This window comes from Arachis ipaensis, chromosome B2 (assembly GCF_059453495.1).
Source record: "Arachis ipaensis isolate K30076 ecotype BB chromosome B2, ASM5945349v1, whole genome shotgun sequence".
Classification (NCBI taxonomy): domain Eukaryota; kingdom Viridiplantae; phylum Streptophyta; class Magnoliopsida; order Fabales; family Fabaceae; genus Arachis; species Arachis ipaensis.
This window is the reverse complement of record NC_142437.1, coordinates 73,469,158-73,541,246: the sequence shown is the minus strand read 5'-3', so window position 1 is coordinate 73,541,246 and position 72,089 is coordinate 73,469,158. Positions and strand designations below refer to the sequence as shown.

General features: G+C 38.1%; 1 protein-coding gene and 1 non-coding gene across 3 annotated transcripts; one reads left to right on the top strand and one right to left on the bottom strand.

Annotated features, from left to right (window-relative positions):
- The first annotated feature begins 37,711 nt into the window (after positions 1–37,711).
- LOC148574390 (small nucleolar RNA R71) lies at positions 37,712–37,819 on the top strand. The gene has a single exon (XR_015905502.1). It is a non-coding gene; the product is annotated as a small nucleolar RNA R71 (small nucleolar RNA).
- Positions 37,820–57,714: 19,895 nt separating this feature from the next.
- Positions 57,715–68,721, bottom strand: YUC3 (YUCCA 3). Of its 2 annotated transcripts, XM_088504870.1 has the most exons (4): positions 68,702–68,721; positions 59,560–60,181; positions 58,944–59,315; positions 57,715–58,005 (listed from the first exon to the last, which is right to left on the bottom strand). In XM_088504870.1, exons 1-4 carry the CDS (start codon positions 68,719–68,721, stop codon positions 57,778–57,780), a joined length of 1,242 nt encoding a protein of 413 aa, XP_088360996.1. In that variant the 3' UTR covers positions 57,715–57,777. The 2 variants fall into 2 exon arrangements, with proteins under 2 accessions (XP_088360996.1, XP_016169609.1); XM_016314123.3 differs by lacking the exon at positions 68,702–68,721 and having other exon boundaries at positions 59,560–60,252.
- Between the last annotated feature and the right edge of the window lie 3,368 nt (positions 68,722–72,089).

Genomic DNA, 72,089 nt, shown 5'->3' with positions numbered 1-72,089 from the left:
CATTTGTGGAGTTGAACGCCAGTTTTTGTGCCAGTTTGGGCGTTCAACTCTGGTTTTGGATCCTTTTCTGGCGCTGGACGCCAGATTTGGGCAGAAGGCTGGCGTTGAACGCCAGTTTACGTCGTCAATTCTTGGCCAAAGTATGGACTATTATATATTTCTGGAAAGCCCTGAATGTCTACTTTCCAACGCAATTGGAAGCGCGCCATTTCGAGTTCTGTAGCTCCAGAAAATCCACTTTGAGTGCAGGGAGGTCAGAATCCAACAGCATCAGCAGTCCTTTTTCAACCTCTGAATCTGATTTCTGCTCAAGTCCCTCAATTTCAGCCAGAAAATACCTGAAATCACAGAAAAACACACAAACTCATAGTAAAGTCCAGAAATGTGAATTTAACACAAAATCTATTAAAAACATCCCTAAAAGTAACTAGATCCTACTAAAAACATACTAAAAACAATGTCAAAAAGCGTATAAATTATCCGCTTATCAATGACCGAAAGTAGCCATTGACAGTGGTGATGTATCACATAAAGCCAGCCATGGAAAGGAATGAGACTGATTGGATGAAGATAGCAGGAAAGCAGAGGTTCAGAAGAACGAAAAGCATCTCCATTCGCTTATCTGAAATTCCTACCAATGAATTACATATGTATCTCTATCCCTATTTTATTATATAATATTCGAAAACACCATTATCAATTATATCTGCCTGACTGAGATTTACAAGGTGACCATAGTTTGCTTCATACCAACAATCTCCGTGGGATTCGACCCTTACTCACGTAAGGTATTACTTGGATGACCCAGTGCACTTGCTGGTTAGTTGTATCGAAGTTGTGACAATTATGAATTAAGATCAGAGCACCAAGCTTTGGAGCCATTACCAGGATTTGTTCGAGCCTGGAGATCACAATTTCGTGCACCAGACGTCCCAGGAGGCTTTTCTCACTAGGACTCACGTCCTTCTCACTCTCTCCAGGTTCGGCCATGTTGGTCATGGTTTTGGCCTTGCACCCTCTCTTGGGGTTTTCTTCTGTATTGCTTGGGAGAGTACTGGGAGGAGTTTCAGTAATCTTCTTACTCAGCTGACCCACTTGTGCCTCCAAATTTCTAATGGAAGACCTTGTTTCATTCATGAAACTTAGTGTGGTCTTGGATAGATCAGAGACTATGGTTGCCAGGCCAGAATGGCTCTGTTCAGAATTCTCTATCTGTTGCTGAGAAGATGATGGCAAAGGCTTGCTATTGCTAAACCTATTTCTTCCACCATTATTATTGAAGCCTTGTTGGGGCTTCTGTTGGTCCTTCAATGAGAAATTTGGATGATTCCTCCATGAAGGATTATAGGTGTTTCCATAGGGTTCTCCCATGTAATCCACCACTGCCATTGCAGGGTTCTCATGATCATAAGCTTCCTCTTAAGAAGATGCTTCTTTAGTAATGTTGGATGCATATTGCAATCCATTCAGACTCTGAGAAATCATATTGACTTGTTACGTCAATATTTTATTCTGAGCCAATAAGGCATTCAGAGTATCAATTTCAAGAACTCCCTTCTTCGGAGGCGTCCCATTGTTCACAGGATTCCTCTCAGAGGTGTACATGAACTGGTTATTTGCAACCATTTTAATGAGTTCCTGAGCTTCTGCAGGGGTTTTCAGATGAAGAGATCCTCCTGCAAAATGGTCCAATGACATTTTTGACAACTCAGACAGACCATCATAGAATATACATATGATGCTCCATTCTGGAAGTATGTCAGTAGGACACCTTTTGATCAGTTGCTTATATCTTTCCCAGGCTTCATAGAGGGATTCTCCTTCCTTCTATCTGAAGGTGTGGATTTTCACTCTAAGCTTGCTCATCTTTTGAGGTGGAAAGAATTTGGCCAGAAAGGCACTGACCAGCTTACCCCAAGAGTTCAGGCTATCCTTAGGTTGTGAATCCAACCATGTTCTAGCTTTGTCTCTTACAGCAAAAGGGAAAAGCATAATCCTGTAGACCTCGGGATCAACTCCATTGGTCTTGACAGTGTCACAGATTTACAAGAATTCATCTAAAAACTGATGAGGATCTTCCATTGGAAGTCCATGAAACTTGCAATTCTGCTGCATTGGAGAAACCAATTGAGGCTTAAGCTCAAAATTGTTTGCTCCAATTGCAGGAAGTGAGATGCTTCTTCCATAGAAGTTAGAAGAGGGTGCAATAAAGTCACCAAGCATCTTCCTTGCATCTCCACCATTGTTATTAGGTTCGGCCATGTCTCCCTCTTTTTCAAAAATTTCTGTCAGGTTGTCTCTAGAGAGTTGTGCTTTAGCTTCTCTTAGTTTCCTCTTAAGAGCCCTTTCAGGTTCAGGATCAGCTTTAATAAGAATGTCTTTGTCCCTGTTCCTGCTCATATGAAAAAGAGGAGAACAGAAAAGAAAATATGGAATCCTCTATGTCACAGTATAGAGATTCCTTATGTGAGTATAAGAAGAGAAGAATAGAAGAAGGAGAAGAGAAAAATTTGAACACAGAGAAGAAGATGGGGTTCGAATTTTGGGTGGGAGAGAAGTGTTAGTAGATAAATAAATAGAGGGAGATGTGAGAGGGGGAGAGAATTCGATTTTAATTTAAAATAAAAGAAAAATATTTTTGCTTTTATTTTAATTCTTAGTTAGAATTCAAAAATTAAAAAGAGAAATAAAATTGAAATTAAAATTTGAAACAATTAGTTAATTAAAAAGAATTTTGAAAAAGTGGTGAGGAGTTTTCAAAAATTAGAGAGAGAAAAGTAGTTAGATGGTTTTGAAAAAGATAAGAATTTTTTTTAAAAATAAAACAAAAAGTTAAGTAGTTAATTGAAAAAGATTTGAAAATCAATTTTGAAAAGATAAGAGGTTAGGAAAGATTTTGAAATTAAGTTTTGAAAAATAAATGATTGAAAATTTGAAATTTATTTTGAAAAAGATTTGAAAAAGAAATTTAAAAAGATTTGATTTTTGAAATTAAAGTTGATTACTTGACTAACAAGAAATTAAAAGATATGATTTTAAAATTCAAAAATTGAACCTTTCTTAATAGGCAAGTAACAACTTGAAAATTTTTTTAATTAAAACATTAAATGTTAGTGAGATTTTTGAAAATATGAAGTAAGAATAAGAAAAAGATTTTGAAAATAAAAAAAATTCAAAAATATGTTAGAATCAATGAAAAAGATTTGATTTTTGAAAAAGATTTGAAAAGTTAGAATTTTGAAATTGAAATTTATGAGTAAAACAAGGAAAGATATATTTTTTATTTTTGGATTTTTTTATGAGGAGAGAGAAAAACAACAAAATTACTCAAAACATGACAATTATGAATCAAAACAAGAGAAATATGCAAGAACACTTTGAATGTCAAGATGAACACTAAGAACACTTTGAATGTCAAGATGAACACCAAGAACATGTTTTTGAAAAATTTTAGGAAAAGAAACACATGCAAGACACCAAACTTAGAAATTTTCAAACTTTATACACTAACAAATTGAAAATGCATATGAAAAACAAGAAAAGACACAAAACAAGAAAATGCAAAGATCAAACAAAGAAGATAATCAAAAACAACTTGAAGATCATGAAGAACAGTTTCATGCAGGTGTTCTTCGAAAATTTAAAGAAAAATAAAAAAGATACAATTGACACCAAATTTAAAAATTAACACTAGACTCAAACAAGAAACATCAGATTTTTTGTTTTTATGATTTTATTAAAATTTTTTGGTATTTTTTGAAAATTAATTGAAAAAGAAAAATAAGGATTTCAAAATTTCTAATGAGAATTCCAGGAATCATGCAATGTTAGTCTAAAGCTCCGATCCAGGAATTAGACATGGCTTACTAGCCAGCCAAGCTTTCAGTGAAAGCTCCGGTCCAAAATACTAGACATGGCCAATGGCCAGCCAAGCTTTAGCATACAAATCAGGCATACAACAGCTGAATTGATGAGAATCAAAAAGCTCTTGTGATGATGAGTTGAAACCACAGTCCAAAAGATTAGACATGACTTCACAGCCAGCCAGACTTCAACAGATCATCATGAAACTCTAGAATTCATTCTAAAAAATTCTGAAGCCATTGAATAATTTATATAATTTTTTTTAAAATTTTTCGAAAATAAAAAGAATAAAAACAAAAATTTAAAATTAAAATAAAATTACCTAATCTGAGCAACAAGATGAACCGTCAGTTGTCCAAACTCAAACAATCCCCGGCAACGGCGCTAAAAACTTGGTGCACAAAATTGTGATCTCAATGGCGCCAAAAACTTGGTACGCACTATCATAATCTCTGTTCTTCTTCACAACTTTGCACAACTAACCAGCAAGTGCACTGGGTCGTCCAAGTAATAAACCTTACGTGAGTAAGGGTCGATCCCACGGAGATTGTCGGCTTGAAGCAAGCTATGGTCATCCTTGTAAATCTCAGTCAGGCGGATTCAAATGGTTATGGGATTTTGATAATTAAAATATAAATAAAATATGAAATAGGATAGAAATACTTATGTAATTCATTAGTGGGATTTCAGATAAGCGTATGGGGATACTTTGTCCTTCTGAATCTCTGCTTTCCTACTGCCTTCATTCAATCATTCATACTCCTTTTCATGGCAAGCTGTATATTGGGCATCACCGTCGTCAATGGCTACCTCCCGTCCTCTCAGTGAAAATGGTCCAAATGCGCTATCATCGCACGGCTAATTATCTGTTGGTTCTCACTTATGTTGGAATAGGATCCGTTGATCCTTTTGCTTCTGTCACTATGCCCAAAACTCATGAGTTTGAAGCTCGTCACAGTCATCCCATCCCAGATCCTACTCGGAATACCATAGACATGGTTTAGACTTTCCGGATCTCAAGAATGGTCGCCAATAATTCTAGCTTATACCACGAAGACTCTGATCTAAACCAGGAGCCTAAGAGATAAACGCTCAAGCTATTGCAGATAAAACGAAAGTGGTTGTCAGGCACGCGTTCATAGGCGAGAATGATGATGAGTGTCATGGATCATCACATTCATCAGGTTGAAGTACGAGTGAATATCTTGGAATAAGAATAAGCTTGAATTGAATAGAAAAACAATAGTACTTTGCATTAACTCATGAGGAACAGCAGAGCTCCACACCTTAATCTATGGGGTGTAGAAACTCCACCGTTGAAAAATACATAAGTGAAAGTGGTCCAGGCATGGCCGAATGGCCAGCCCCCTAAACGTGATCTCTGAACATAAAATTATTCAAAAGGCTTTTTGAAATAAATCACTAAAAGTAGTTTTTATACTAAACTAGTAGCTAGTGTTACATAAGATAAGTAAATGATGTAGAAATCCACTTCCGGGCCCACTTGGTGTGTGCTTTGGATGAGCATTGAGCTTTCATGTGTAGAGACTCTTTTTGGAGTTAAACACCAGGTTGTAGCCTGTTTCTGGCGTTTAACTCTGATTTGCAACCTGTTTCTGGCGTTTAACTCCAGAATAGGGCAGGAAGTTGGCATTTGAATGCCAGTTTGCATCATCAAAACTCGGGAAAAGTATGGACTATTATATATTTCTGGAAAGCTCTGGATGTCTACTTTCCAACGCAATAAACAGCGCGCCAATTGGGTTTTTGTAGCTCGAGAAAATCCATTTCGAGTGTAGGGAGGTCAGAATCCAATAGCATCTGTAGTCCTTCTTCAGCCTCTGAATCAGATTTTTGCTCACCTCAATTTCAGCCAGAAATTATCTGAAATCATAGAAAAACACACAAACTCATAGTGAAGTCTAGAAATGTGATTTTTATTTAAAAACTAATAAAAATATACTAAAAACTAACTAAATCATACTAAAAACTATGTAAAAATAATGCCAAAAAGTGTATAAATTATCTTCTCATCAACCCACTGATCTTGAGAGCCTAGGGAATTTGTGTTCCCTGCCCCCTTGTGGGCATTGAACGCCCAGCTCCTGCTCCTGGCTGGCATTCAACGCCAGCAATGTGCCTCTCATTGGTCGTTGACCGCCCATTGGGGTGTTCCTAACTAGCGTTCAATGCCAGGTCTCTGCCTCCTTGTTGGCGATCAATGCCAGCTATGTGCAACCTGGCTGGCATTCAACGCTAGCAGGGTCTCTGCTCCAGGGTGTTCTATTTCCAGCTCTAACTATTTTTGTTTCTGTTCTAACTACTGCACATGATCACAAACTTAAACAAATATGAAATTTAAACTGAAATAACTTAAATAAACTCAAAGAAAAATAAGAAAACATTAATTATTGATGGGTTGCCTCCCAACAAGTGCTTCTTTAACGTCACTATCGTGATGATTAGCTTCTTACGGAGATGGATAGGGGCTCATAATTCCGCCCCTTACAGTGAATTTCTTGCCTATGCTCTCATGGACAAGTTCCACATGTTCTAGAGACAAGATCCTGTTCACAATGTGTGGAATGACTGTATTATCAGTGAAGATAACTCTCATGCCAGGTGAGAGGCCTTCAGTGGGGATTTTCTGATCCTTCCAGCCTTTATGTACTTTCTTCTTAGTACCCTTATTCTCAGTGCTTGATAATGGCTGCCCAACACCAAGCTTAGAATTGGTGTCAGGGGGCTCTGTATAACTTTGCACTGAGAGAGAAGGTTGGAACACTAAGTGTTGCACAACTGTTTCTCTGTTGTTAGAGGGAGAGTTAGGGTTAGGTATCTTGAATAAGATGTGGTCCTCCCATAACTGGAGAATCAGCTCTCCCTTTGCTACATCAATGATGGCATTGACAGTGGCTAGAAAGAGTCTTCCAAGGATGATGGATTCATCCACTTCCTCCCCAGTATCCAAGATTATGAAATCTGTAGGGATGTAAAGGTTCTCAACCTTTACTAAGACATCCTCTACACGACCACAAGCCTTTTTTATTGACCTGTCTGCCATCTCTAGTGAGATTCTTACAGCTTGCACCACAAAGATTCCCAACCTCTCCATTACAGAGAGTAGCATGAGGTTTATGCTGGACCCTAGGTCATACAGAGCCTTATCAAAGGTAATGGTGCCTATGGTACAGAGAATCAGGAAGCGTCCAAGATCTAGCAGCTTCTGAGGTAGTTTCTGCTGAACCAAGGCATTAAGTTCCTTGGTGAGCATTGGAGGTTCTTCCTCCAATGGTTCTATGACAAACAACTTGGCATTCAGCTTCATTAGAATTCCTAGGTACCGAGCAACTTACTCTTCCCTAGTTTTCTCTTCCTCATCAGAGGAGGAGTACTCTTCAGATTCTATAATCTTCAACCAAGCATTCAAGGGGACTTCAATGGGCTCCTCATGAACCTTGGGTGTTATTAGTTTTTCAATAGGGGAGTTCTCAGTGGGCTTAGGGTTGCCAACTATCCTTATTGTAGCAATCAATGCCAGGACTTGTGTTTCTTTAGGCGCTGAACGCCCATGTTATGTCCTTTTGCTGGTGTTCAATGCCAGCTTTTGCTTTGCCTTGGGCATTGAATGCCCAGTAAGGACCTCCTTACTGGCATTCAACGCCAGTGATGGTGCCTCTTTTGGCGTTGAACGCCCAGTAAGGTCTTCCTTACTGGTGTTCAACGCCAGTAATGGTACTTCTATGGGCGTTGAACGCCCAGTAAACTCTTCCTTACTAGCGTTCAACTCCATTACATCCTCTTCAGATTCGGCCTCAGTCTCTACAGTGATGGCCTTGCACTCTTCTCTTGGGTTCACTTCAGTGTTGTTAGGAAGAGTGTTGACAAACCCCAATTTGAGGATTTATCTTGTGATGATTTCAGGGGTTTTATCAATGATTCCACACACTTTCCATATGAAAATACAAGATTTTGCATTCCTTCCCAAGTTTTCCCTAATGAATGAAAACATGCTTGCTTTGCACTAAAATAGATACATTTCTAATCTTCTCTTGATGCCATTCGATGCCGTGACTTGTGTGTTAAGTGGTTCCAGGATATAGAGTAGGAATGGACCGAAAGAGAGAAAGAAGACGGGTACGAAGAAAGGAAGCATGAGGATTAAGCCTTGGGAATTTTCGCATAGGCGCGTGCGCGCACCTGGCGCGCCCGCGCGGATACGGCTACGTGGAGCCGAAGCTAAGAGCCGGCCTGAGAAGCGGCTAAGCCAGGATCTTCATGGGCGCGCACGCGTACATCACGCCTCCGCGCACATTGCAAGACGTCTCAACGACGCGTGCGCGTGCCTTGCGCGTGCGCGCCGATTTGCGAATATGATTTTTTAAGAAGTCACGTGACTTAGGCGTGGAGGCAGTTGAGGATTCCACTCTTAGAGAAGCACCTTGGCGGGAAAAGCTTAAGAAGACCAAAGGAACAAGGGTTAAGGACACTTTTAGTTCATTTCTTCTAGATCTAGATATTTTTCTTTTTTGGAGAGAAGAGAGAGTTAGTTACACTTTTTGGGAGAAGAAGAGGGAGATTCCAAGCTTCACTAGGGTTCACCCTCTTCTAATTTCTGAATTTTCAATGACTTTTTGGTGAGATCCACTACAATTCTCATTCCACTTTATTCATGTCATAGATTTTCTTCTCCAATTTCAAGTAGTAGATGCAATTGATCAATTCTCATAGATCTAGAATTCAACTTTGTAATTTTGGATTTCATCTCTATTTTGGATCTTCATTGCTACTCTTTGAGATATGTTGTTAGATCTTTGTGTTGCAATACTTTCAATTTGACTTTTCTTCTCATTTTACTATGCCTTTCCTTCTTGCTCATCACATGTTTGATAAAATGACAACACTAGCTATGGAGTAGAATTTTCACACTTGGCATAGGGTTTGGTCTTTGGAAGAAATTGAATAGTGTATCAATAGTTGGTTTGGAATTAGGGATTGCTAGTTGGCTTGGAGTGCACTAAAGCTAGATTCCCATAAGGTGAAGCTAGGACTTGTGACTCAAGTTAATTACTTTCATTTGACCTTCCTCTATACCTAGGGGATAACTAAATGGAGCAAGGCCTAATTGTTGTCAACATTGAATGGACTATAAGGATAGGATTTCCGACGCCAACCCTAAGCCAAGTCTTTTGATAATTGATTGTTTGTTTCTCATTGCTTTGCTAAAACCTTCAAAGAATTCCAACAAAGCTTACTAAATCAATAAGATGCACACTTTGGCAATTCCAAGGGAGAACGACTCGGGAGACTAGTACTCTCGGATATAGATTGTAGATTTGTTTGATGAAGGATTTGCGTCGGTTTAGACTATACTACGATTGATCAATTGATAATTTCTATACCGGCAAAAATCTATTTGTCAAAATGGCGCCGTTGCCGGGGAACTTGCTTAGTGTGCCATGTTATTGTTTTGGATTAAGCATGTATATATGTACATAGTTGCACTTCATTGTAAATTGCTCAATTGATTAACTTCTCATCGTTACAATGAATTCCATTTCTCCTTCATTGCATGACGCGTTCACAACCGAATCCGAGCTTAGCCCCTTTTGATCCGGAAATAGAACGAACTTTGTTTCATATTAGACAAGCTCGGAGGCGGCTAAGATTTGGAAAAGAGGAAGAGGTTTTCACCACCTCAACCACCTTACTAGAAGTGAACATTGAACCGTCACTCAAAGAAGGCATTAATCATACTCCCATCAACCTCACTAACAATTCTTCTTTTGTTTTAGGTACTGATACTATGGATGCTCCAAGGAGAGTTACCATCAAGGAAGCGGGTGCACCAGATTATGTCCTTCAACCCCTCCATGTAACTCACCCCAATTTGAATGCGAATTTTGAATTGAAGACTGCTTTGATCAACCTCCTACCCAAGTTTCATGGGCTTCCCGCACAAGACCCTATTCGACATCTCAAGGACTTTCACCGCATATGTTCAACTACTAGACGGGAAGGTTCCGATGAAGTTGCTATATGGTTGTTTGCTTTCCCTTTCTCTCTTGAGGACAAGGCCAAAGAATGGTTCTACACTCTCTCTAGTGAAGTTACCTCCGATTGGGACCTACTTAGAAGGGGATTCTTGGATAAATTTCTGCCCCCGGAAAAGATGGATAGGCTAAGGAAAGAAATGTCTTGTATTGTGCAAGGTTAGACGGAACCACTATATGAGTATTGGGAACGGTTTCGCAAACTACTAGATGCATGCCCTAATCACATGCTCGACACTCAAGTATTGCTTGGATACATATGTCAAGTGATGCGAGAGCAAGATAGAACCCTCTTGGACACTTCTAGCAATGGTTCTTTGTCCAAATACAAAACCGCGGAGGAGGCATGGCAACTCATTATTGACTTAGCCGAATCCAATCAACATATGAGGCGAAGAGTCAACCGTCCAAGGACCGTGAACGAGGTATCAACTAGTAGTGAAGCCACCGCTCTAACTCAATCCTTGAATGAGATGACATCCGTTTTGAGGCAACTCCAATTGAACCAACAATAACCACAACAACCTCAATCATATCAACAACAACCTCCACCATCTCAACAACACAACCAACAACAATTGGTCCCTCAAAGAGTATGTGGTATTTGCTCTTGCTACTCTCACTACACGGATGAGTGCCCAAACCTTCAAGAAGACAACACTTTGGCGGCCACCCATAATTTCTATGACCGCCCTAATCAAGGGTATTACCAAGGAGGTAATCCTAACCAAGGGCACCCTTATCAAGGAGGAAGCTACAACCAAGGTAGTGGACACAATAATCAAAATTGGAAAGAAAATCATCAACAAGGGAATAGGGATAACAACAACAATGGAGGAGGTCAAAGATGGAACAACAACTCGCAAAATTTCTCACAAAACCGACCATACAACTTCCAAAATCAACCATACAACCAACAAAACTCACAAAGAAACTACCAAACATACCAACCACCGCATCAAAGACCACCACCCAACCAATCACAAGCCCCTCAACTCACATATGCAACCACCCCCTCCAACCAAGACGAAACACTCCGGACCATCATCCAAGGCCAAAAGGAACTACAAAACACACTTGCTTCCGGCCTCACCGGCCTCACCTCTACACTACAAGCTCTTCTTGCACGTATGGACACACCATCGACCTCTACTCCTCAACCCCCAATCCAAAGTGTCATTCCCTCTCAACCTCAACCAAATCCAAAAGGGGGCATCAATGCCATCACCCTTAGATCCGGAACACAACTAAAGGAAAAGGAAGCAAAGGACTCAAGTCCTATCTCAACCGCCCAAGAGGAAGAGAGAATAGATATAGAGGAAGTAGTGGAAGAGGAGGTAGTGGAAGAGGAGACACCACAAGCCATAGTTGAAGATGAAGCCCAACCAACAAGGGAGACACCCAAGACCAAAAGAACCTTGGAAGAAGGAATTGCTCAACCACTTCCATTTCCAACACTTGCAAAGAAAGCTAAAAAGCGCATGGAACTCGACCCTAAAATGGTAGAAATGTTCAAGAAAGTTGAGGTAACCATCCCCCTCTTTGATGCCATCCATCAAGTTCCTAGATATGCTAAATTCCTCAAAGATTTATGCATAAACAAGGATAGAATTCTTGAATTGGAAACCATCCCATTGGGGAGTTCTATTTCCGCTTTGATGGGAACATTACCGGAGAAGTGTGATGACCCGGGCCCTTGTATGGTCACTTGCACCGTCAATGGAGTTCAATTTAGAGATTGCATGTGTGACCTCGGAGCATGTGTTAGCATCATGCCGCTCTCCGTTTATCGAGTATTGAACTTGCCCCCACTAAAAAGGTCGACGGCAAGATTTGTCCTAGCGGATAAGAGCATAATAACCATAGCGGGTGTTGCGGAAGATGTATTGGTGAATATAAAGGGGTTGGTGTTTCCGATTGACTTCTATGTCCTTGAAATGCCGTCGAGCGAAACCGAGAGAGCATCCTCTATCCTACTTGGAAGGCCCTTCTTGAGAACCTCTAGATTTAAGCTTGATGCTTACTCGGGGAACTACTCATTTGAAATTGATGGAAGAATTGTAAGCTTTAGCCTAGAGGAAGCAATGAAGCATCCACCGGAGAATCATTCTCTATTTCGGTGTGACCCAATCGATAACATAGTAGCCGAAGTGCATCTTGCAAGATTAGATGAGAAATACATGGTCGAAGAAGCAATTGAAGAGTCAAGCGAACTAAATACCACACATCATACAAGCCATCCGGAAACTCAAACTTCAAGGAATGACAAGAAGATGGAATTGAAGCCACTACCACCTCACTTAAGGTATTCATACCTTGATGAAGCCCAAAAGCTACCCGTGATAATTGCACAAGAGTTAACTCCTCAACAAGAAGAAAAATTGCTGAATGTATTGAGGAAAAACAAAAGGACAATTGGGTGGAGTTTGGCGGATCTAGTGGGAATAAGCCCCCAAGTATGCGAGCACCGCATATTTCTTGAAGAGGGAGCAAGACCGGTCCGACAACCTCAAAGAAGACTCAACCCAACTATTCTTGAGGTGGTAAAGAAAGAAGTCACTAAGCTACTTGAGGCGGACATCATCTATCCTATCTCGGATAGTGAATGGGTAAGCCCGGTCCAAGTAGTGCCAAAGAAGTCCGGAGTGACAACAATCAAAAACGAAAGTGGTGAACTTATAGCAACAAGAGTGCAAAATTCTTGGAGAGTATGCATAGACTACCGGAGATTGAATGCGGCCACAAGAAAAGACCATTTTCCACTACCATTTATCGATCAAATGCTTGATCGTTTAGCCGGTAAATCATACTACTGTTTTCTTGATGGCTACTCCGGATACTTCCAAATTCATATTGCTCTAGAAGACCAAGAAAAAACTACATTTACCTGCCCCTTTGGAACGTATGCTTACAAGCGTATGCCATTTGGCCTATGCAATGCACCGGCAACGTTTCAAAGATGCATGATGAGCCTATTTGCGGACTTTCTAAAGCAATCAATGGAAGTTTTCATGGATGATTTTAGCGTGTATGGTGAGTCATTTGAGCATTGCTTAGGTAACCTTGAAAAAGTCTTAGAGAGATGCACCAAAACAAACCTTGTCTTAAATTTTGAAAAATGTCATTTCATGGTCAAACAAGGCATTGTTTTGGGACACATAGTATCAAAGGAAGGCATCTCCGTAGATCCGGCAAAGATAAATGTCATATCTAGTTTACCTTACCCCTCCTCCGAGAGGGAAGTCCGTTCTTTTCTTGGACATGCAGGATTCTACCGGAGATTCATTAAGGACTTTAGCAAGGTGGCATTACCTCTCTCTCGATTACTACAAAAAGACACCGAATTTGAGATGAGCAAGGAATGTATGGAAGCATATGACAAACTCAAGGTAGCATTGACACAAGCCCCTATTGTGCGAGGACCCAATTGGACTCAACCCTTTGAAATCATGTGTGATGCCTCGAATTATGCGATAGGAGCCGCGTTAGCACAACGCGAGGGTAAGATTCCCTATGTCATAGCTTATGCTTCCAAAACATTAGACGGAGCCCAATCCAACTACACTACTACCGAAAAGGAACTTCTAGCTATTGTTTTTGCTTTGGACAAGTTCCGGGCCTATCTTCTTGGTTCCAAGGTAGTAGTGTACACGGATCATGCAGCACTAAAGTATTTGTTGGCAAAAAAGGAATCAAAACCGAGATTAATTCGTTGGGTGCTCTTATTACAAGAATTTGACTTGGAAATCAAAGATAGGAGCGGTGCCCAAAACCTAGTGGCGGACCATTTAAGCCGCCTTGAACATACAAAAGGCGACACCACTCCTATCAATGATTCCTTTCCTTTAGATGCTTTGCATGCAATCTCGGAAGTGGTTCCTTGGTATGCCCCAATAGCAAACTATTTGGTTTCACGCACTTTCCCTCCCAATCTCAACAAACACCAAAAGGATAAGCTGAAAAGCGAATCCAAATACTATATTTGGGATGACCCCTATTTGTGGAGGTGTGGAGCGGACCAAATAGTGCGACGGTGCATACCTCAAACCGAATTCCAAGCAATCTTGGACGCTTGCCATGCTTCCGAAGGAGGTGGTCACTATGGGCCCCAAAGAACGGCAAGAAAAATCCTTGATTGCGGATTTTGGTGGCCAACTCTTCTCAAAGATGCTTCTCCCTATTGCAAATCTTGTCCCCAATGCATTCGGTTTGGAGATATTTCCAAGAAGGACGAAATTCCCCAACAAAATATGCTTTTTTGCGAAATCTTTGACGTATGGGGAATCGACTTCATGGGACCATTTCCAAACTCCAATGGTTTTCTCTACATCTTGTTAGCCGTCGATTATGTGTCAAAATGGGTTGAGGCAATCCCCACCCGAACGGATGACGCTAATATTGTGTATTCTTTTGTGAGGAACAATATCATTTGTCGCTTTGGCGCCCCAAGAGCAATCATAAGTGACCAAGGATCCCACTTTTGCAACAAAAGAATAGACGGCCTCATGAGAAGATATGGCATCATCCACAAAGTCACCACGGCTTACCACCTTCAAACAAACGGCCAAGCCGAAGTCTCTAACCGGGAAATCAAGCATGTGCTAGAAAGGATTGTAAAGCCGAATAGGAAGGATTGGAGCATCAAACTCTCCGATGCACTATGGGCCTATCGAACGGCTTACAAGACACCCATTGGCATGAGCCCCTTCCGGCTTGTATATGGCAAAGCATGTCACCTACTGGTAGAGATTGAACATAAAGCTTATTGGGCCGTAAAGGAGTGTAATATGAGCTTGGGTGGGGCCGGAGTAGAGAGAAAGCTTCAATTGGCTGAATTAGAATGTATGAGATTGGAAGCTTACGACAACTCTAGACTTTATAAGGAAAAGTTGAAAGCCATCCATGACAAGAACATTAGGAGAAGAGAATTCCAACCCGGTGACCTAGTCCTTCTCTACAATTCAAGGTTGAGATTACTACCCGGAAAGCTTAGATCAAGGTGGGATGGGCCCTACCAAGTGGAGAAAGTAGAACCTTATGGAGTTTATCACTTGCGCCACCCATCAAGCCCGGACATCTTCAAGGTAAACGGGCACCGTCTCAAATTGTATCATGGATGATTATCAAAAAGGACAACGGGAAAGGCCCCAAGAAGCCAGCTTCCAATAAAGCCCGCCAAGAACTAACGGCCAAGCCCCTCCTAAAGAAGACTAAGGGCCCCGTTGACGTTCTAGAGAAGGACAACCCTCCAAAGGATTCGAACAAGTTTCCCAACCGCTACTGCGAACTTGTTTACTCCAGAATTATTGAAAGGAATTACCATCCGGAACCCTTCCTAGTCTTACCGGCTCATCTCAGTCCGATGGTGATGCCACACATTGACCGGAGGCATTGGAGATTCCTATTGAGGCAACCTACGGAGGCCAATCTCTCATGGGTGGTGGAATTCTACTCCAACTTCCACTCACCCCATCTCACATCAATATTTGTGCGCCGGAAACAAGTGTCGGTCACCGTGGAAACCATCCGAGAAGTCCTTGGGATTGCACCGTCAATGGATGCGTATGACGCCTACCAAGAAGTCTTGGCTGCATGCGTTGACCGCACATTCGATTGGAGCGCGATCCTCCGCGTCATTGCTTTACCCGACGCATTTTGGATTCGGGGAACCATAAAGCGAAGACCCAAGGGTTTAGATGTCCGCCACCTCACTCAAGAAGCCACGGCATGGGCCCAAATTCTAGCTCACTACGTGCTCCCAAGCACACATGGGTCATCCATCACCGCCGAGCTTGCCTTATTGATATGGTGCATCTTGACCGAGAAACCGGTCGACGTTCCGCATGCCATCCGCCAATCCATGGGGCGCATTCATGCCAAGGGTAATCTACCATTCCCCGCTTTAGTGACGGCATTAGTTGCGAAAGCCGGTGTCAACCGGGAGACTAAAGATAGGCGAACCTCAATACCGGTCGAGGGTGATATCATTCCGACCAAGAGATGCCTAAAGCCCCCGGAAATCACCATGGACATTGCATTGCCCACACCAACTGGCCACGCCACCACTTCATCTACATCACAAAAATCGGCCGCCCAACGCCTTGAAGACCTTCACAACAAATTAGACCGCTATGAGAGGCGTAACCAACGCCGCTATGCTCATGTGAAGAGGCTTCTAAGCATGATCACCCCGCCAATGGAGGAACCCGATATCTCCACCTCCACCGCAACTTCAAGCGGAGATAGCAATGGCATTGGAGATGTGGCACACTCGGAGCTCCACCATCCACTGCGCCTAACCTCTAGCACGGAGGACCGTGCTAAGTTTTAAGTGTGGGGAGGTCGACCGACCGATCTCCGTAGGTAACACCTAAATAAATCTGAATAAATTAGGATAGGTTGCATGATTAGGTTTTAGTTAGCACCATTCGCATGATAAGTCCGCTTGGTTGGAACAATGAAATTCTCTCTTAGGAAACCAACATTTTGGGGCAACCATGGCATTGCAAATTTTAAATGCTTTGATGCAAAAGTTGCATGAAGAATTATATTTTGGAACATGGTTTTGAGTTAAGAACACAAGCTTGTGAGATTTGAGCCTAATAGTGTGGTTACATCTTATAACCACTTATTTTTCCTTCTTGTGTGCAGTATTCTCTCTCTATGATTGTGGCCTTTGATTTGTTTGATTCATTATGTCCATTATTTGGTGCATTCATGCATTTATATGATTGAGGCCATCATTTCATTAGCTCACTTACCCAAACGGCCATACCTTCTATCCTCCGTTGTTAGCCAAACTTGAGCCTACGATTAACCCACTTTGTTCTTAATTTAGCACATTACAAGCCTTAAAGCGGAAAACAATGAAAGTCCTTATTTGGATCTTTGATTAGCTTAGGCTAGTGTGTGTGAGTATCATTCAAGTGTGGGGACCTTGGGGCATTAGGTGAATAGAAGGGTATTTTGTATTATTATTGGAATATTGGGAATTGGGTACATACTCATGAATTGATCAAATGTAAAACCTCGTGCATTGACGCTCTTGTATATAAAAATTTGAGAAAAACAAAAGAACAAAAGAAAAAGAAGAACAATATGGAAAAGAAAAAAAAATATAGAAAAAAAAAAGAAGAAAAAAAGAGATAAAGAGAAAAAGAATATATATAATGAATAAGGGACAACATGCCCCAAAGTGAAGAAAGAGGAATCAATGCATAAGTATTGTGAAACGAAAAGAAAAATGCATGAGTATGTGGAAAAGTGAGGAATAGGTAGCTAGGTTAGTACCCAATTGTATAGGTCATTATATAGGTTAGGTGGGAAAGTTTAAGTTAATCAAAGATTCAAATCCTAAGTCCACTAGCCATATATGACCCTACCTTGACCCTAACCCCATTACAACCTAAGGAAAAGACCCCATGATAAGTGTACGCATGCATTGAATAATTGTTGATTGTTAGATGAAAAACAAATCTTGGAAAGCATGATTAGGGGAGAATTGAGAGAATAAACACCAAACACCGAGTGATTAGAGTGCAAACACTCCCGGTGAGGGTTCAATGCTCAATTCTTTGATTCCCGGCTCTCGCGAGCATTCCTCATGCAAGGTTGCACATATTGCATTTGATGCTTAGGAAGTGGCAAGTCCCAGGCTTTGACCACCATCGGGTCCCATATGCTCGCATATGTCCTAAGAAGGCTAATTCGTTCCCAACCAAGTGGATAGTAGCACTAGTCATAGTTGCATGCATATAAGTAGGTTGCACTTCATGAGTCCTATACTTTGGTGATCCCTCAGTCTTCGGTGTTTCTTTGTATTTCTCTAAGCATGAGGACATGCTAGAATCTAAGTGTGGGGAGGTTGACAAACCCCAATTTGAGGATTTATCTTGTGATGATTTCAGGGGTTTTATCAATGATTCCACACACTTTCCATATGAAAATACAAGATTTTGCATTCCTTCCCAAGTTTTGCCTCATGAATGAAAACATGCTTGCTTTGCACTAAAATAGATACATTTCTAATCTTCTCTTGATGCCATTCGATGCCGTGACTTGTGTGTTAAGTGGTTCCAGGATATAGAGTAGGAATGGACCGAAAGAGAGAAAGAAGACGGGTACGAAGAAAGGAAGCATGAGGATTAAGCCTTGGGAATTTTCGCATAGGCGCGTGCGCGCACCTGGCGCGCCCGCACGGATACGGCTACGTGGAGCCGAAGCCAAGAGCCGGCTTGAGAAGCGGCTAAGCCAGGATCTTCATGGGCGCGCACGCGTACATCACGCCTCCGCGCACATTGCAAGACGTCTCAACGACGCGTGCGCGTGCCTTGCGCGTGCGCGCCGATTTGCGAATATGATTTTTTAAGAAGTCACGTGACTTAGGCGTGGAGGCAGTTGAGGATTCCACTCTTAGAGAAGCACCTTGGCGGGAAAAGCTTAAGAAGACCAAAGGAACAAGGGTTAAGGACACTTTTAGTTTATTTCTTCTAGATCTAGATATTTTTCTTTTTTGGAGAGAAGAGAGAGTTAGTTACACTTTTTGGGAGAAGAAGAGGGAGATTCCAAGCTTCACTAGGGTTCACCCTCTTCTAATTTCTGAATTTTCAATGACTTTTTGGTGAGATCCACTACAATTCTCATTCCACTTTATTCATGTCATAGATTTTCTTCTCCAATTTCAAGTAGTAGATGCAATTGATCAATTCTCATAGATCTAGAATTCAACTTTGTAATTTTGGATTTCATCTCTATTTTGGATCTTCATTGCTACTCTTTGAGATATGTTGTTAGATCTTTGTGTTGCAATACTTTCAATTTGACTTTTCTTCTCATTTTACTATGCCTTTCCTTCTTGCTCATCACATGTTTGATAAAATGACAACACTAGCTATGGAGTAGAATTTTCACACTTGGCATAGGGTTTGGTCTTTGGAAGAAATTGAATAGTGTATCAATAGTTGGTTTGGAATTAGGGATTGCTAGTTGGCTTGGAGTGCACTAAAGCTAGATTCCCATAAGGTGAAGCTAGGACTTGTGACTCAAGTTAATTACTTTCATTTGACCTTCCTCTATACCTAGGGGATAACTAAATGGAGCAAGGCCTAATTGTTGTCAACATTGAATGGACTATAAGGATAGGATTTCCGACGCCAACCCTAAGCCAAGTCTTTTGATAATTGATTGTTTGTTTCTCATTGCTTTGCTAAAACCTTCAAAGAATTCCAACAAAGCTTACTAAATCAATAAGATGCACACTTTGGCAATTCCAAGGGAGAACGACTCGGGAGACTAGTACTCTCGGATATAGATTGTAGATTTGTTTGATGAAGGATTTGCGTCGGTTTAGACTATACTACGATTGATCAATTGATAATTTCTATACCGGCAAAAATCTATTTGTCAAGTGTCAGGAGGAGTCTCAAGGATTCTCTTGCTCAGTTGACTAACTTGTATTTCCAAATTTCTGATGGAGGACCTAGTTTCTGTTATGAAACTGTAAGTGGTCTTAGAGAGTTCAGAGACTATGGTTGCTAAGTCAGAAAGGCTCTGCTTAGAAGTTTCCATCTGTCGCTGAGACGATGGGAATGGTGGTCTATTGTTGAACCTATTCTGGGTTCTTCCACCTTGATTATTGTTGAACTTGCTGAGGCTTCTGTTGATCCTTCCATGAGAGGTTAGGATGATTCCTTCATAAGGGGTTGTAGGTGTTTCCATAGGGTTCTCCCATATAATTCACCTCTTCCAACATGGACTGATCTGGATCATAGGCATCTCCATTATAGGAGGTGTCTTGAGTGCTGGTAATTGCAGCTTGCACTCCAGTCAAGTGCTGAGAGATCATATTGATCTGTTGGGTCAATATCTTGTTCTGAGCCAATATGGCATTCAGAGTGTCAACTCCATGACTCTTTTCTTCTGAGCTACACCATTATTCACAGGGTTCCTCTTAGAAGTGTACATGAATTGATTGTTTGCAAGTATTTCAATGAGTTCCTATGCCTCTACAAGCATTTTCTTCAAGTGGAGTGATCCATCAGTAGAATGATCCATGGACATCTTGGATATCTCAGATAGACCATTATAGAAAATACCTAGGATAGACCATTCTGAGAGCATGTCAGGAGGACACCTCCTGATCATTTGCTTGTATCTTTCCCAAGCTTCATAGAGGGATTCATGATAAACCCTGATTTTGTGGTTTATCTTGTGCTTAATTTAGGGGATTTTATCACCTTTTCTCACATTTATTCAATAAAATAGCATAGTTTTGTAATTCTCCCTTGATTTGTGCTTAATTGTGAAAACATGCTTTTTAGGCCGTAAAATAGCTAAATTTAACTCTCTTTAATTCCATTCGATACCTTGATATGTTTGTTGAGTGATTTCAGGTTCATAAGGCAAGTATTGGATGGAAGAAGTGAGGAGAAAAGCATGCAAAGTGGGAGAACTCATGAAGAAATGAAGGAACAGTAAAGTTGTCAAGTCTGACCTCTTCACACTCAATCGACCATAACTTGAGCTACAGAAGTCCAAATGGGGCGGTTCTAATTGCGTTAGAAAGCTAACATCTGGGGCTTCAAAATGATATAAAATTTGCCATAGTTACCTGACGTATAGGGGCGCGCACGCGCCATGTATGCATGCACGCTGATGCAGCACGTGGTTCACTAAAAGTGAAATCATGGCCAGCGATTTGTAGCTCATTTTAGGCCCAATCCAACTCATTTCTGATGCTATTGAACCCAAGGATTGAAGGGGAAATGAACCAAGTAGTCATAGTTTAGTTTTCATCATGTTTTAGGGTAGAATTCTAGAGAGAGAGGCTCTCTCCTCTCTCTAGAATTTAGGGTAGTTTAGGTTTAATTTTCTTAGACCCACTTTCAATTCTTGTTTTGATTTAGTCTTCCCTTTTTAATTTCATGTTAGTACATCTTTGTTCTTCTAGTTTTACTTGCCATTTTCTTATTTTGCTCTCTTTTGTGTTGATGAACCATTGTTGGATCTTGATTTCTTTTAATGCAATTTTATGTTTCCATGTCTCTTTTATGTTTATCTTGATTGTTATTGTTGATTCCTTGTTCATGTTAGTTGTGGGTTTCCTTTAATTCTTGCATTTTATGATGTTTACTTTTCTTGCACACTAAGTGTTTGATAAAATGTTTCCTCTAGTTTTTGAATTTCCTCTAGTTTTTTAGTAGTTCTCTTAACTATTGGCCTAGGCTAAGGGAATTGAGTGACCTTGAGTCCTTGGGTCTCATTGAATTGGTGATTTGAGAACTCTTGGTGATCAATTTGATACTCATTGACGCCAACCCACTACTAATCTAATTAGTATGTAGGTTGGGACTTATGGGTTGATGTGATCAAAGCCTATTTGACGTACTTCAAGCTTAGGAGTAGATATTACGTACTTAAAGCTTTTGAAAGTAGACTTAATGAGCTTGGTTCCTCATAATTATCAATATTTGGTTTGTAGACAAGGATGGTGATCTCAATTACCTAAGTCTAGCCAAGAGTTCCACTTTCTTTTATTTAGTCAATTGTTCTTTTACTTTGCTTGCCATTTATTTTCTTGCCAAAATATAAAATCAAACCCCCCTTGCATTTTCATGGCCAATAATTGACCACTTCATTGCAATTCCTTGTGAGACGACCCGGAGTCTAAATACTTTGGTTAATTTTCATTGGGATTTGTACTTGTGACAACTCAAATTTTTTATTGGGAGGATTGTTTGTTGGTATAGAACTATACTTGCAACGAGAATTCATTTGAGAAATTCTATATCGACACAACAATTTTCTCTTAAATCAATTCACCCTCTTTTTGTCTGAAGGTTTGAACTTTCACCCTGAGCTTGCTCATCTTTTGAGGTGGAAAGAACTTGGCCAAGAAAGCATTGACCGGCTTTTCCCAAGAGTCTAGGCTTTCCTTAGATTGAGAATCCAACTATATCCTAGCTCTTTCTCTAACAAGAAAAGGAAAAAGCATAAGTCTGTAGACCTCAAGATCCATTCTATTGGTCTTAACAGTATCACAGATTTGCAAGAATTCAAATAGAAACTGATATGGATCTTCCAATGGAAGTCCATGGAATTTGCAATTCTGTTACATTAAAGAGACTAACTGAGGCTTTAGCTCAAAGTTATTAGCTCTAATGGCAGGTATAGAGATACTTCTGCCATAGAGATTAGAAGTTGGTGCAATGAAGTCAACAAGAACCTTCCTTGTATCTCCTTCATTATTTGGTTCCGCTGCCATGTCTGTACTTTCAGTTCCTTGTTCGAAAAGTTCTGTGAGGTCTCTTTCGGAATGTTGTGCTTTAACTTGTTGCAAATGCTTCCTTAGGGTTCTCCCAGGTTCAGGATCAGGATCAAAGAGGGGTTCTTTATCTCTGTTCCTGCTCATAAACAAGAAAAAGAAAACAAGAAAGAAAAAGAATGGGAGCTCTATGTCAAAGAATAGAGAACTCCCTGTGAGATGTGAAGAAGAAAGAAGAATAAAGATAGAGAGAAAAGAAGAAAAATTCAAATAAAGGTGGGTAGAGAATTTGAAATTTTGAAGTAAAAAGAGAAACTAGAATTAAAATATTTTTGTTCTTATTTTATTTATTAATTAAATTAACAAGATTTGAAAACTTGAATGTGATTTTGGAAAAATAATAGAGAGAAAGAGAAGAGAAGTTTTCGAAAAATAGAAGAGAGAGGAATTAGTTAGGACGTTTTGAAAAAGAAGAAAGAGGAAACAAATAACTAATTAAGAAAGATTTGAAATTAAGATAAGATAGAAGATTAGAAGAATATTTGAATTTAAAATTTGAAATTTAAAGTTGGAAAGAAAAAGTCAACAAGATAAGATAAGAATTGAAAAGATTTGAAAAAAGATTTGATTTTGAATTTTGAATTTGAAACAAGATAAGATAAAGATTTGATTTTTGAAAAGATTTTATTTTGAAATTTTAAATTTTAAATTTTGAAATTGAGTTTTAAAATTTGAATTTGAAATAAGATAAGATAAGCTTTTTTGAATTTTAAAGAAAGATAAAAAGATAAGATAAATATTTGAAAGAAAATATGAAAAGATAAGAATTGAAATTTGAAATTTGAAATTAAGATAAGATAAGATAATGATTTGAAATTAAAATTTGAAATTTTTTATGAAATTTTTGAAAATATTTTGAAATAAAGATAGAAAAGATATTTTTTTTATTTTTTGAATTAATGAAGAAAGAGAAAAACAACCAAAAGACACCAAACTTAAAATTTTTAGATAAAAAAAGTACTAATTTTCGAAAATCAAGAGAACAAACACCAAAAGAAACTAAACTTAAAAATTTTAAGATCAAAACAAGAAAAGAAACAAGAACAACTTGAATACCAAGAAAGAATACTAAAGACAAATTCAAAAATTCAAAGGAAACTAAGAACACATCAAGGACACCAAACTTAAGAATTGACACTAGACTCAAACAAAACACACTATCTTTGAAAATTTTTTGAAAAGAAAGCAAGAAAATTCAAAACTTTAACAAGAACAAGAACAAAAGACTCAAACAAAAGATAAAGATCACAAAGAAAAGCAAAGATTTTTAAAATTTTTTTGATATTTTGAGAAAGAAAATAAAAGACTCAAACAAAATAGTAAAAAGTACCTAATCTAAGCAACAAGATAATCCGGTTGTTTGTCAAATACGAACAATCCCCAGCAACGGTGCCAAAAACTTGGTGCACGAAATTGGCTCCGTAGAATTTACACAGATAGACCGGCAAGTATATCGGATCGTCCAAGTAATACCTCAGGTGAGTGAGGGTCGATCCCACGGAGATTGTTGGTTTGAGCAAGCAATGGACACCTTGCAGATCTTAGTTAGGCAGATAGAAATTATAGTTTGTCACGAAAAAAGTATAAAACAAAATAAATAAATAAAAATTACTAGATACATGAGAATTCAATGGTGATAGAACGGCTGAGGCTTCGGAGATGCTTTGTCCTTCCAGATTAACTTTTCTTACTGTCTTTTTCAATAACTTTTTAATTCCTTCAATGGCAGCCGTAAGTGATTAACTCATGTCCTCTCATCAAGTTAACCTCCTCCACTGCAGCAATCCACACTTTGAGATGACTCATGTCCTCTCATCAAGCCACCTCTAGGTTTCTCACTGTAGCAGAAGATGAAGCTCTAAGTAATCCACTCTCCTTCACGATCCTACTCAAGGTGCCACAGACAAGGCAGATCTTCTGGATCAGAAAGTGCTGCTTCTCTGATTCTAGCGTTAACGCCACAAAGACCTCATGCACCCATAGTCAACGGGATTATATGTCACATATCCAAAGTTGCTCAGATGCTTATTGGAATCCGCAATATAATCTCTAGCTTTAGTTCAATGCTATCTGGGTCAGGAATTGCACGGAACCCATGTAGGACTAGGGTGATTGTCATGGGTCACCCTCAATTCATAAGATGAAGAATGAGGTTGCATAAGAGAACATAATTAGACATAGTGAATTAGAACAGTAATATTATTGATCCATGAAACTCAACAGAGCTCCTAACCTTAACCTTAGGAGGTTAGTGATTCATACTGACAGAAAAATACAATGAAAGGTTCGAATGGGCAAAGATCCTCTAACAAGGGTGATCTTTGTTCTATATATACTAGTCTAGTAACTAAGGATTACAAAAAATAAGATAAACTAGTCTTGTAGTATGAAAATCTACTTCTGGGGCTCACTTGGTGAGTGTTTGGGCTGAGCTTGAGTATTTCCAATGAGCTAGTACCCCTTAGGGGCGTTGAACGCTGGCTTGGGACCCCCTAAAGGGTGTTGGACGCCAGCTACCCCTTATGGGCGTTGGACGCCAGGATTGGGGCTGGTGGCTGGCTTTGAACGCCAGTTTTGGGCCTTAATCCCCAAATCAAACTATAGACTATTATATATTTCTGGAAAACTCTGGATGTTAGCTTTCCATATCTATGAAGAGCGTGCTATTTGGACTTCTGTAACTCCAGAAAAGCTCTTTCGAGTGCACGGAGGTCAGATCCTGACAACATCTGTAGTCCTTTCTCTCCTTCTGAATCAAACTTTTGCTCAAGCTCCTCAATTTCAGCCAGGAAAATACCTGAAATCACCATAAAACAAACAAACTCAAAGTAGAATCCAAAAATATGAATTTTGCACTAAAACCTATGAAAACATAATAAAACTTAAACAAAACATAATGAAAACTATATGAAAATAATGCCAAAAAGCGTATAAAATATCCGCTCATCAAGCAGCAAGCGGTTGATCCACCAGCTGAATGTGGTAATTCGTGAAGTCGCCATACTCCCTTGCTCATCTTTGAATGCACCGAGGACGGTGCAAACTTTTAAGTGTGGGGAGGTGGTCCGACCAATCGGCCAATCTTGGGTGAAAAATTCTAATCTCAACACTTTCACATTTTAATTTTTCTGTTATTACCGTGTCTTTTAGAATTTTTAGTTGCATTCTCTTGGTTTGCATATATATAATAAGCTTAGTCAAAATAATAAAATTTTCTAAGGAATTTACTTATAGGGCATTCTAAAATTGATTTGAGTTAAAATATTTTTCATTGAAACTTGCTTGAATTATATATTGTGGAACATGGTTTTCGAACTAGAACACACATCCTAGTGAGTTTCGAGCCTAATTGTGTGGTTACATGATATTAACCACTATTTCATTCTTGTGTGTGCTGTTCTTTTTCTATGATTGTAATCTTTGATTTGTTTGATTCTTTATATCCATTGTTTGATGTATATATGCCTTTATATGATAGAGACCTTTATTTGATTTGATCTCACTTATCCAAATGGCCTCACTCTTTTATCCACCTTTGTTAACCAATTTTGAACCTACTTTAATCCCCTTTTGTTCTTTATTTTCACAACTAGAAAGTGGATTAATACAGACAAATTTACAGACAGATTTAGTCTTTATTACAGACAAATTTTTGGTTACCGACGAAATTACTAACGGATTTTGTCCATCTGTAAAAGCCTCGTCGGAAATTATTTACTGACGTATTTTTTTCCGTCGAAAAATTACCGACGGATTTTTACCAGTTACCGACGGATTTTCTGTCAGTAATTACAGACGGATTTTCTGACGGATTTTTCATCGGTAATTGGAACCTTGGAAAACCATTCCAAACTCTAAATACAGACAGAAAATCCGTCTGTAAATCCGTCGCTAAGGTAAAATAATTTTTTTATTTTTCCTTTGCAAAAATAAACTTGTTTTCATACAAAATAAATATAAATTTAATAAATACAAATTTTTATCTAATTTGTATTCAAATATTTATAATATTTCAAAAAATAAACAAATTCATCGTATTATCAAACTAAAAGAATATAAACAAAAAAGTTAATATAATTCAAAACATAAACAAAGTGTATTGATACATCAACTATAATAATAAATAACAACCATACATCAACAAAGTTTATTGAGTAAATTAAAAGTTGTTAATAGGTATCCAAAGGGCTCTAAATAATTTTCCTCATACTAGTAAATTAAAAGACATATGCTGCAAGCAACTACTATTCAATTTCCTAAATCATTTGAACAATTTTTGCTGCTCCTAATAATTAACTTGTAACAGAGGATTCATTAGATGAAGTTGGTGAAGGAGGTCCTGTGTTAATTCCACTTATCTCATCTGCAAAATTCACTTCACTTGCTCTTTTTGCTACTACTACTTCTTCTTCATCTCCCAGCTTTCCTCACACGGTCACAAATGTTCTCTAAGACCAGATCATCCATGTGCTGAAATAGTGGTACCTGAAAAAATTAAAATTTTTTTAGCATCCAAGGCCTGTTCACCCCTTTAGGGTTTGGGCTAGTTCAGTTCATATCTTTAGGACCCAGAAGAGAATTAACATCTCAAGTAGATGATGTGTATCAAAATCATGAAAGACATTTACTAGAAACAGAACCAGGTAGCTGATGTTACATTACTGAAGCAAGCTAGAACTCTGGGGACACCATCACATGGTCCATCCACACCAGGAATGAAGTCCATTCTTGGGCCAATCTAGTTATAGGGTCTCACAATTGTGAACTTGAGGCCATTCTCCACATGCTCAGCTATAGTTTTGCACAGCAATATAATTAAGTTAACAAAAAAAATAAAATCTAATTATAGCTTACCATAAAAGAGAAAAAGTAGATTCTTTACCATATATTAGCCTATCGGTCATTTGCTTTGCACAGGCATAAGACCATCTCTGCTTCTCTACTGGACCAAATATACAAGGACTGACGTCTTCCTTTAGCATATAGTTTTAGGATCCTGCAACATAAAAAAAGTAAGGGTAAAATACAAGGGTACCAGCATCATATTAACCTAAATCCTCCATTTTTTTTGGAATTCTTTGCACCAGAACATACCTAAGCAACGAACTTTGACAATTATGCCCTGGCTTTCCAATATGGAGTCAACGTATAGGCCAGAACCAGCACAAGTGATGCAAAGCACAACACCTTTAGCTTCGCAATATGGAGTCAAACTTGACAGAGACTGAAATAATAGGAAATAGTTATCTATGAGGTACATTAACTAAAATTTTGCAATCAAGATTTATTTACTACCATGTAGTTCTCAGGTTCTAATAGCTCAAATATGATTTAGGCAAACTATGATTGGATTTCAGAAACAGAACCGTCGTTTTTCTGATCATAAGTCATTGAAGTGAATCGTCGGTTTACACTTTCAATAGGAGCATTGGCATAAATTAACAAACAGAAAATATTATAAATTAAACAAAACACATTAGAAGCAAATTCCAAAACCAATGTAAAAAATCAAAGGTGAAAGCGGCCTCACTCTCCAAACAATAATTATAAACCAACTTTAATTAAAGGTAAATTAAAAAAAAAAAACAACATTACCTCACTTTTCAAGTATTTTAATTCTCATATCTAGAATTTTGGTTCCCATTGATTCAAAAATGAATTGTTAAAGCTAAGCTCCAGTTTGATTCTTCTTTTACCATTGAAGCAAATAAATAACAAACTTCTCCATTATTATACTTTTCTTCTACTATTCAATTTTTCCATCCCAAAAAATACAAACAAAAAAACACACGCACGTACGCACATGTTCATTCTATTTATATGCAATCAATACCATGCAAACATGAAGAAAAAAGAAAGAAAGAATACAAAACTCGATGCTTACAAGGTTGACAAGCTCGAAAGTGAGCTCATTGTCTGAGGGAGGCCCCCTGTCAGTGAATTGGACAAAAGATTCCTACAACAGTTTACAGATATTATAATTGATGGATCAGTAACTCAAAAGTTTTAGATTACAAGAATCATATGCATGTAAATATCACAAAATAGCCAATGTATATGAAGCCTTTTCGCAGAAACAAATAAAGAATATGAATTAGCATGGAATCAGAAGTAATATTAAATTTTTAAGTACAAAATTTTAATGAATCCACAATGAAAAACAAAGAAGTCATAACATCAATGTTGCTGAAAGGTATATGCAATTGAGGGAATCTTATAGTGTAGAGAGGGAAGTAAGCTTTGAAAAGTCAACAGTCAATCCTTGTTGGAACTGGTTGTGACCAAGATTCCTATAGAATCAATGTTAATTTTGCAAATTACTACAGTGGCTTAGCAAGGAGGTTTATAGGTATACAATGAAAGACATATAAGAATTCAAGAATATAGTTACACACAGGTATTTAAGCGAAGTAATTTGAGAGATCGAATACGGGATCGACCCATTGAAATTATTATTAGCGAGATTTCTGCATACAAAGAAGTATTAAGTATGTTAGAATTTGACTACCAAAAGTCCGAGAAACAAAAATAAACAGAAGTGTAAGACATACAGGTGCTGCAAATTTGGAGGGAGTTAGTACCAGCTGCCACCAAGATTGTTGTTACCCAAGTCACTACAAAGATTTTTGATTTAAGACGACAGTAACAATACATACAAAACTGGATATACAATGAACAAGATCATTAAGATGTAAAGGCTCTAAATGTAAACTTGCAATTTGTCATGAGTTTGTACTTAATTTATTGCCTAATGCTTGAAACATATCTCATTTAGATTATTCTCCTCTGTAACATGACATTTTGATGGTTCAAAATTTGGAAAAAAATTATCAAATCAATTGAAACTGACCTACCTTTTTATCATTGCAGGCTTGGAAGTACTTTGTTATTCCCTTAATTCTCTATTCCACTGAGAAACCGCATCCATTTGTTAACCGTGAAGATCATTGTGTTAGCGTGATTAAGGTCTATGTTAGCAACTTGTTCTTTCTAGTTTTGCATCGTGAAGCAAGACACTAACATTATTAATAGTTGGGAATAATTTTCAGGCAATATTATACACAGGAAATGATAGCTCAGATCAAAATTCAAATAAAGCATCTACTCTTATAAGATTATTTAGTTATGGCAAATGAACCAAGCATTGAAAACACAAAACAGTATTTGATTAAGGGAATTAGGGAAACAACATTTTTTGTTCAGGGTGGCCACCTTGAAAATCAATGGAAATAACTAATTATTATTAAAATTTATTTGTTTATTAACATAAATCATGACATGGAGTTGTGGGGACAAACCTTATGGAAGTTGAATATCAAGTCCAGTTCACAGACCTACAAATGGTGATGCAAGCAATAATGAATTAGAAAGATATGAGAAAATGCTATATTCTGAGGAAGAGAAGAATGGTACATTAGGATCTGAATGGTATAAACAAACTCAAATTCATTAACCTTGATTTCAAATTTATACCCTCAAAAAAGATAGAGAATGAACTATGAAGTGTTGTTTAGTAGTGTTTACCTCTGGAAGCATTGACGAGAGCGAAGAAGCTTGATGACAAGTCATCTTAGCCTAGTTTCACTAGCCTTTTTCTTTTGTTTTCGATTGATTTATGCACTTTCTTGAGCCATAAGCAAGCCAATTGGGTAGATTTTCATGTTTCCTTTGATTCAATCAACCATGGATGAATTAATGCAATTTCATGAGATTTTATGCTATAATTGTCATATATTATGAAAGAATAACAAACTCATGATTTTGAGCAAAGCTTTGATGTGTTTGGTTGATTGATGATAGGTGAAAAGAGTTTTGAAGAAGGTTGAAGGAAGAAGGAATGGCTAGGAGCAAGAGAGAACAAAAAGCTTGAGCAAAAGTTTGCCTCAAACTTTAGCTCAAACTTTTAATTGAGTTGAAAACACTCCAGAGGAAAAAAGCTTGAGCAAAAGTTTGCCTCAAACTTTAGCTCAAACTTTTGGGAGAAAAGCTTGAGCCAACGTTTGCCTTAAACTTTTTGGCAAACGTTGGCATCACAAAATCACAAAATCACAAAATCAACGTTTGCCTCAAGCTTTTTGGCAAACTTTGGCGCCACACACATTTACAAGGGGGCCAACGTTTGAGCAAAAGTTTGACCTCAAACTTTGGCTCAAACGTTGGTAGCAGCAAAGTGAAGCCATCTGGTATAAAAAGTTTGAGTAAAAGTTTGCCTCAAACTTTTACTCAAACTTTTACTCAAGCTTTTATGTTTTTCAACCCGGTTCACAATGGATCTTTCTCCAACTCCAAGAGCAATCAACCAAGGCCTTTATCAATCCAATTCCATCAAGAACAAAGGCCCAATTCATGGCTTGAAGACCATTTGAAGAAAGTGTATAAATAGCTTAGGATTTAAGTTTTCGGAGTTTTTTTTTTTCCTTGGAGAACTTTCCGTTTTAGTTTTGCTGAGAGCTTTTGGTTTTGGAATTAATTTGAGTTTCTGAGTTTGGGGAAGGAGAATTGAATTCTCTTCCTCTTAGTTTTATTGTTTTCAATTTCAATTACACTTGTCTTGAGTCTTGGGTGCTGAGAATTGGGGAAATTCTGTCTCAATCTCACCTTGAGATCTCGTTCTGTTTCTTTTACTGCATTATTGGAGAATTGAGATTTACATTCAAGTTTTCTTCTATTTTGATCTTTAATTTCTTGCAATTGAATTCTACATTTGGATCTAGGAAGGCATTGAGATCTAGACTCGGTCATTGGTACGCGGAATCGTGATTACACTTTAATTATGTAAAATTCATTGCTCTTTCTTTCCCTGGTAATGGCGCCAAAAACATGATACCAAGACCATGGTTCACATCTCCGTGTAACTAACCAGCAAGTGCACTGGGTCGTCCAAGTAATACCTTACGTGAGTAAGGGTCGAATCCCACGGAGATTGTTGGTATGAAGCAAGCTATGGTCACTGGTACGCGGAATTGTGATTACACTTTAATTATGTAAAATTCATTGCTCTTTCTTTCCCTGGTAATGGTGCCAAAAACATGATTCCAAGACCATGGTTCACAACTCCGTGTAACTAACCAGCAAGTGCACTGGGTCGTCCAAGTAATACCTTACGTGAGTAAGGGTCGAATCCCACGGAGATTGTTGGTATGAAGCAAGCTATGGTCACCTTGCAAATCTCAGTTAGGCAGATATAAATTGATAATGGTGTTTTCGAATAATAATCAATAGAATAGGGATAGAAATACTTATGTAATTCATTGATGAGAATTTCAGATAAGCGAATGGAGATGCTTTCGTTCCTCTGAACCTCTACTTTCCTGCTATCTTCATCCATTCAGTCTTACTCCTTTCCATGGCTAGCTTTATGTGATACATCACCATTGTCAACGGCTACTTTCGGTCATCTCTCGGGAAAATGATCCAATGCCCTGTCACGGCACGGCTAATCGTCTGGAGGCATCACCTTTGTCAATGGCTTCATCTTATCCTCTCAGTGAAAATGATCAACGCACCCTGTCACGGCACGGCTATTCATCTATCGGTTCTCGATCATGCTGGTATAGGATTTACTATCCTTTTGCGTCTGTCACTAACGCCCTGCAATCGCGAGTTTGGAGCTCGTCACAGTCATTCATTCATTGAATCCTACTCAGAATACCACAGACAAGGTTTAGAATTTCCGAATTCTCTTGAATGCCGCCATCATTCTAGCTTACGCCACGAAGATTCTGATTAAGAGATCTAAGAGATACTTCATTCAGTCGAAGGTAGAACGGGAGTGGTTGTCAGGCACGCGTTCATAGGGAATGATGATGATTGTCACGTTCATCACATTCAGATTGAAGTACGAATGAATATCTTAGAAGCGAAATAAGATGAATTGAATAGAAAACAGTAGTACTTTGCATTAATCCTTGAGGAACAGCAGAGCTCCACACCTTAATCTATGGAGTGTAGAAAATCTACCGTTAAAAATACATAAGTGAAAGGTCCAGGCATGGCCGAATGGCTAGCCCCTCTGATCTAAGAACCAGGCGTCCAAAGATGATCAAAAAGACTTAAAGATGGTTCAAAAGATGTCTAATACAATAGTGAAAGGTCCTATTTATAATAAACTAGCTACTAGGGTTTACAAAAGTAAGTAATTGATGCATAAATCCACTTCCGGGGCCCACTTGGTGTGTGCTTGGGCTGAGCTTGAGTGTTGCACGTGTAGAGGTCCTTCTTGGAGTTGAACGCCAGTTTTTGTGCCAGTTTGGGCGTTCAACTCTGGTTTTGGCTCCTTTTCTGGCGCTGGACGCCAGATTTGGGCAGAAAGCTGGAATTGAATGCCAGTTTACGTCATCTATTCTTGGCCAAAGTATGAACTATTATATATTTCTGGAAAGCCCTGGATGTCTACTTTCCAACTCAATTGGAAGCGCGCCATTTCGAGTTCTGTAGCTCCAGAAAATCCACTTTGAGTGCAGGGAGGTCAGAATCCAACAGCATCAGCAGTCCTTCTTCAACCTCTGAATCTGATTTCTGCTCAAGTCCCTCAATTTCAGTCAGAAAATACCTGAAATCACAGAAAAATACACAAACTCATAGTAAAGTCCAGAAATGTGAATTTAACATAAAAACTAATGAAAACATCCCTAAAAGTAACTAGATCCTACTAAAAACAAACTAAAAACAATGTCAAAAAGCGTTATAAATTATCCGCTCATCACAACACCAAACTTAAATTGTTGCTTGTCCCCAAGCAACTGAAAATCAAATAGGATAAAAAGAAGAGAATATACTATAAATTCCAAACTATCAATGAAACATAGCTTCAATCAAATTAGCGGGACTTATAGCTTTTTGCCTCTAGAATAGTTTTGGCATCTCACTTTATCCATTGAGGTTCAGAATGATTGGCATCTATAGGAACTCAGAGTTCAGATAGTGTTATTGATTCTCCTAGTTCAGTATGATGATTCTTGAACACAGCTTCTTTATGAGTCTTGGCCGTGGCCCTAAGCACTTTGTTTTCCAGTATTACCACCGGATACATAAATGCCACAGACACATAATTGGATGAACCTTTTCAGATTGTGACTCAGCTTTGCTAAAGTCCCCAATTAGAGGTGTCCAGGGTTCTTAAGCACACTCTTTTTTGCTTTGGACCTTGACTTTAACCGCTCAGTCTCAAGTTTTCACTTGACACCTACACGCCACAAGCACATGGTTAGGGACAGCTTGGTTTAGCCGCTTAGACCAGGATTTTATTCCTTTAGGCCCTCCTATCCACTGATGCTCAAAGCCTTGGGATCCTTTTTATTGCCCTTGCCTTTTGGTTTTAAGGGTTATTGGCTTTTTGCTCTTGCCTCTTGGTTTTAAGAGCTTTTGGCTTTTTCTGCTTGCTTTTCTTTCTATTATTTTCTCGCCTATTTTTTTTTTCTGCAAGCTTTGTTCTTTGCTGCTTTTTCTTGCTTCAAGAATCATTTTTGTGATTTTTCAGATTATCAAATAACATGTCTCCTAGTCATCATTCTTTCAAGAGCCAACATATTTAACATTCTTAAACAACAACTTCAAAAGACATATGCACTGTTCAAGCATACATTCAGAAAACAAGAAGCATTATCACCACATCAATATAATTAAACTAAGTTCAAGGATAAATTCGAAACTCATGTACTTCTTGTTCTTTTGAATTAAAACATTTTTCATTTAAGAGAGGTGATGGATTCATAGGACATTCATAACTTTAAGACAGAGTTACTAACTACTAATGATCATGTAATGAAGACACAAACATAGATAAGCACATAACATAGAAAACGAAAAACAGAAGAAATAAGAACAAGGAATGAATCCACCTTAGTGATGGTGGCGTTTCCTTCTTGAGGAACCAATGATGTCCTTGAGCTCTTCTATGTCTCTTCCTTGTCTTTGTTGCTCCTCCCTCATTGCTTTTTGATCTTCTCTTATTTCATGAAGCATGATGGAGTGCTCTTGATGTTCCACCCTTAGTTATCCCATATTGGAACTCAATTCTCCTAGGGAGGTGTTGATTTGCTCCCAATAGTTTTGTGGAGGAAAGTGCATTTGAGGCATTTCCGGGATCTCATGGTGATGAGCTTCATACGCCTCTTGAGCTCCATGAATGGGCTCTCTTGCTTGCTCCATCTTTTTCTTAGTGATGGGCTTGTCCTCTTTAATGAGGATATCTCCCTCTATGTCAATCCCAGCCGAATTGCATAGGTGGCAGATGAGGTGAGGAAAGGCTAATCTTACCATAGTGGAGGACTTGTCAGCCACCTTGTAGAGTTCTTGAGGTATAATCTCATGAACTTCCACCTCTTCTCCAATCATGATGCTATGGATCATGATGGCCCGGTCTATAGTAACTTCAGACCGGTTGCTAGTGGGAATGATTGAGCATTGAATGAACTCCAACCATCCCCTAGCTACAGGCTTGAGGTCAAATCTTCTTAGTTGAACCAGCTTGCCTTTGGAGGCAATCTTCCATTGAGCTCCTTCCACGCATATGTCCATAAGGACTTGGTCCAACCTATGATTAAAGTTGACCCTTCTAGTGTAGGGGCGTTCATCTTCTTGCATCATGGGCAAGTTAAATGCCAACCTCACATTCTCCGGACTAAAATCTAAGTATTTCCCCCAAACCATTGTAACATAGTTCTTTGGATCCGGGTTCTTACTTTGATCATGGTTCTTGGTGATCCATGCATTAGCATAGAACTCTTGAACCATTAGGATGCCGACTTGTTGGATGGGATTTGTTAGAACTTCCCAACCTCTTCTTTGAATTTCATGTCGGATCTCCGGATACTCATTTCTTTTGAGTTTGAAAGGGACCTCAGGGATCACCTTCTTCTTGGCCACAACATCATAGAAGTGGTCTTGATGGGCTTTGGAGATGAACCTTTCCATCTCCCATGACTCGGATGTGGAAGCTTTTGTCTTCCCTTTCCCCTTTCTAGAGGATTCTCCGATCTTAGGTGCCATCAATGGTAATGGAAAAAGAAAAAGCTTATGCTTTTACCACACCAAACTTAGAATTTTGCTCGCCCTCGAGCAATAAAAGAAAGAATAGATGAAGAAGATGAAGAAATGGAGGAGAGGGAGAGTGGGAAGTGTTTCGGCCAAGAAGGGTGTAGAGGGGTGTGTTGTGTGAATTTGATGAAGAATGGAGGGCTTTATATAGGGAAGGGAGGGGGGAAAGGTTTCGGCCATATGGGTGGGTTTGGGTGGGAAATTGGTTTTGAATTTTGAAGGTAGGTGGGGTTTATGAGGTAGGTTTATGGGGAAGAGTGGATGGATGTGAGTGGAGGTAGGTGGGGATCCTGTGGGGTCCACAGATCCTGAGTGGATCCTGTGGGGTCCACAGATCCTGAGGTGTTCAAGGATTTACATTCCTGCACCCATTAGGCATGTAAAAATGCCTTTGCACACAACTCTGGGCGTTCAGCGCCCATTTGTGTGCCATTTCTGGCGTTGAACGCCAGAACCATGCCTGTTCTGGCGTTCAGCGCCCAGAAGCTGCCCATTTTGGGCGTTCAGCGCCAGAACCATGCTCTGTTCTGGCGCTGAACGCCAGAGAGATGCTCCTCCAGGGTGTGATTTTTCTTCTGCTGTTTTTGATTCTGTTTTCAATTTTTATATTTATTTTGTGACTCCACATGATCATGAACCTACAAAGACATATAACTAAGAAAAATATAGTTAGATAAATAAAAATTGGGTTGCCTCCCAACAAGCGCTTCTTTAATGTCAATAGCTTGACAGTGGGCTCTCATGGAGCCTCACAGATGTGCAGAGCTTTGTTGAGACTCCCCAACACCAAACTTAGAGTTTGGATATGGGAGTTCAACACCAAACTTAGAGTTTGGTTGTGGCCTCCCAACACCAAACTTAGAGTTTGACTGTGGGGGCTCTGGTTGACTTGCTTTGAGAGAAGCTTTTTCTGCTTCCTCTCCATGGTTGCAGAGGGAGATCCTTGAGTTTTAAACACAAGGGAGTCCTCATTCCATTGAAGGACTATTTCACCTCTGTCAACATCAATCACAGCTCTTGCTGTGGCCAGGAAAGGTCTTCCTAGGATGATGGATTCATCCTCTTCCTTTTCAGTATCCAGGACTATGAAATCGGCAGGGATGTAAAGGCCTTCAACCTTTACTAACACGTCCTCTACTTGTCCATAAGCCTGTTTTCTTGAACTGTCTGCCATCTCTAATGAGATTTTAGCAGCTTGCACCCCATAGATTCCCAGTTTCTCTATTACAGAGAGGGGCATGAGGTTTATTCCTGAACCAAGGTCACACAGAGCCTTAAAGATCATGGTTCCTATGGTACAGGGTATTATGAACTTTCCAGGATCCTGTCTCTTCTGAGGCAATGTCAGTTGATCCAGATCACTTAGTTCATTGATGAACAAGGGAGGTTCAACTTCCCAAGTATCAATGCCAAATAATTTGGCATTCAGCTTCATGATTGCACCAAGAAACTTGACAGTTTGCTCTTCAGTAACATCCTCATTTTCTTCAGAAGAGGAATACTCATCAGAGCTCATGAAGGGCATAAGGAGGTTTAATGGAATCTCTATGGTCTCTAGATGAGCCTCAGAGTCCTTTGGTTCCTCAGAGGGAAGCTCCTTATTGACCACTGGGCATCCCAGGAGGTCTTCCTCCTTGGGATTCACGTCCTCTCCTCTCCTCACAGGTTCGGCCATGGTGCTTATGTCAATGGCCTTGCACTCTCCTTTTGGATTCTCTTCTGTATTGGTTGGGAGAGTACTAGGAGGGATTTCAGTGATCCTTTTACTCAGCTGGCCCACTTGTGCTTCCAGATTTCTAATGGAAGACCTTGTTTCATTCATGAAACTTACAGTGGCCTTAGACAGATCAGAGACTAAGTTTGCCAAATTAGAAGTATTTTGTTCAGAGTTCTCTATCTGTTGCTGAGTGGATGATGGGAAAGGTTTATTATTATTAAACCTGTTTCTTCCACCATTATTAAAGCCTTGTTGAGGCTTTTGATCCTTCCATGAGAAATTTGGATGATTTCTCCATGATGAGTTATAGGTGTTTCCATAAGGTTCACCTAAGTAATTCACCTCTGCTATTGCAGGGTTTTCAGGATCATAAGCTTCTTCTGCATAAGAAGCCTCTTGAGTACTGTTGGATGCAGCTTGCATTCCATGCAGACTCTGAGAGATCATATTGACTTACTGAGTCAATATTTTATTCTGAGCCAATATGGCATTCAGAGTATCAACTTCAAGAACTCCCTTCTTCATAGGCGTCCCATTGCTCACAGGATTCCTTTCAGAAGTGTACATGAACTGGTTATTAGCAACCATGTCAATGAGTTCTTGAGCTTCTGCAGGCGTTTTCTTTAGGTGAATGGATCCACCTGCAGAAGTGTCCAGTGACATCTTTGATAGCTCAGATAAACCATCATAGAATATATTCAGGATGGTCCATTCTGAAAGCATGTCAGAAGGACACTTTTTGGTCAACTGTTTGTATCTTTCCCAAGCTTCATAGAGGGATTCACCTTCTTTCTGTCTGAAGGTTTGAACATCAACTCTAAGCTTGCTCAGCTTTTGAGGAGGAAAGTACTTGGCTAAGAAAGCCGTGACCAGCTTATCCCAAGAGTTCAGGCTGTCTTTAGGTTGAGAGTCCAACCATATTCTAGCTCTGTCTCTTACAGCAAATGGGAAAAGCATGAGCCTGTAGACTTCAGGATCTACTCCATTAGTCTTAACAGTATCACATATCTGCAAGAATTCAGTTAAGAACTGAAAAGGATCTTCAGATGGAAGTCCATGAAACTTGCAGTTCTGCTGCGTTAGAGAAACTAATTGAGGTTTCAGCTCAAAGTTGTTTGCTCCAATGACAGGAATGGAGATGCTTCTTCCATGTAAATTGAAATTAGGTGCAGTAAAGTCACCAAGCATCTTCCTTACATTATTATTATTTTCGGCTACCATCTCATGTTCCTGTTCGAAAATTTCTGAAAGGTTATCTCTGGATTGTTGTAATTTAGCTTCTCTTAATTTTCTCTTCAGAGTCCTTTCAGGTTCTGGATCTGCTTCCACAAGAATGTTCTTATCCTTGCTCCTGCTCATATGACAAAGAAGAAGTTACAGAGAAATAATAATAATAATGGAGATCCTTTATACCACAGTATAGGGATCCCTGTGTGAGTAGAAGAAGAGGGGGAGACAAAGAATGTAATATAATGGAAGAAACACAACTGTGAGGAGGGTTGAGATGTGAGATGAGATGTTAGTAGATGAATAAATAGAATAAAATGAGAGAGAAGGAATTTTCGAAAATAATTTTTGAAAAAGAGTTAGTGATTTTTGAAAATAGTTTTTGAAAAATGTTAGTAATTTTTGAAAATTAAGATTTAAGAATTAAAAATTAAAATAATTAATAAATTAAAAAGAAATTTTGAAAAAGGGGGAAGATATTTTTGAAAATGAGAGAGAGAGAGTTAGTTAGGTAGTTTTGGAAAAGTTAAGAAACAAACAAAAAGTTAGTTTGTTAGTTGAAACAAATTTGAAAATCAATTTTGAAAAGATAAGAAGTTAGGAAGTTAGAGAAGATATTTTGAAATAAAATTTTTGAAAGAGATAAGAAGATATTTTTTTGAAAAGATATGATTGAAATTATTTTTGAAAAAGATTTGATTTTTAAAAATCACAATTAATGACTTGATTCACAAGAAATCACAAGATATGATTCTAGAACTTAAAGTTTGAATCTTTCTTAACAAGCAAGTAACAAACTTGAAATTTTTGAATCAAAACATTAATTGATTGTGTTATTTTCGAAAATTTGATATAAAAATAAGAAAAAGATTTTTGAAAAATATTTTTGGAATTTTCGAAAATAACTAAGAATTTTGAAAAAGATTTGATTTTTTTTTTTGAAAAAGATTTTGAAAAAGATAAGATTTTCAAACTGAAAATTTGATTTGACTCATAAGAAACAATTTGATTTTAAAAATTTTTGAAAAAGTCAACTCAATTTTCGAATTTGATGAGAGAAAAAGGGAAAGATATTTTTTTTTTATTTTTGAAATTTTTATGAAAAACATGAAAATTATGCAATGCATGAAATTTTTAGATCAAAACAATGAATGCATGCAAGAATGCTATGAATGTCAAGATGAACACCAAGAACACTATGAATGTCAAGATGAACATCATAGACACAATTTTGAAAAATTTTAATGCAAAGAAAACATGCAAGACACCAAACTTAGAATTCTTTAATGCTTACGCACTAAGAATTCAAAAATGCATATGATAAACATGAAAAGACACAAAACAAAAAATCATCAAGATCAAACAAGAAGACTTACCAAGAACAACTTGAAGATCATGAAGAACACTATGAATGCATGAAATTTTCGAAAAATACAAGATGCACATGCAATTGACACCAAACTTATAACATGACTCAAGACTCAAACATGAAACAGAAAAATATTTTTGATTTTTATGATTTTCTAATTTTTTTATTTTTTTTTTCGAAAATTATTTGTAAAAGAAAAATAAGGATTCCAAAATTTTTAATATGAATTCCAGGAATCTTGCATTCTTAGTCTAAAGCTTCAGTCGAGGAATTAGACATGGCTCACTAGCCAGCCAAGCTTTCAACGAAAGCTCCGGTCCAAAACACTAGACATGGCCAATGGCCAGCCAAGCTTCAGCATGTAATTCAGACATGACACGCCTGACATACTCATTCCCAAAAGAATTAGACATGGCTTTACAGCCAGCCAGGCTTCAACATGCTTCATGAAACACTAGAATTCATTCTTAAAAATTTTGAATAAAATTTTTGAAAACATTTTTATATTATTTTCGAAAACAGATGAGAAAATTTTAGAAATATTTTTGAAAAAAATTTTTGAAAATAAAATAAAAAGAAAATTACCTAATCTGAGCAACAAGATGAACCGTCAGTTGTCCATACTCGAACAATCCCCGGCAACGGCGCCAAAAACTTGGTACGCGGAATCGTGATTACACTTTAATTATGTAAAATTCATTGCTCTTTCTTTCCCTGGTAATGGCGCCAAAAACATGATGCCAAGACCATGGTTCACATCTCCGTGTAACTAACCAGCAAGTGCACTGGGTCGTCCAAGTAATACCTTACGTGAGTAAGGGTCGAATCCCACGGAGATTGTTGGTATGAAGCAAGCTATGGTCACCTTGCAAATCTCAGTTAGGCAGATATAAATTGATAATGGTGTTTTCGAATAATAATCAATAGAATAGGAATAGAAATACTTATATAATTCATTGGTGAGAATTTCAGATAAGCGAATGGAGATGCTTTCGTTCCTCTGAACCTCTGCTTTCCTGCTATCTTCATCCATTCAGTCTTACTCCTTTCCATGGCTGGCTTTATGTGATACATCACCATTGTCAACGGCTACTTTCGGTCATCTCTCGGGAAAATGATCCAATGCCCTGTCACGGCACGGCTAATCGTCTGGAGGCATCACCTTTGTCAATGGCTTCATCTTATCCTCTCAGTGAAAATGATCAACGCACCCTGTCACGGCACGGCTATTCATCTGTCGGTTCTCGATCATGCTGGAATAGGATTTACTATCCTTTTGCGTCTGTCACTAACACCCTGCAATCGCGAATTTGGAGCTCGTCACAGTCATTCATTCATTGAATCCTACTCGGAATACCACAGACAAGGTTTAGACTTTCCGGATTCTCTTGAATGCCGCCATCATTCTAGCTTACGCCACAAAGATTCTGATTAAGAGATCTAAGAGATACTTCATTCAGTCGAAGGTAGAACGGGAGTGGTTGTCAGGCACGCGTTCATAGGGAATGATGATGATTGTCACGTTCATCACATTCAGATTGAAGTACGAATGAATATCTTAGAAGCGAAATAAGATGAATTGAATAGAAAACAGTAGTACTTTGCATTAATCCTTGAGGAACAGCAGAGCTCCACACCTTAATCTATGGAGTGTAGAAACTCTACCGTTAAAAATACATAAGTGAAAGGTCCAGGCATGGCCGAATGGCCAGCCCCTCTGATCTAAGAACCAGGCATCCAAATATGATCAAAAAGACTTAAAGATGGTTCAAAAGATATCTAATATAATAGTGAAAGGTCCTATTTATAATAAACTAGCTACTAGGGTTTACAAAAGTAAGTAATTGATGCATAAATCCACTTCTGGGGCCCACTTGGTGTGTGCTTGGGCTGAGCTTGAGTGTTGCACGTGTAGAGGTCCTTCTTGGAGTTGAACGCCAGTTTTTGTGCCAGTTTGGGCGTTCAACTCTGGTTTTGGCTCCTTTTCTAGCGCTGGACGCCAGATTTGGGCAGAAAGCTGGCGTTGAACGCCAGTTTACATCGTCTATTCTTAGCCAAAGTATGGACTATTATATATTGCTGGAAATCCCTGGATGTCTACTTTCCAACGCAATTGGAAGCGCGCCATTTCGAGTTCTGTAGCTCCAGAAATTCCACTTTGAGTGCAGGGAGGTCAGAATCCAACAGCATCAGCAGTCCTTCTTCAATCTCTGAATCTGATTTCTGCTCAAGTCCCTCAATTTCAGTCAGAAAATACCTGAAATCACAGAAAAACACACAAACTCATAGTAAAGTCCAGAAATGTGAATTTAACATAAAAACTAATGAAAACATCCCTAAAAGTAACTAGATCCTACTAAAAACATACTAAAAACAATGTCAAAAAGCGTATAAATTATCCGCTCATCAGTCATCTAGTCTCTTGGGTCCTGAGATCTGGAGTTTGCATTTTAAATTCTCTGTTTAAAGCTTTTCAAGTTCATTTACAATTCCGTTAGAGATCCGGTTCAATTCAAGTCACCCTCTACTTGTCTGATTAATGCAATTTACTTTTCCTTGTTTAATTTCTGCAAATCCACTTCCCAATTTCCTTTATAATTCAAGCCATTTACATTTCTTGCACTTTAAGATTCTGCAATTTACATTTCTTGCAATCTAAGTTTCTGCAATTTACATTACTTGTTCTTTAAGATTCAGCTCATTTACTTTCTTTGCTCTTTAATTTCCTGCAATCTACCCTTCTCCCTTTACATTTCAAGCAATTTAGTTTCTGCAATCACAAATCACCCAACCAATACTTGATTCGCTTGACTAAATCAACCACTAAACTAAAATTGCTCAATCCTTCAATCCCTGTGGGATCGACCTCACTCCCGTGAGTTATTATTACTTGATGCGACCCGGTGCACTTGTCGGTTAGTTTTGTGTGTTTGGAATTCGTTTTTTGTTTTCCGAAAATACACATCAAGTTTTTGGCGCCGTTGCCGGGGATTGAAATAGATTGACAATGATTAAGTGAAGTGGAGATCTAGATCTAGCATTTTTATTTTCTGTTTCTCAAATTTTTGACTAACACACTAACTGTTTGAATTTTTGCTTAAGCTAACTAAACTTCATTCTGGCAACAGATCGAAGTGTTACTGGTGGTGTTTCTTTTGTTTTGTTTGTATGTCAGGTACAGGGAGAACCACTCCTATTTTATCTGAAACTGACCAGAGAACTCTTAGAAGGCTAAGAAGAGCTAAAAGAGGGAAAAATATTGTTGGAGAGGAAGAATCTGAGAAAGAATATCACGAGATGGAAGGAGATCCATCTAATCCTGAAGGAGTAGCCAATAACAACAATAATCCACCACAGAGAAGAGTTTTGGCTTCCTACACAAGTGCAGATCCTAGACATTGTGGGAGTAGTATTCTTACCCCAAATGTTAATGCAAATAACTTTGAACTAAAGCCACAACTCATCACCTTGGTTCAAAACAATTGTTCCTATGGAGGAGGATCACTTGAAGACCCTAACCAACACTTATCCACCTTCTTGAGGATTTGTGACACTGTCAAAACCAATGGTGTGCACCCTGACAGTTACAAGCTACTGTTATTTCCATTTTCTCTCAGAGACAAGGCCACTCAATGGTTGGAATCCTTCCCAAGAGGCAGCATCAACAATTGGGATGATCTAGTAACCAAGTTCCTTCCCAAGTTTTACCCACCTCAAAGGGTTATTAGATTGAAGACTGAAGTGCAAACATTCACACAAATGGATGTTGAACCCTTGTATGAGGCATGGGAACCATACAAAGCGCTAATCAGGAAGTGCCCACCAGGAATGTTCAGTGAGTAATGGAGTTGACACTAAAATCTCAAGAGGCTTTGGATTATTCAGCAGGAGGTTCTTTACAATTGATGAAAACAGCAGAGGAAGCCCAAAATCTCATTGATATGGTGGCCAACAACCAATATTTCTTTGCTCACCCAAGGCAATGCCAACCGTCACAGAGGAAGGGAGTAATGGAGTTGGAAGGAGTGGACTCAATTCTAGCTCAGAACAAAATGATGCAGCAGCAAATTCAACAATAATTTGAGCAGATGGCCAAGAAGATTGATAGCCTCCAAGTTGCAGCAGTTAACACAAGCCAACCGTTTTCCACATGGGGGCAGAATGAGGAGAACCAAGAAGAACAACAACAAGAGCAAGTGCAGTATATGCACAACCAAGGACCAAATGAAGTGTATGGTGATACATACAATCCATCCTGGAAGAACCACCCAAACCTCAGATGGGGAGATAATCACACCCAAAACCAACAACCATGCCAGAGGAACTCAAACCAAAACACTTCAAGAAATAACCAAAACCCCTACAGAAAACCTCAAAATAACTACCCCAACCCCAACCACTACCAATCTAATAACCAACCTACCAACTAAAATGCCTACCATCCACCATCCACATCTCACAACCCACCACAAGCATCACCTAAATCTCAAAGACTCACCAACTTGGAAACCTTGATAGACAAAATGTGGAAACACCAAGAAATGACAACCAAGAATCATGAAGCCTCCATGAAGAGCCTAGAGAGGCAAATTGGGCAAATCTCCAAACAGATTTCTGTTGAGAGACCTTCAAGCTCACTGCTGAGTGACACAATCCCAAATCCTAAGGAAGAATGCAAGGCAATACAATTAAGGAGTGGGAGAACATTGATGAGCAACAATGACACTACAAAGAAGCAAGTAGAGAGCAGCAAAAGACCAATAGAAGATGAAAAGCAAACAAAGGCAGATGAAGCCAAGGATCAAGTTGTGATGCCAAACAAGAGCACTGAGAAACTCAAGGAGAAGAACAACCAACCACACAATTCAAAAGAAGTGATTCAGGGACAGCAGCAAGTAGGAAAAAGCATCACACCTCAACTGCCATATCCCCAGAGATTCAGCAAAGAGACTAAGAACCAACATTTTCATAAGTTCCTTGGGACTTTCAAAAAGTTGGAGATCAATATTCCCTTGGCTGAAGCACTTGAGCAAATTCCTCTGTATGCCAAGTTTTTGAAGGAGCTTATCAACAAGAAAAGAAGTTGGTTTGAGAAGGAAACCGTGTTACTCACCGAAGAATGCAGTGCTGTGATTCAGAGGGGCATTCCACCAAAACTCAAGGATCCAGGGAGCTTTGTAGTCTCATGCACCATTGGCAGAATAGTTCTCAACAAAGCTCTCTGTGACCTTGGTGCCAGTATCAACTTAATGCCTCTCTCAATGATGAGAAAGCTTGCCATAGAAGAACTTAAACCCACCAGGATATCGTTGGTCATGGCTGACAGATCAATCAAAACACCCAATGGAATTGTGGAGAATCTGTTGGTGAAGGTTGGGGAGTTTATTTTCCCAGCAGATTTTGTGATTTTGGATACTGAAGAGGAAGGAAACAATTCAATCATTTTGGGAAGGCCATTTCTAGCCACAGCAAGAGCCATCATTGATGTAGAAAAAGGAGAAATGATCTTCAGGGTCCACAATGAACAAATGGTCATAAACGTTTTCAAGTCAATGCAACACATTCCTGAGCAAGAGAATTACATGAGAGTGGATATGATAGAGAGTTTGGTGGAAGAAATGCTGGAAGAAAATCCTCAAGGGCAAGAAGGAAATCAAGGGACAACAGAGGAACAAGTAGCTGAGACTTCTATTGAGCAAGATGAAAAACAAGACAAGAAGGAAGAAGTATGAAAACAAGAACTGAAGCCATTACCCACCCATCTCAAATATGCATTCCTTGGCACATCGGAAAGCTTCCCAGTGATCATTAATTCATCCCTGACAAAAAAGGAAGAAGGAGAACTTCTTGATGTACTCAGAGCTCACAAAGATGCTTTGGGATGGACCATTGATGATCTGAAAGGCATCAGCCCTGCAGTGTGTATGCATAAGATCCTCTTGGAGGACAATTCCAAACCAGTGGTTCAACCTCAGAGAAGGCTAAATCCCACAATGAAGGAAGTTGTCCAGAAAGAAGTAATGAAGTTATAGAATGCAGGGATAATCTTCCCAATATCTGACAGCTCATGGGTGAGCCCGGTTCAAGTTGTACCAAAGAAAGGAGGAATGACGGTCATCACTAATGAGAAGAATGAGTTGATTCCTACTAGAACAGTGACTGGGTGGAGAATGTGCATAGACTATAGAAGATTGAATGATGTCATAAGGAAAGATCATTTCCCTCTCCCATTTATTGATCAGATGCTGGAAAGATTGGCCGGCCATGCCTATTATTGCTTTTTGGACGGGTATTCTGGGTACAATCAAATCGTGGTAAATCCCAAGGACCAAGAGAAGACCGCCTTCACATGTCCATTCGGAGTTTTTGCATACAGGAGGATGCCATTTGGGTTGTGCAACGCCCCAGCCATATTTCAGAGGTGTATGCTTTCCATTTTCTCTGATATGGTTGAAAAATTTTTAGAGGTCTTCATGCACGACTTTTCTGTTTTTGGTGATAATTTCAACACTTTCCTGAACCATCTAACTCTTGTCTTGAAACGATGCCAAGAAACTAATTTGGTTTTGAACTGGGAGAAATGCCATTTCATGGTACCCGAGGGAATTGTTCTTGGTCATAAGGTTTCAAGAAAAGGGATAGAGGTTGACAAGGCAAAGGTTGAGATCATAGAAAAACTCCCTCCACTAGCTAATGTGAAATCTGTTAGAAGTTTCTTGGGGCATGCAGGATTTTATAGAAGATTTATCAAGGATTTTTCAAAAATAGCCAAGCCTTTGAGTAATCTATTAATGCTAGATAATCCTTTTGTGTTTGATGAAAACTGCCGGCATGCCTTTGAAACTTTAAAAAACAGACTCACAACAGCACCAATCATCACACCCCCAGATTGGGAACTGCCTTTTGAACTCATGTGTGATACAAGTGACCTTGCAATTGGTGCTGTACTTGGACAAAAGAAGGGAAACCTGCATCATGTCATATATTATGCAAGTAAAGTGTTGAATGAGGCCCAAAAAATTTACACCACAACAGAAAAGGAATTGTTAGCTATAGTCTATGCATTTGATAAGTTTAGATCATACTTGATAGGATCCAAAATTGTGGTTTATACTGACCATGCTGCCCTTAAGTATTTGATGTCAAAGCAGGATGCTAAACCAAGACTTATCAGGTGGATATTACTCTTACAAGAGTTTGATATTGAGGTAAGGGACAGGAAGGGCACTGAGAACCGGGTTGCTGATCATTTATCAAGGCTACCACAAGAAACAATTCAAAAAGCCTCCCAGCCCATGAATGAAAGCTTCCCAGATGAGCACCTTTTGCAGATCCAGCAAGCACCTTGGTTTGCTGACATAGCAAACTACAAAGTGGGAAGGAAGATACCTCAAGAGTTTTCTAAGCAACAAGTGAAGAAGTTAATCAATAAGGGAAGGAAATTTTTATGGGATGAACCCTTCCTGTTCAAGAGATGTTCTGATGGAGTAATTAGAAGGTGTGTTCCTGAGAGTGAAATGAGGGATATCATGTGGCATTGCCATGGTTCAGCTTATGGTGGACACTTTGGCCCAGAAAGAACAGCTGCAAAGATACTGCAAAGTGGCTTCTATTGGCCAACTATCTTCAAGGATGCCAGAGAGTATGTTCACCAATGTAATGAATACCAGAGAGCAGGAGGATTGACAAAAAGGAACGAGATGCCTCAAAACTTCATCTTGGAATTGGAATTATTTGATTTATGGGGAATTGATTTCATGGGACCCTTTCCCCCTTCCTATTCTTTCGGATATATCTTAGTAGCAGTGGAGTACGTCTCAAAGTGGGTGGAAGCCATAGCCACAACCACCTGTGATGCACAGATTGTCCTCCAATTCCTTAAAAAGCACATTTTCACAAGATATGGAGTGCCCAAGGATCTTGTCAGTGATGGTGGTGGTCACTTTTGCAACAAACAGATGGAGAAACTCCTCTACAAATATGGAGTAATCCACAAAGTAGCCACACCTTACCACCCTCAGACTAATGGCCAGGCTGAACTAGCAAATAGGGAATTAAAGAAAATCCTAGAGAAAACAGTGGGAAGCACAAGAAAAGATTGGGCTAGGAAGCTAGAAGATGCATTATGGGCATATAGGACAGCTTTCAAAACTCCTATTGGCAAGTCACCCTTTCAGCTATTGTATGGCAAATCCTGCCACCTACCTGTAGAGCTTGAACACAGAGCCTTTTGGGCCACTAAACTCCTCAACCTTGATTCCCAAGCTGCAGGAGAGAAAAGGTTGTTACAACTAAATGAGTTGGATGAATTCAGACTAGAAGCCTATGAGAGTGCTAAGATATACAAGGAAAGAGCTAAGAGGTGGCATGATAAGAAGATCACAAAGAAGGAGTTCAAGCCAGGACAGCAAGTGCTCCTGTATAACTCAAGGCTTAAGATCTTCCCTGGCAAACTTAAGTCTAAGTGGACTGGCCCATACTTGGTGACAAAGGTTCTTCCTTATGGGAGTATTGAATTGCTAGATGAAGCAACAAAGAGTCAATTCACAGTAAATGGTCACAGAGCAAAGCTGTACTTGGGAGGACAATGGGATAAGGAAAAAGAGGTTCAGAGCCTACAACCTTTAAAGAAGGATGTCAAGCTAATGACAATAAAGAAGCGCTTGTTGGGAGGCAACCCAATCTAAGTAGAAAGTGGCCTACTGTCTATGAATCTCAATCAAATAAAAGTCCTTGGTTAAAAAGAAAAACAAACAGAGAAAAGAAAAAGCCAAAAATGGGCAATAGAATAAAAGAAAAAAAAAGAAACAAAGCTAGACACCAATAGCTTGAACCTTAGAATATATGCCTGTGGTGTCTTTGTACTAGGATCTGCTTGGATTATTAAGTTCTTTGGAGTGCATCAACACTTGGTGACTTGGGTTAACTAACCCGGGATCATCAGCTGAAAGTCCACTATCAAGAGCAACCTAACTACAAGGCATTTAGTAACCCAAAGAGGTGCTGGGCATCAATATTTTAAGAAGGAATGTGAGCCAAGTGTCTATAGTGAATAATGTGTCAAGTATAAAGAAAGAAAAGAACTTGTTACACATGACACTAAACTAAAGCTTAATAGAGAAAAACAATAGTCAAGGACAAAGGAATAATGAGAGATCATAGCAGTGTGTTGTTTGATGCTTGAAGGAGACTTTCTAGGCCTAAAAGTTAATAAGAAGTGAGTGTTTACATATCCACAGAAAACCCCATGAACTACCAATAATACTCTGCTAGCATGAACATCCTCTTCCATTTCATTCTTTCTTCTCAATAATTCTTTTCTTGCTTGGGGACAAGCAAGCTTTAAGTTTGGTATTGTGATGACAAGTCATCTTAGCCTAGTTTCACTAGCCTTTTTCTTTTGTTTTCGATTGATTTATGCACTTTCTTGAGCCATAAGCAAGCCAATTGGGTAGATTTTCATGTTTCCTTTGATTCAATCAACCATGGATGAATTAATGCAATTTCATGAGATTTTATACTATAATTGTCATATATTATGAAAGAATAACAAACTCATGATTTTGAGCAAAGCTTTGATGTGGTTGGTTGATTGATGATAGGTGAAAAGAGTTTTGAAGAAGGTTGAAGGAAGAAGGAATGGCTAGGAGCAAGAGAGAACAAAAAGCTTGAGCAAAAGTTTGCCTCAAACTTTAGCTCAAACTTTTAATTGAGTTGAAAACACTCCAGAGGAAAAAAGCTTGAGCAAAAGTTTGCCTCAAACTTTAGCTCAAACTTTTGGGAGAAAAGCTTGAGCCAACGTTTGCCTCAAACTTTTTGGCAAACGTTGGCATCACAAAATCAATACCCTGGAGGAAAAAGCTTGCGCCAACGTTTGAGGTCAAACTTTTGCTCAAACGTTGGCGCCACTCTTGCACACCCTGGAGGAAAAAGCTTGCGCCAACGTTTGAGGTCAAACTTTTGCTCAAACGTTGGCGCCACTCTTGCACACCCTGGAGGAGAAAAGCTTGCGCCAACGTTTGCCTCAAGCTTTTTGGCAAACGTTGGCGCCACACACATTTACAAGGGGGCCAATGTTTGAGCAAAATTTTGACCTCAAACTTTGGCTCAAACGTTGGTAGCAGCAAAGTGAAGCCATCTGGTATAAAAAGTTTGTGTAAAAGTTTGCCTCAAACTTTTACTCAAACTTTTACTCAAGCTTTTATGTTTTTCAACCCGGTTCACAATGGATCTTTCTCCAACTCCAAGAGCAATCAACCAAGGCCTTTATCAACCCAATTCCATCAAGAACAAAGGCCCAATTCAAGGCTTGAAGACCATTTGAAGAAAGTGTATAAATAGCTTAGGATTTAAGTTTTCGGAGTTTTTTCTTCCTTGGAGAACTTTCCGTTTTAGTTTTGCTGAGAGCTTTTGGTTTTGGAATTAATTTGAGTTTCTGAGTTTGGGGAAGGAGAATTGAATTCTCTTCCTCTTAGTTTTATTGTTTTCAATTTCAATTACACTTGTCTTGAGTCTTGGGTGCTGAGAATTGGGGAAATTCTGTCTCAATCTCACCTTGAGATCTCGTTCTGTTTCTTTTACTGCATTATTGGAGAATTGAGATTTACATTCAAGCTTTCTTCTGTTTTGATCTTTAATTTCTTGCAATTGAATTCTACATTTGGATCTAGGAAGGCATTGAGATCTAGACTCGGTCATCTAGTCTCTTGGGTCCTGAGATCTGGAGTTTGCATTTTAAATTCTCTGTTTAAAGCTTTTCAAGTTCATTTACAATTCCGTTAGAGATCCGGTTCAATTCAAGTCACCCTCTACTTGTCTGATTAATGCAATTTACTTTTCCTTGTTTAATTTCTGCAAATCCACTTCCCAATTCCCTTTATAATTCAAGCCATTTACATTTCTTGCACTTTAAGATTCTGCAATTTACATTTCTTGCAATCTAAGTTTCTGCAATTTACATTACTTATTCTTTAAGATTCAGCTCATTTACTTTCTTTGCTCTTTAATTTCCTGCAATCTACCCTTCTCCCTTTACATTTCAAGCAATTTAGTTTCTGCAATCACAAATCACCCAACCAATACTTGATTCGCTTGACTAAATCAACCACTAAACTAAAATTGCTCAATCCTTCAATCCCTGTGGGATCGACCTCACTCCCGTGAGTTATTATTACTTGATACGACCCGGTGCACTTGCCGGTTAGTTTTGTGTGTTTGGAATTCGTTTTTCATTTTCCGAAAATACACATCAAAGCTCTGTTCAAGGTCATGGATGAAATCACCTTCCTTCTTTGACAAGAAGAGCTTGATGCGACAGTAGCTCTCAAACATGGTTCGAACCTCATCTTTGTTCCTCTGCTTGGTTACGACCTCATCCTGTGACAGCGGCGGAGGAGGAGGAGTAGGCGGACGGTGGTGCTAGTGGCGGTGGTGTGGCAGTGGGGATTCTAGGAGAGTGTCGTGCTTTCGCTTCTTCAATGGCTACTCGGCGGACGCCATTGGTTATTGTTAGTGCCACTGAATGAGCGATCGGTGCCGTAGTTTTATAAAATCGCAAAGGTAGACGAAGGCGACGAAGACGGTGGCGGAGAAATGCACATTAGGGTTTGAAAGGGAACGACACGAGCAACACACATAGAAGAGCCGGGAAGGGGTGTGACGGGGCGATGGAAGTTCAGTGCAATGGAGGTTCGGTGCAGCGGTGGCGCAAGGTGCGACGGTGGAGAAGCGCCGCCGATAGAGCATTTGGAGGGGAGGGTGTGGAGGCGCGGGGAAGAATATGTGAAATGAGGAGGAGTTGGTAACGCCGAATTTTATTTTAATATTTTCGACGGAAAATTTTAAATTACAGATGAAAATTCTGTCTGTAATAATTTAATAAACGTAGTGTTTTTGTCTATTTAATTACAGACAGATTTTCCGTCTGTAACCATTTTTCACGAAAAAAATTAAGTTTTTCGACAGAATTATCGACGGATTCTCTTTTCCGTCTGTAATTTATGCAAATTCATTTTTCTTGTTTTCTGACAAAAAATCCCTTTGAAATTCTATTTGTATTTTCTTGGGATAAAATTCGTCTGTAATAACTAGTTTTCTAGTAGTGTTTAGCACATCACTACCCTAAGTAAAAAACAATAAATGTCCTTAATTTGGATCTTTGATTAGCTTACACTAGTGAGAGTATGTATCATTCAAGTGTGGAAAAGTTTAGGAATATTGGTTGAGATAAAAGTGTATTTTGTAGCTTTGTTAAAAATATTAGAAATTGGGTACATATTTATGTATTCAATATTTAAACCATATGCGTTGATACTCTTGTATATATTTTTTATAATAATAATAATAATAATAATAATAATAATAATAATAATAATAATAATAATAATAATAATAATAATAATAATAAGAAGAAGAAGAAGAAGAAGAAAGAAAAAAAAGAAAGCAATAAAAAGGGGACAAAATGCCCTGAAGAAAAGTAATAAGAATAATGCATATGGGATGAGAATTGAAAAGAGAATGCATGAGTGTTTGAAAAAGTGAATAATGGGTAGTTAGGTTTGCATTTGAATTGTAGGTTGTTACGTGTATTAGGAGGGAGAGTTTAAGTTAATCAAAGATTCAAATTTCAAGCTCGCTTGACCATATGCATCCTTAACCTTACCCTCGCCCCATTACAACCTTTGGATAAGTCCTCATGATAATTGTATGCATGCATTGAATAATTATTGATTGTTAGATGAAAGACAAATCTTAGAAAGCATGATTAGAGGAGAATTGAGTGAATCAACCCTATACACTTGAGCGATTAAAGAGTATACACATCCGGTGAGGGGTTCGATTACTCAATTTCATATTTCCATTATTGATCATTGCTTATCTTGCAAGTTTTGTCAATTCTTTTGTAGAACTCAATTCAATTGTGAATTTGATTTGGTTAAGATTGTCTAAGCCCTTGATTATGTATATGTGCTTTCTTGGAATTTGATTTACTTTGACTACGTATATACATATAGATAAATAGACAGTATTAGTTAGAATAGTTATATGCATGTACATAGGTTGCATTTAGATAATTTGCATTGAATAAATGTTAATACCCCTTTCTTGTCTTTCTTGGGTTTAGCATGAGGACATGCTATTGTTTAAGTGTGGGGAGGTTGATGAACCACAATTTTATGGTTTATCATGTGCTGAATTTGGTGAATTTTATCAACTTTTCCTACATTTATTCACTAAAATTTTATAAATTTGTGAATTTCTCCTAAATTGTGCTTAAGAGTAAAAACATACTTTTTAGGCCCTAAAATTGCTAAATTTAATTTACTTTAATCCGATTCGATGCTTTGATATGTTGTTGAGTGATTTTAGGCATTAGAAGGATAGAATGGCTTGAAGAAATGAAGAAAAAGCATGTAAAAGTGGAGAAATCATGAAGAAATGAAGTTTTAGAAATCTGTCCTGTTGCGTATACACATGCCTTCCACGTATGCATGACCTGGAATTTCGCCAATTTGCGTATACGAATTCCTTCCACATACACGTGACTGCCAGCACGTGATTTACTTAAGTAAACACGTGGGTCACGATTTCAGGGAAATTTTGGACCCAATCTAGCCCATTTCTAAAGTATTTCATGCAATTCTCAAGGAAAATCAAAGGGAGAGCAATTAGGTTTAGTTTAAAATCATGTTTTAGATTATATTCTAGAGACAGAGGCTCTCTCTTCTCTCTAGAATTAGGATAGATTTAGGTTAAATCCATCTTAGATTTAGGTTTTAATTCTTGTTTTGATCTAGTTTCATTTACTTTTCCTTGTTGAATTATCCTAATTCTCTTAGTTCTCTTGTTAATTTCTCTATTTTGTTACTTTTATGTTTATGAACTCTTGTTGATTTTGATTTCTATTAATGCAATTTGATGTTTTCATGTTTATTGATGTTTAATTGAGTTGTTATTATTGTTATCTTGTATTTGGTAGCTATAGATTTTATTATTATTGTAATTTTATCATACTTTTATTTTATGCCTTCCAAGTATTTGATAAAATACTTGGTTTGGTTTTAGAGTAGATTTTAGTACTCTTGACTTGAGATTGAGGACTTAGGTTCCTTGATGTCGTTGGTGTCTAGTGTCATTGGTAATTTAGGGTTGTTAGTTGGTTTTAGGATCAATTATATCCACCTGACTTTACCCTCCGATGTTAGAGGATAACTAAGTGGAATTAACCCTTTGTAATTACCATGTTGTGGTCAATGATCTAGGATAGAAAAACTTGACTCTTAATCCTTATCATGAGTGTTTTTTAGCATTTATGGTTCCTTAGTTGTAGCTTTACTTTCTTGTCCCTCGTACTAAAAACCCCCCGAAATTCTCATAACCAATAATATGCACATTTTCCTGCAATTCCTTTAAGAGACAACCTGAGGTTTAAATACTCTCGGTTTTTATTGGTTTGACTTAAGTGACAAACAAATTAAACTTTGATTGAGAGTTATCTGTTGGTTTAGATCTATACTTCAACGGAATTATATCTCAACGGAATTATTTTATCAGTTTTATCAACTATTGTTTAAGTGTGGGGGAATTGATGACTCTGTATTTGATGATAAATTTTGGCTTGAATTGAGTGGATTTCATCATATAAACTCACATTTATTTACTTGAATAGCATACTTTTATGATATTATCTCAATTGCACGTAGTTGTGAAAACATGCTTTTTTGTGCTTTAATTAATCAATTTTTTATTTTTTTATGTCATTCGATGTCGTGATCAATTTTGTTTAAGTATTTCAAGGTTAAGGTGTTTCAATGGCTTCAAAAGAATAAAAAAGAATGGAGCAAAGAAGTGAATTTGGGAAGCAATTTGGATTGGAGTTTGCTGAAGTCTCGCGTAGGCGAAATTATTTCGCATGAGCGAGTTTCTCGCTTGGGCGAGCATTCCTCACGTGGATGAGTGTCTCGCCTGAGCAGCAAAACCGCGCGTGAGCGAGAAAATTCCGCGTGCGCGAAAATCCTCCACATGCTGGGTTTAATGAAACACGTGCATCTTTGTTTTTGGCTTCCAAAAGGCCCCCAATTGCTATATTCTGATGTATTTTGAGTGCAAAAGGGATGGAGAAGGAGGACACACGCACATCATTTTAGTTTAGTTTTATCATATTTTAGGTTAGATTTTTAGAGAGAGACTCTCTCTTCTCTCTAGAATTTAGGATTTTTAGTTTAAATTCCTCTTAGATTTAGGTTTTGATACTTGTTTTAATTTTGTTTCCTTTACTTTTTCTTATTCCATTGCTTTATTTTTCTTAGTTTCTCTTTTTAATTTCTCAAATTTGTCATTTTTAGATTTATGAACAATCTTGTTAATTTTGATCTCTATTAATGCAATTTGATATTTTTATGTTTATTGATGTTTATTTGAGTTATTATTAGTTTCTTGTAATTCATAGTTATAGATTTTATTATATTTGTAATTTAAAATATTTTTATTTTTATGCACACCAAGTGTTTGATAAAATACTTGGCTTAGTTTTAGTGTAGTTTTTCACACTCTTGCTTTGGAATTGAGGACTTAGGTGACCTTAAGTTATTGATGTTCATTCTTGATTGTGACTAGGATTGTTAGTTGGTTTAGTTTCCACTAACGCTAGTTTTTCACTAAGTTAATTAGTGAGTTGGTTAGGATTTGTGGATTGAGATCAATTATGCCTATTTGACTTATCCTCGATGTAGGGTTGACGAAATGGAATTAATTCTTCACAATTGCCATGTTTGTGGTCAATGATTAAGATAGGAACCCCTGAACCTCAACCCTTGCCAAGAGACTCTTTTTGCCATTTGAATTATCTTTTCTTTGGTTAATTGTTTTGAGTTTAGTTCCTTGCATACTTATTTACTTTCTTGGCTTTTAATTTTCTTGCCAATTGCTATCACAACCCTTTTTTCTCATAGCTAATAATTGAGCACTTAATTACAATTTCTAGGGAGAATGACCCGAGATTTAATACTCTCGTTTTTTATTGGTTGGCATTGTGACAACCTTTTAAATTTTGATTGAGAGTTGTTTATCGGTCTAGACTATGCTTGCAACAAAATTCTATTTTGTGAAATTCTAGATCGACGTTAATCTCCACATCAAGTGCCCAGTACTTTGGAGTTGAGTGGCGCTGGGCACCACTTTTGGGAGTTGGACACTAACTCATTGCAGCCTTCTCAGGGCACGAAGGCGCCGGGCTTTGGTTTGGCACCCAATTGGGTGCTGGGCTTGGAGAACAGGGTGCCAAGCTTGGAGATTGGGCGTTGGGCGCCGATGCTTGGAGTTGGGTGCTTGTTCCTGGCACTGGACTCCCCTATGCTAGTGTTGGGCTTGGCTGTTTGAAGCCTGGCACCATCCTTGTATTTTTTTTTTCTGGAAGTGCACTTGTGCTTTCTTATAAATTTTATCCTAATTTACTTAAACATGTCCTAAAAACATAATTATTATAAAACAACTCCAAACATATGATTAGTCATAAAAGCTGCACTAAAAATATAAGAACTTTGATTTAAACCTTAAAAAACTATTTAAAAAGAAACCTAAAAACAACTAAAAATGCCTAGACATCACCTTTGCTCTTCATGAGAAAGTCCAATAACACCATCAACATTACTATTCCATTCTCTCATTTCTTTTGTGATGTTATTTTTCTTTTTTGAAACGTTTCATATTGCAATTACTTTTATTTATTGTGGTATCACTTCCGACTAAGATATTTTTCACTTAACTACTACCAGTAAAAATTTTTTTGAAAAATAATCTTATTAATAATTTGTGGAGTTTAAAAATTAAATTATTTAAAAAACTTTTCAATAGAAAATTGTATTGTTCCAAAATAATAATATTAGAGGATGAAATATCTCTTTTTTTTGTGAAGAAATTTTTTTTTTGTTTTTCATAAAAATAAACAGAAATTGAATTAAAAATTTACTCTTATTAATATAAGATTCACATTTTATTAATGTTATTCAATAACGAATAAATAAAAATTTATTTAAATACTTTATGAACATGCAAAAATTCTTTTTTATTATTCTTTAACAAATGTGTAAATTATCTTCAGTATAGCTAATATAAGTCTTCTTTATAAAGGAAGAGATCGAAAAGTGCTTTGTGTTATGTTTTAATACAAAAACAATAAACACTCAAAATTAACTATCAAATCAATTACAAAGTAATCTAATTTCATATTTATAAACAGATTTCATAATCAATATAAATCTAGTTTATATATTTCTATGAAAATGTTTTCTTGCTTGCATCCTTTATGCAACGTTTGAATAAAGTTTGATTATTTTGATAACTGACTAATTTATTAGAAAAACAAAACAAATATAAATATACACAAGGGACTAATAATCTTTGATATTTATGAACAATTTTGTTTTTCATATTTTATGAAATCGGTATCCTTATTATATTTTAACAACAGCAATCAATTACATACTCTGGAAGAATCTCCACCATAAGTTTTTCTTCATTCTAGTGCTAAAACTCAAAACGATTAGGGATACACGGATAGTTACATTTTGTCTAATACTCAAATAATTATTCGATATTACCAGTGCTTTGAGTATTAATGAATTTCATTTACGTCAAATGAAAACAATAGTTAATTTTATTTTATTTGATAATATATATAGAATATAAAGTAGGGATCTATCCATGTGCAATGCAACGTGGATATAAACAAGAGAGGTTGCAGATTATATTTTCTATTCCTCCAAATTATAATGTCAACTAATTATTGGGGCCGGGGCTTTGTTGGAGGACAAGAGCCTCTGAATTAACTGCCATGAGGATCAGAGGGTTTGACTAAAAAATCATAATCAGAATATAAGAGAGAGAAGGCTTTGACTTCATTATTAAAACATGAAAAAATGTAATACAATATTCAATTGATGTGTGAAACAATATTCCTTACAACTGAAAAACCGTAACCAAATAAGCCTCATCTTCCTTTTTGCACAAAAAATAATAGCCAATTATTTTTCAAACAATGGGATTTTTCTTAAGGAGAGGGCTAATGTTTCTTGTTAGGGAAACTCTACATTATTATTATTTTTCAAACAGATCTCCATTTACTTAACCGAACACTACAGAAAATTATTCGAATAGCAACTGATTTATCAACCACTGATTTGCATATATCTTAGAAGTGTGACATGCATCTCCTGTGGCGTGCAGCGGCTGTTTTCTTCTTCTGTTTAGTTTCCTCCTTCCAGCTCTTGGCAATGTCATGAGACACACTAATGGCATCCAAAGAAGCACCGGAAAGGCCTCTCCTTGTGAACCCAACGGCATAAAGACCAGCCTTGCCTTTCCACCCATTCGGAAATGGGTCCTTTGGAACACCATCGTCTGAAAACATGTCATTTTCCTGAATAATGCACACCACATTACATGTTTAGTCCGTCAAATATTTAAATAAATTAAAAGCCTTTATTTTCTTGCTAGTTCTCTACGTGATTATCTATATTTATATTATATTATTAAACTTTGTGGGACGTTGAGTTAGTCTATTGATGTAAGATTCCATTTTTTTTAATTAAAAAAACTACATAAGCAACAAAAAATAACTCACTAAATTAATTACTGTATATTTAAATATAAATATATATTATTTTAATTAATTTTTATTTATAATTTATATTTTAACATATATTTATACAAAAAATTATTTAGTGACTGATTCTCAATATATATCAAATATAGTTGTTTTTTTTTATTTATTATAGTTATAAATTGATATCATAAATGTGAACAATAATAAAGATTCAAATTCCTTTAAACAAAATATTTTGGTAAAATAAAAATATAAATGATCTAATTATTGTTAAATTAAAATAGTGAAACTCTTGTGGAATATAAGTTATAAAATTAATGATATGCAAAATAATAATTACGCTAGAATAAATAAGTAAAAATTGAATGCTATTCATAGTTAATCTAAGGTGAAAACTCAGGTACAGTCAGACTTCATATGAAATTGATAGTTTAGAGCCGTAGATGAAAATTTTGTTAAATCAGCCAAATCATCTAATAATACTAAAGTGAGTGTACAAATTGAAAATATGGTGTAAATATCATTTCCCAAAAACGATTACTTCTCCTAAGAGAGGACCAATGTATCAGCTAGCAAATGCGTCTCAAGCATTTAGAAATCTTAAAGTACTTCTACGATAGAAGCTTCTTTTGTTTTTTTCAACCAAAATAGAAATTAGTCCTTTCTCTCTAAACAGAGCTAAAAGAATGTGTGGAGCTCAGAGTAATTAGGAAAAAAACAAAGAGCAACGAAAAGGCAAGAAAAGAACTAACCTTAAGCCATGATGGTACATTGCTGCGGTAACCAGTAGCAAGAACAACGGAGTCAATTTCTAGAATCTTGCCATCCACAAGTTCCACTTTCCCTTGCCAGAATCTCTTGATTCCAGGTACAACTTTGATCTGACCTGATCTAATTTTCTTGAGTGCTCCAATGTCCAATACAGGAGTCTTCCCGGCAGTGTTCTTGAGCTCTAAAGGTCCTACAGAAGGCCGTTTTAGACCGTACTTTTTGACGTTTCCGAGGATCAAACTGGCCAGAATTAGCAGTATCTTGTCAACCATCCATAGTGGTAGCCGTTTCATCAACATTATTGCAAGTTCAAAAGTTGACTTTCCAAAAACTTCTCTTGGCAACACATGAACCTGATCATCAAAAGCAAAATAAATATTATGCTTCTAGTGCTGATTTTGTAAAAGAAGTGAAAACAAAAAAGCCTTGGAATAACTTGTCTATGTGTATCTCAACATCACGGATTCTATCTGTGAAAACAGCCATTGATGTAATTTTCAGAATCCTTGTGCATCAGGTTGCTTTTTTTTTTAAAGCATTTTTTGATAAAATATGAAAACGAAAAGAGAAGCCAAAATACAGTGTAAGCAGACTCACCGAGCTTCGAACAACCATGGATGGAGTTGCATTGTGGTTACAAAGATCAAGGGAAACTTCCATGCCGGAATTTCCACACCCAACAACAAGCACTTTCTGTCCTTTATAACTCTCCCCAGATTTGTAATCACAAGCATGCATGACATTGCCACCAAACTCATCCAACCCTTCAAATTCAGGTACAACTCTCTCTGCATTTTCGCCGGTGGCAACAATAAGCCACCGGCAAATGTACTCAACTTCACTGGAACCAGAGTGGCTTTTCCTAATGGTCTTAACCCTCCACAATCCAAAGGTCTCATCATACTTAGCAGACTGAACTGTTTCATTGAATTGTGGGGTTATGTTAAAGTGGTTAGCGTAGGATTCAAGGTACTTAATGAACTGAAATTTTGTAGGATATTCAGGGAAGTCTTCAGGGAAGGGTAAATTCGGTAACTGGCAGAATTGCTTGGGAAGGTGTAACTTGAGGCGATCATAGGTACGGTTTTGCCAAAGAGAGGCAATGCAATTAGCTCTCTCAAGAATGATGAAAGGGACGCCTTGGTCCTTCAGACCTGCTGCGACTGCGAGGCCTGAAGGACCGGCCCCAACTATTACTGGTCCGTTTACCCATACACATCTTCGTGTGAAGAGGTCCTCAGGGTTGAAACTTTGGACCATTGGTGGCATGTTGAGACAAATGTTATGCATATTTCTCTAATTGACTTTTGCTGAAAGATGAAACACAGAGAGAAAGAGAGAGAATGAATTGAGGAGTGGAGGAAAAGGGAGAAGTGAGGGTATAAATAGTGAAGGGTGTTGGAGCGTCAGAGCTTGCATGTGATGTCATTTTTCAAATGGTTCTCAAATGATAAGCTTGTGGCCGCATCCTTTGTTTATTATGCAATAAGTAATTATATTGTGTTGTATTTGATTTTTAATTTAATTTCAAAAGCTAACTGATGAATCTCCATAATCATGCATATTAATAATGGATCGTTAACAAACTAATAAAATTATTATTGTAACTTGGTGTTACAATGCGAGTGAATTAGAAACCATGTGAACTTCAATTCAAATACTAGGTATATATTGAATGATTATTGAAGTCATTCATTTGAGATGAGGTCACTTGCCACAAGCGATTCTTTTGATAAAGTATACTAATAAGAGTTGGTTTCATGTATAAGTAATTTAAGTTTTATACATGAGTCAAATTAGTCTTTTATATTTTAATTGAATCAAATTGATTCACAAATGATATTTAATTTTAATACATTGTCAATGTAAAATAATTTTTCATATAATAAATAATATACTGTTACATTATAGAAAAAAACTGATGAACCTTCATGAATCTTGCAATAACTTGTTTTTCAAGAAATACAGAGAAGACATGTTTTCTCTAAGAACTGACGGAGAAGAAAACTAAAACTGAATTTTACTTATCGTGTATGAATAAAATGCTGAGAAACAAAAGGTATATATATATATATATACTACAATGTTGCAGCAGCTGCATAGTCTAAGCATAACTAACTTTCTAACCAAACTCTAACTTCTTAATCACGACTCTTCTCGATCTTGATCTTTAATATTTTCAACAACTTTAGTAAAAATAACTATTTTTTATATTAACGGCATGAATAATCATAAAAAAATGTAATTAGATGACTGTATAAAATATTTTACATTGTTAGAGCATCAAAATTTAAAAAAAAATTATAGACTAATCTAATGCAAGTTAATTAATTTGGAAGATCAATTTGATTCATATGATGAAATTACTTTTCCAGAAACTCTAAAGAACCATAGTTTTTAGTAATTTTAGCCATTATTTGACCGTACAAATATTAAATTGACTTAAATAAATAAATTTTACAAATTTATGTGTGCAAATTTAAAAAAATTTGAGTACAAATAATATTGATTTATGTATGCAAAAATAAATATAGGTGCAAATTATATGTTTCTTATGTGCAAACACCTACAAATATAGGACAAACTATTGTTACCAAATATTGGTTGAAAATAATAATATTTGCTATCACGTAACATTGCTGATTACTTTTATTTGTAATTAATTTAGCATCAAATAAGGTTTCAAAATTTATTTTTATGATTAATAAAATATCAACTATATTAGGTATACATACAAAATTAATTAGAAAATTAATTATTGGTATAAAATATATGTTAAAATACAAAATATATATTAAAAATAAATCAAACAATATATGCAAATATATAAAATTGAGTTAGTAACTAATTTTTTTGTTTAGAATTTTTGTAAAAAAAGAAACATAAAAGGGGAAAAAGGAAGAATGTTCAAAAATGGAGCTAAGTATTAACCAGTTAAGCAATGCACTTTACATGGAAGATTCATTCAACAGTTTTCTGAAGCGCACATGGTTAAAAGAAACCAACCGTTTTCATGTGGTTGCTGTTTCAAATCCCAAGATAACTGCCTATAAAAAAAAGAGGTCCAAACTATACATAGTTTTTGCTGTCACATAAGCTTTTTAAATCATCCATATTCTCCCATCCATCATGCGGATGCATTGAACAAGACTTACATTTTAGTTGTATTTAGTTGCTTATCATCATAAAATATCAACTTAATTACATCCAAAATACTAGACATTAAGAATTCAATAATTACAAATAAGAGGTAATGACCAAATCAGTACTCAAAAGATTCAAACGCTGACATTTTGGTACCTCATTATTGTTATTGACAAAATGGTCCTTACAAAATTTTTAAATTTGACAAGCGTACCCACGAGTTCGCCGGAGCACATCTCTGACAAGTATAGTGCTGACATGGCCATTACATTTTGATGACATGGCAACCCCCCCAACCCACCCTACTTCCTTTCTTCCTTTCCAACGCACTTCTCCTTCTCCTTCCCCCTCCCCAACGCACTCCCCCCTTCCCCTTTCCGAATGCACTCTCCCCCCTCCCCAGTCCTAATCCTTCCCTCCCCCTTCCTAACCCTAATCTCCCATCCCCAACGCACTTCCCTCCTCCTTAATAAAAATCTCCCTTTCTGAACCCTAATTCCCTTCCTTTGCCCCTTTGAATTCTAATCCCCTTCCCAACACAGTGTCTCACACTCTCAATTCACTTTCCCCCAAAACAGCAGTGGAGCTCAACCTTCTCAGTCTTAAAGAGCTAGTGTCATCGACACCGCACTGTCGCCATCTCGTCGTCGGGTCTTCTGTGTCCGCCAGTGTCGTCTATCTCCTTCGTGGCATTGCATTGTCTGTGCGCCTCCACTGTTGTCGCCTTCACTGCTTGAATCTGCTTGCTGCTAGCCCCCAGTCGCTGCCATGCCTCCTCTGTATGGGTTCCATCTTGGCTCCATCGTGCCCTCTCTGTGTCTGGTGTTCTTCTTCTATTCTTGCTTTGGTGGTGTTGTATTAAGTTTTATTTTATTTTATTTTATTTTGATTATTGTATATGAATTTGTTTGTTTTCTCTGAGTTTTATTGTTATTAATTTTTTTGAATGATAATTTAACCTAAAAATTGGGACAATTCATGATTTGGGGCAATTCTGTTGATGTTGAGGTTGTTGTTGCTGTGAATGGTGGTGTTGAGGGAGGGAGAGGGGAGTGTGCGTTGGGGAAGGGGGAGTGGTGGAGATTATTATTGCTGTTGATATTAAGGCTATTGTTACTGCAAGTGGTGGGGTTGAGGGAGGGAGGGGTAGTGTGTGTTGGAGAGGGAGAGTGGTGGAGGTTATTGTTGCTGTTGATGTTAAAGTTGTTGTTGTGAATGGTGGTGTTGAGGGAGAAAGGGGAAGTGTACGTTAGGGAATGGGCTGTGATACGGCGGGGACTACGATGGGGAAGAAGTGTGCGTTGGGGACGGGACTGCGACAGGGAGGGAGAGGGAAGGGGAGGGAGTATGCGTTGGGGAGGGAACTTTGGGGATGGTTTGCCAAATCACCAAAATATGGTGGCCACATTAGCATTGTGCTTGCCGGAAATTTGCTCCGGCGAGCTTGGAGGCACGCTTGTCAAATTTTAAAATCTTTTAAGGATCATTTTGTTAATAATAATAGTGAGGTACCAAAATGTCAGCGTTTGAATCTTTCGAGTACTGATTTGGTCATTACCTCTTACAAATAAATATAGAGTTTAGTTATTATATGTTGTCATTAAAAATATCCGTTTAGATTACGATTAAAAAAATGTTTTTAATATATTTATTTTATATTTACTAACAAAATATATTTCAAATTTTTTATTACATGTTAGCTAAATCTAAATATATAATACTTTGATAGGATGCTGCCACATGTTTCTCAGCAGGCGAAAGTTTAGATTAGCTACGGTATTTTTTTGAGGCCAGTTTTCATAATTGTGGAGTTGAAAGTGAATGTTCATGCCTGCTTTTCTAATTTTTGAGAAGCATCTAGAATATTTTATTATCGAAGAAGTTCTTCTCTGAGTACTAATTAATTTGCTATCCAATTTTGGTGCTCGAGTGGTCTGGTCCATCATGTGTTTTCACAAAGGAACACGTGATTGATTGCTTTTTTTTCCTTCAATGTGGGTTATTTAGATAACCAAAAATGAGGCCATATTTGAGAATTAAGGACAGTTTTAATAATATTACAGTGGAGCAGACTCACTACTTTTAGATGTCTATTAATTGCTTATGACATTGGATACCAGACTTAAGGTGTTGGTGTTTTTGTTACACATACTTTCATCATTTAGCATCTTTGTTTTATGATGTTGAGTTCACATCTGAATTATATTGTTGATACTTGGAAAATACAATATTGACATGCTCAATCACTGAAATGTGCTGGCTTCACAATTAACACTCAAGTGACGCAACAAGTCGACATAGCCCTTTGTTGCAAACCCATCCTGAAATGTCCATTTCCAATTTTCCATTATTGATCTATGCATAACACATATATATTGAGACAGAACAACCAAGAATAAGAACATGGAGAAAAGGCAATGCCATTCTGATGAACATATGTTATCTTGACACCTTAAAGATTTGTTTTTCTCTAGAAGGTTCAAAAGATTATGATTTTAATTGTCCAAGTTTTAAAATGGACATCTGGTTTATTTCCTTGTGAAAAATCGTTTGCACAATAAGAAAAATGTTAAATATTGTCGAATTTAGTATTACACGTTAATGGCGGTTTTATCGTCAAATTTATCGGTAGCGTAGGCATCAAATTCGTCGGGTGAAAGTATTACCGGCGGATTTTGGTTTCCAATGGTAAATTCGCCCATAATAATTTGAGAAAAAAAATAAAAAAAAAATAGATGTGAAAGGTAGGGGTGGATTTACTGGCGGATTTATTTAGTGGACGTTACTTTTTAACGAACTTAAATGCGTTACTGTCGAATTTATCCGTTGGTAAATTCGATGGTAAGGATGCGCTAAATTCAAAATACACGGCCCTCCTCCTCACTTTCGAATACCCCTTCTCTCTCCACCACTCTCCTCTCTCTTTCTCTTTTCTCTCTCTACCATTGACAACCTCATTCGGTTACCCTCCGCTAGCGCCAACCACCTCCATTCTCCTCCTGTATGGACTCGACTTGATTTTATTTTGTCGCCTGAAACAGAGCTGCTTTGTTTGTCTCTGTCACCATTAGAGTCGTTGTCGTTGTTGTTCCCTCTATTGTCGGAGCTACGTCTCTCCCCCCTCCCCCTCCTTTAGGTAGGTTGCTCTCGTCCCTCTTCCTATTCAATCCACGTTTTTATTTCAATTTAAATGAAAATATCCTAACCTCTTTTTGAACCTTAACCCTACTTCTTCCACTCCTCAAACATGGAGTCTCCGATTTCACTTTCAATACTTACAAACTGGTACTTTTGATTTCGTTTTCAACTCTAAATTTTAATAAGTTAATTAATTTTTATTTGGATTGGTCTTATTAGTGGGGTTGGAGGTGCCGTGCAAAATTGGTTGTGCGTGGCTGTTCATTGGACCCTCTCATTGGTCTCTCTGAAGAGGTTACTCAAGATGTAATTGGCATTCCAGAGTGCAAAGATGCATAATTCAGTTATTTTCTTCACATGATTCAATTTTATTAACGCGTGTTTGTGTTCTTTCTTTATTATTATAAATAATAAATTTTATTTTAGTGTTCTTATTCTTTGACATGAAATTATTCTAAGTAAGTTTTCTGTGTGTTGTGATTTTTTGTGCAGCTCATTATCCTAATCTTAATGCTACTTGATGCATGAGCATCATTTGATAGTTTTCTTGTTAATTATATCAATGATGATAATGATTCTTCACTATTTCTTCACTACTTCTCTTATATGTTTTGTAGGAGATTAGTGAAGATTTGCTTTATAAAAGAAAAAAACTAGAGAAGAAAAAACAGAGGAGGAGGACACAAGCAGAGACGTGGCACGTAGGGGAGCAACGTCCCATGTTGGGCCAACCTCCAGAGACCACAACTTTCTCCTCAATGAAGACGCCGCACGTGTGGGAGCTCACATCCCAACTTCTTCCTCAATGACCCTGAATTTATTACAATCACATAATAAATGGATATGATGAATGCCTGTCCTATTGGATGTGATACCACTCATTGGTTCAACTGCTAATCAGACACATCCTTTCGGATGTTGCCTTTTTGCCATGCCCCTAGGATATAGTGTCTGATAAACCCATATTTTATGATATATATTGTGCTCAATTTAAGTGATTTATTCAACCCTTCACCCACTTATTTATGTAAATTGCATGGTTTTACTTTCCCTTCCTTATTATGTGATATATGTGAAAAACATGTTTCCTATGCTTTAAAATAATTATTTTAATTACCTTTTATTACCATTCGATGCCATGATTTGTGTGTTGAGTAGTTTCAGATCTTCTAAGGCAAGGAATGACTTAAAGGATGGAAAGGAAACATACAAAAATGGAAGGAAAGCACAAAATGGAGTTTTTGAAGAAACTGGCAGCGACGCGAACGCATGGACGACGCGGTCGCATGCCTAGCGCAAAAAGGGCAGCGACGCGAACGCGTGACTGACGCGGACGCGAACCTTAAGCAGAACGCAGATGACGCATACGCGTGACCGAAGCGGACGCGTGACAGACGCCACGCACCAGAAACTGCAGAAAACGCTCCCAGCGATTTCTGAAACCCTTTTTGGCCCAGATCCAAGTCCAGAAGGCACAAATTAGAGGTTATAAAGTGGGGGAATGCATCCATTAATAAGGAGGGCCTTGAATTATTTACTTTTCATAGTTTAGATGTAGTTTTTAGAGAGAGAGGTTCTCTCCTCTCTCTTAGGTTTTAGGATTAGGATTCCTCTTAAGGATTTAGAATTTCAACTCTTCATCAGGTTCAGTATTTCTTTTACTTTATATTTCTCTTTTACTTTCAGATACTTTAATGCTATCCTTTAATTACTTATGTTGCCAGATTGGCTTATGAATTCTTTATGTTTAGATTGATTTTCTCTTATTTAATGCAATTGAGGTATTTCAGATCTAAGATTCTTATTTAGCTTTTTACATTATTGGCTTTAATTGATTAACTGGAAGCTCTTGAGTTATCAACTATCCGTGATTGGTTGTTATGTCGGCTAATTGACTGGTATTCCACTAACTCTAGTCTTTCCTTAGGAGTTGGCTAGGACTTGGGAATCTAACTAATTAGTTTACTTGACTTTCCCTTGCTTTCATAAGGGTTAACTAAGTGGGATTAACTTCCATTCTCATAGGAGTAATTAGGATAGGACTTCCGAACTTTCATACCTTACCAAGAGTTTATTTTACAGTTATTTATTTATTTTATTTGTCATTTAAATTACTTGTCCCTTACTTTCAAAACCCCCCAATTTATAAAACTCATAACCATTAATAAGAACATACCTCCTTGCAGTTTCTTGAGAAGACGACCCGAGGTTTAAATACTTCGGTTATCAATTTTAAAGGGGTTTGTTACTTGTGACAACCAAAACATTTGTACAAAAAGATTTTCTGTTGGTTTAGAAGCTATACTTACAACGCGATCATATTTTTATATTTCTTTACCGATAGAAAAACCGATCGTCAAAATGGCGCCGTTGCCGGGGAGCTGCAAACGTGTGCCTTATTATTGGTTATTGTAAATATTTTTCTTTTACTTGTTTATTTGTTTTTGTTTTCTCCTTTTATTTCCATTAGCTACTATGAATTCTCACCCCTCTCGCTTTGACTTTGGTTCTAATATTGTTGAAGGGAACGAAAGCTATAGCAGGAACATGCATCAAGGTCAGAGCAATCAAAGATGGATGGAGCCAAGAGGATCTGATCAACCCTTTAGGCAACAACACCCTCCAAGATATCATGGACGAGGACCAATACAATGCATACCAAGCTAACAGACATGGTGGACCCCCTTGTAATTACCGACAAGTCCCACCCTGTGCTTATAGACCATCCTCTCAACGTAGCTTTGAACCACCACACTCACAAGTTCCTTTTCACCATTCACCACTGTATGACCCTTATCCACCACAATCCCAATCCAATTACTCCCAAGAACCACCACATTATTATTTTAAACCCTCTCCCCCAACCAATGAACCCTCATACCCACCCCAACCTCCAATGAATGACAAACTTCGTGTTCTTCTTCAAGGGCAAGCAAGGATACAAAAGGGTGTACTGGAACTCACTACATCCTTAACTGAGGTAGTAAATATAATAGCCTCTCGACATCTGAGAACTCAAAGTACTCCCATCGCTACATGTGGAGAATCAAAGGATGAGCGTAGCATGAAGGAAATACTAGAAACTTCGGTGGACAATGAGGAGCATGGCTTTGTATTGGAACAAGTAGAGGAAGCCATGATAGCTGTAGAGGAAGAAGTGGTTGACGGTTTAGAAGATGCTGAACCTCCATGGGAATCAGGAACTGTAAAGGATTCCGCTGAGAAGTCCGAAATTAATGACAAAGAGGACAGTGCACAACCTCTAATGCATATACCTTGTGAAAAATTGGACGGAACAGACCAAGAAGTTGATTCCATGGGCAGTGATGATCATGAATCAAGCTCTCCTAGTCATGAACTCACATCCACAACTGAATTCCTTGAGCCTGAAGAACCTTATCCAAGTGAATACGAAGATGACGTCGAGGTAGATTTCTCTCAACCTCCAACGCATGACTTAAGTGATGAGGAAGACATAGAAGAGTTTGATCAGGGCGCAGTTGCAGTTGAAGAGTTTTGCAAAGAAGTGGAGGAATTCACAGAAGAATACAAGGGAGTAGAGCTTACAAAACCACTGAAAACACCTATCCCAAGGCCATTACCACCTAATACAAGCTTCAAGTGGGTACAATCCTTAACCTTTATCTTTACTTTTCCACTTGCATATGGTTTGCTTGAAACAGATGGCCAGCTTAGAGCTCTCTGCGGCTTTAAGAGTAAGAAGGAAATGGCTCGCACTCAGAGCTGGTGTACAAGATTCAATAAGGTTCCGCGCTTCGATTCGAAGTGCAAGGATTGGTATCAAGTTATATTGAATGGGTCTTGGAAGACGTTTGGTCATCTTAGTGAGAACACAATTTCTAAACCGCCTGGATGGAAAAATATAGATCAAGACAAAGGCGGATTTAAAAACGAAGTTTGGGATCCTGGAATCTATTCTGACATCCGTCACCCCGGGAACCTGAGAACCTGTTTGAAGCTGCTCAACAGCTTTACATGCCTAGTTTGGGACCCTGGAGGCTGTTGGCATTCCAAACATTGGTGGAGATTTCTGGATGAATTTAAGCATAAGCCACCATAACAGGAAGCTCATCCAATGTCCAATTTAAGGACTTTAACTAAAAGTGCTAGGTGGGAGACAACCCACCCTCGTATGGTCGTTTCTTTTTCAATTTTTATTTCGTATTGTTTGTTTTTATGTTATATTATTTTTATTGAACCTAGATGTTATTTGTAGCATTTGCATTAGCATTGCATACTGCATAATTGCATATTTGCATATAAAATTTTTTTTTGCACGACGCGTCCGCATCACCAGTGCATTAGGAAGAAAAGGAAAGTGAATAGAAAGTCACGCGAAAGCGTGGTTGGAGGCGTGCCTTTGGCACAAATTGTCCCATGCGACCGCATCGCTAAAGCGTTCGCGTCAGTTGCGAAAACTACCTCCCGCGCGTTCGCATCAATCACGAGGACGCGTGATCTGGAAATTGGAGTAAAAATCCAACGCCCAGAAATCCGGGCTGGAATCGTGTGGCTGGTGTACGTTTAGCACAAAACGGCCCACGCGTTCGCGTCCCTGACGCGAACGCGTCGCTTGCAAAACACCCATCCCACGCGAAAGCGTGAGCGACGCGTTCGCGTCGCGTGGATATTATGGCACCCCAATACATACAGAGAGTTGCGCTGAAACGACGCTGGAATTGTGCGTTTAGCACAATTTCCAGCGACGCGGTCGCGTGCCTCACGCGACCGCGTCATTCATCCTTTTACCCATTCCATGCGATCGCATCACTCACGCGATCGCGTCAACCCCATTCCACCCTAGCCACACGATCGCATGCTCCACGCGTTCGCGTTGATTCAAAATCCCTAACCCAACCACGCGAAACCCTATTCCCCCCTCGCATCACCATTCTCCTTCCCCAACCCCCTCTGCTCTCTCTTCCTCCTTCCTCTGCACCCATCACCACCGCCAACCACCCCTGACCGCTGCCCCAGCGCCAACCACCCAGATCCACCGCGATGCCCACCCTCCTTCTTCTTTCTCCCCTCCTTCTCTTTCCTTCTCTTCTCCCCCTCCGCCACTGCCCCCCACCACGGCCGAACCACCACCGCCCGCCCCCAGCACTGCCTCCCACCATCACAACCACCCTCCGCCCCACAACCCTCGAACCCTTCTTCCTTCCCCTCCCTGAACCCCAACCCTAACCCAGCCCCACCAAACCATCCCTGCCGCCACCACGGTTCGCCGCCGCGACGCCCTACGTCATCGCCGCGTTGCCGCCACTACCACCCCACTCCCACCATCTCTCTTAGTTCCATACTTGTGCCTCTAACCACCAGGTTCCGCCGAACGCCACTTTTCTTTCATTCGTAGTTAGTTGCATTTTTTTCGGTTTATGTTCAAAATTAGGCTAGTTAGAGATGCATGTTTGTAGTGGATTCTAGGTGGTTAGGTAGCCAGGATGTGGTTAGTGGATTTAGGCCTGATAATTGCGCTGTTCTTGCTCCTTGTTTTATCAATTTCACAATTCTGATTTTGCTGTGATGATCGTATTGTTCATATGCTGTTCTTCACTGTTTCTTGCTGCTTTTACACTGCCCTTTCATGTTCATATTACTTGTGTCTATTTGCAGCTTTATTTTAATTTATATGAACTATTCTGCTTGCTGTTTATTACCCGGGAACATCTAATTTTAGCCGGAATGCTGCCCAACTTTCTGCAAATTGTTTTGATTTTCATTCATGTTTTGGTTTTGACAATTTGAATTCTGCATTACTTAGCTTTTACCAAATCAATTCATGAATGCACGGGCCAGCATTCTTATTCCTTTCGATTTCCTGGTTGATAAATTGCACTATTGATAATTCGATTTTAATTTTTGCTATTTTTATATCTTTATGAATCATCATCAATAACCTCATATTTTTGAATATGAGTTGCCTAGTCTTTAAATTTATGAATTTCTTGTTACTTAGGAAACATTTATCAATGCCACTTCCTTTAACTTTCTTTCTCCGAACTTACTGCTTTCCACTTTTTCACTTTTTAACCACTTTTAACTTTCTAACTTCTCCCTTTGCCTTTTTACTAACTCCTTCAACTTTTTAACTCATGGCATGATTATTGTTTTTCCTAATTAACAGGTATTCTACTTATAATATATTTTGGATTGTGATTTCTCGTCTCAGCTTTTTAACTCCGAAACAATCCAAAATGCACAATTATTCAACTCATTTCATAATTCTACTGCTCTTTTGTCACTATGTGCTTATCTTGTTAATTGCCTACTTGTTTTCCTATTTTTATTCTTCAATTATATCCTAGATTTCTATTTTTCAGGATGTCTGACCCTCAGTGCAAGGGAAAAGGCAAAGCCACCACTGGTAAAAGGAAAAGAGGTGAATCTTCTATGTCTATCTTGGACATTATGCATGATGACTCCTGGCGGGAAAAGCACTTTACCTCGCAGGAGAAGGCTGACCAGCTCCTCCCTGCCAATGATCCCACTAAATTTGCAAACAGATACTGTGAGCTAAAGTATCTAGTGTTTTCCACCTCCAGAAACCTGTACCTGGAGAGGACTCTGAAAATTCCAGAAGAACTACAGCAGTACACCTCCGATCAGATCAAACAGAGAGGCTGGTTCTTCTTGGAGAGAAACTTGACAGAGATCAATGCTTCTTGGGTAAGAGAGTTTTACTGCAACTATTTCAAGACTTCTCTGGATGCAGTGCACCTCAGAGGGAAGCAGATACTGGTCACTGAAGAGGCCATTGAGGATATTCTGCAGCTTCAGCCTAAGTCAGATCAGCCTAACGGTTACCAAAAGGCTGAAGAGGA

Excerpts from the sequence above, each read along its gene's own strand:
- YUC3 (XM_016314123.3), bottom strand. The coding sequence starts at position 60,252 with ATGCATAACATTTGTCTCAACATGCCACCAATGGTCCAAAGTTTCAAC. Across the intron at positions 59,316-59,559 it reads CCATGGTTGTTCGAAGCTCG|GTTCATGTGTTGCCAAGAGA; the intron begins GTGAGTCTGCTT and ends TTTGATGATCAG. Across the intron at positions 58,006-58,943 it reads ATGTACCATCATGGCTTAAG|GAAAATGACATGTTTTCAGA; the intron begins GTTAGTTCTTTT and ends TGCATTATTCAG.